The 52,146-nt window shown below is 39.7% G+C and overlaps 3 protein-coding genes and 1 long non-coding RNA gene across 7 annotated transcripts; 3 read left to right on the top strand and 1 right to left on the bottom strand.

Annotated features, from left to right (window-relative positions):
• The first annotated feature begins 4,228 nt into the window (after positions 1–4,228).
• On the top strand, positions 4,229–41,136 carry inppl1b (inositol polyphosphate phosphatase-like 1b). Of its 4 annotated transcripts, XM_057349945.1 has the most exons (28): positions 4,229–4,742; positions 5,431–5,757; positions 6,965–7,028; positions 10,879–11,017; positions 11,096–11,234; positions 11,370–11,510; positions 11,609–11,696; positions 14,221–14,310; positions 14,718–14,840; positions 14,923–15,037; positions 19,227–19,327; positions 19,417–19,519; positions 19,603–19,799; positions 20,401–20,518; positions 20,675–20,771; positions 20,896–21,034; positions 21,219–21,318; positions 21,453–21,538; positions 22,178–22,259; positions 22,941–23,027; positions 23,341–23,451; positions 23,560–23,648; positions 23,819–23,906; positions 24,092–24,247; positions 39,651–39,720; positions 39,827–40,610; positions 40,710–40,828; positions 40,946–41,136. In XM_057349945.1, the coding sequence occupies exons 2-28, from the start codon at positions 5,606–5,608 to the stop codon at positions 41,037–41,039; spliced, it is 3,672 nt and encodes a 1,223-aa protein (XP_057205928.1). In that variant the 5' UTR covers positions 4,229–4,742; positions 5,431–5,605; the 3' UTR covers positions 41,040–41,136. The 4 variants fall into 4 exon arrangements, with proteins under 4 accessions (XP_057205928.1, XP_057205931.1, XP_057205927.1 ...); XM_057349948.1 differs by having other exon boundaries at positions 4,229–5,757; positions 20,896–21,028; XM_057349944.1 differs by having other exon boundaries at positions 4,229–5,757.
• Positions 26,701–29,922, top strand: LOC130563671 (SH3 domain-binding glutamic acid-rich protein-like). Its single transcript, XM_057349393.1, has 3 exons — positions 26,701–26,866; positions 28,078–28,263; positions 29,857–29,922. The coding sequence occupies exons 1-3, from the start codon at positions 26,822–26,824 to the stop codon at positions 29,920–29,922; spliced, it is 297 nt and encodes a 98-aa protein (XP_057205376.1). The 5' UTR covers positions 26,701–26,821.
• On the bottom strand, positions 31,466–36,517 carry LOC130564067 (uncharacterized). The gene is made up of 4 exons (XR_008964190.1): positions 36,436–36,517; positions 33,573–33,599; positions 33,140–33,160; positions 31,466–32,085 (listed from the first exon to the last, which is right to left on the bottom strand). It is a non-coding gene; the product is annotated as an uncharacterized LOC130564067 (long non-coding RNA).
• Positions 41,137–44,051: 2,915 nt separating the features above from the next.
• p2ry4 (pyrimidinergic receptor P2Y4) lies at positions 44,052–46,983 on the top strand. The gene is made up of 2 exons (XM_057349852.1): positions 44,052–44,179; positions 44,779–46,983. Exon 2 carries the CDS (start codon positions 44,781–44,783, stop codon positions 45,852–45,854), a length of 1,074 nt encoding a protein of 357 aa, XP_057205835.1. The 5' UTR covers positions 44,052–44,179; positions 44,779–44,780; the 3' UTR covers positions 45,855–46,983.
• Positions 46,984–52,146: the final 5,163 nt, after the last annotated feature.

Below are 52,146 nucleotides of genomic sequence, written 5' to 3'. Positions count from 1 at the left end.
TGCGGAGGGTGGGAAATGCATTTGGATAGGACCTCCAGGGTGATGGGTTACCTGGGGTCTGGGCGGGTGGGCTTGGGCTCTCTCTGTGCCTTTGATGAGCATCAATGTCTGGGAGTTGGTAATGGCTGTGGAAGGTAAGCCGAAGATGAGTTTATGGAAAAATTGGATTCCATTTACGTTCCCTTTAATTGAGATGGCTTGAAGGTGTTTTATAGTGTTGCGGTGGAAGATGAAGGAAGTGATGGTGAGCAGGGAAAAGTCGGCAAAGGGCAGGCTGTAGGTGTTGTGGAAAGCTTTGAAGCTCCTCCATGCAGTTAGGTAGGATTTGAGGGTCCTGGGGGAAACAGCTTGGAGGATGGAGATGAGTCTAGGAGGGCTTTTAGCAGGTGGTTTATGGGAATATGAGTGCTGAATATGCAGGAACCGGGGTTGGGAGTGGGTCTATGTCCGGCGCCAGCTGTCTGAATTTCTGAAAGGCAAAATGAGAGAGCAAGTCAGCTATTTGGTTTTGGCAGCCGGGGACATGTTTAGTGGCGAGAATGAATTGGTCGCAGGCTGAGATCCATATGAGGCGTCTCAGAAAAGGCATTAGTGCAGAGGAGTGGGAACGGCCTATATTGATACAGTGCACGGTTGCTTCATTTTTGCAGTCTATGACGATGCTGGTGGAGGACCATTCTTTCCCCCACAAAACCGCTGTGACGACTAAAGGGAATAGCTCGAACAGTGCGGAGGATGAGAGGGCCTCTGGTAGGCTGCAAAGTTGCGGGGGCCACGTGGAGGTGAACCAGCGTCGGTGTATACATTAATTGAATGTCGACGGGATGGCAAATCATGCTTTCTTAAAAGAAGATGCCGTTCCATTTGAGGAATTTTATCCATAAGCTGAGCTCGTTGCGGCATGGGCTAGTTAGGGATAAACTATCCTCCAGCATGTGGATGGAGGACGCGAGATGAAAGGGTGGCCCTGGGGGATGATGCACATCGCAAAGTTTAGGTAGCCGAGTACGGAAAGCTGCTTGCATTTAGAGCAAGACGGGTTGGCGAGCAGGGTTGAAGCGGCTGAAATGGTCCTATCAATTTTTTCTTTGGGCAGGGATGCTTGGAAAATTTTGGAATCCAACATGATTCTTAAAAATTTGATGGATTTGTGTTATTTTCTTGGGCGAGGGGAATCCCGAGTTTGGCAAAGACGCATTGGACGGTCAAGAGGTGGGCTGCTGGGATGGCATCGGGGGGCCGAGATGATTAGAAAGTCGTCTAGGAGGTGGATAAGGTAGGGGATTGCGTAGCTGTTAGAGAGAATCCAGCAGATTGCCTCTGACAAGGTATTGAAGATTTGAAGAACAGATGCCAAAAGTCGGGATGGATGGGCAATACTTTAAAGGCTGATGTTATGTAAACTTTGGCTAGGGTGGGTGGGTTTGTGAAGCGTGGCACATAGCTGGTAGACCTGGGATGGGGTGATTTGGGGCGAGGGGGAATGGAAGAGTTGACAAGGGGGCATGAAGTGGTGTTGTGTGAGACGGAACGGCAGACTGTGCATGTAATGTTATGGCAGCCAAGAAAAACGTGGTTGTGTAACTCAGTGTCCAAGGCCCCCCAGCACGGGCATTGGTTTCACTGAGCTACACATATGGCGCATTTGGCTGAAAAAAGCCGGTGGTCGGTGTAAAAGTGTGAGCCTCCGTGGGATAGCACGCTAATCACCGAGCTCACGTCTTCTGTGTGGGTAGACGGTGTAGATGATGTCGGCATATCGTGAAAAGGCAATTGTGAACTCCGAAAATGATAAGATGCGTGATGAATTGTGTGAAGTGTTTTTTAAGGTGATGGAGAAAACGCCGCAGGGGATCTGGCGGTCGGAGGATGGGGGAGAAAAGATCTACGTCCGCACCTGCTAGGATCTGAGTCCTCATGCTGCTGACGACAGGGGGGAGGTTCTAGAACAAGGGCGTTGGGTGGAATGGGCATCGGAGATGAGGAATCCAGCTTAAAAGGGGGCGGGCCATTAGCGGAGGCAGCCTCGCACTTGGTTCAGCTCATGGGGCGGAGGCAGAGGAAAAGTCGGGAGGGAAGGCAGCCAGGGCCTGTGCCGCTAGCGGAGGCAGCCTCACGCTTGGGTTGGCTCCTGGTGAAAAGGTGGAAGAGAAGTTAGGAGGGAATAAAGCCGGGGCCTGCGCCGGGGTGTACGTGTGTTCAACACTTGCTGTGCGTGTGGTCACTGCTCTCTGGATGGGTTAAATGCAGAGGTCACATTTCGGGTATGGGTCACCATATCTGACTAATAGGTCACTTTCACTTCACTTTCACTTCACCTTCACTTCACTTCGCTAGCGGAGGCAGCCTTGCACTACAGTTTGATAGAGGCGCCAGCAGGCCACGGGCCAATAGGGAAGTAGGGAAGGGGCGGTTGGGACAAAACCGGAGCTGCTGTCCGCCTGGGAGTCAGGTGGGTGACACAGGCCGGCCGAAGGCCTGCTACGGCGTTTTGGAGGAGGTTGGAGGCTCTTCGCTGACTCCGGCCGGGAATATAGGGATTTGTGAGCCTGGCTTGATGAGGGGGTGGCTTCCTCAGGAGAAACATATTTGGGGGACGGAGTTTCCTGGTGGATTGAGCAGTAAAGGCTGTACAGCTCTACCTTGTTTAGCCACCGTGAGAAGTGGACGTCAGCGTTGGAAAGGGACTGCCTGAGGCCCAGGACGGTCCATTTCTTGATGGCGGGGATGGAAGGGATGACCGAGGCATAAGAGGACGCCGGAGAAGTTGGCGGGCGCCTTGGATGTGAGAGTGACGAAGCGCTTTGGCATCTCGAAATGCGAGAAGTGACGCGGGAAGGCCGGCGAGCCCGTGATGCGGCCGGGGGCTCAGTTGAGGCGGCCTGGTCGGAGCTGGGGAACTGGACAATGCTTTGCGAAGCAGGAGGATCCTGGGCATCGAGAAAGTCATTGTTGGCGTGGATCTCTATTTCCGACACGTAGCTTGACTATTTATAGGGCTGATAGGATGATTGCTGTGATTGCTTATCGAAAGCCAGCCTAGTTAATTATCTGCACGTGCTCCTCCCGAAATTTGTTAATAAAACATAATTTTTTGAATCCAAGAGAGCATCAGTTAGATTTTGTGATCTCTGTAAATCTCTGTGAGGATAGCTTCACACATATTTTTAGCTTCATGTCGCAGAATTACCAAATTTAGTTTTCAACTAAGCACTGAACATCTTGGTTTCATTTCCCGTATGTTCACTTACACACTCACTCACCTTATGACTCATTTAAATAATAGTTTGTTGGCTTCCAAATAAATAATGTTAAATAAAAAAATTGTGCCTCATAGTAATTTTTTTCAGAAGTCCTGGCCTTTGAAACTGGCCTATAAACAGACTTTCATGGTTGAATTTAAAGGTCCAATGTGTAATCTTTTGGAGGATCTATTGACAGAAATACAATATAATATACATAATTATGTCTTCAGATAGTTATGGACAGGTGTTGAAAATTAGCATGCATGCTAAAACACTCAAACAAAGCATTTGGTTTGTCCAAGGTATTTTAATGTCCATGTCAAATAAAATTAACTTTAACATTATAAAGACCTTACAAAATGAAGCGTTATGTTTTTATTACCTTAGAATGAGCTATTTCTATCTACATACACCATGGGTCCCCTTGCGTGGAACTGAATTGTTTCTCCAGTAGCCCTAAACTGACAAACTTCTCTACAGTTTGAAAATGTATACAGAATGTTAAAATGTTACAGAAAAAAATTATTAATGTGATTAAAATACAATTGAAGAATTTTGTGTGGTAGCATAGAAATTTGTGTTTAGAATTTTCTACTTTGGTGATAACTAAATACCTTCAGATAGATAACAATAGATAATAGATTACGTTCAGAATCCTGTCAGGTTTACTTTGTGGCATTGAGAAATGGAGAATATCCTGTGATTTTTTTCTCTGTCTTTATCAGATCTTCATCATGGGGGCGCTGTTGGCACATGCAGGTGAATGCTGGCACATGTGTGGATGGTCCTGCAGTTTCAATAACTTGCACCTTCATATGACCATGTTCGATCTATTGCCACAACAGAACAACAAAAACTAAACAGACAACACCATGGGTGGAGACTAGAATGGCCTTCAAAAAGCCACCTGACTTCCTTCATCCAGCTACTTAATCATGGAAAAACAATGACTTTTTATAGCCCACACACAATAAACAAAGATTTGGGGGTGGAGTGAAGAGCTCTGTTTGTGTGTGGTTGAGGCTTTTGCAGACTTGTGTTTTTGCTGAGTAGCGACGGATGGCGGAGTCAAGCATCTGGAAACACATGGAAGAAAATGAGGGCAGTAGGAGGAGAAGAACTGTGTGTGGACAAAACAAGGAACAGAGAAAGGGGGATGATCATATCCATATGGTGGAGCTTGTGCTTTTAACTTCCTGAACAGAGAGAGGGTGACACAGAGGAGAGAGAGAGCTGGGACGCCCAAAAGGAGAAAAACAACTGGAAGCTTTGCTGATAATCTGAGGCTCTGGAAGTACAAGGAGACAACCGTAGAGACAACATGTGACCATTGTTGAATTACAGTGTGTGTGATTGTGTATGGAATGTGTTGGGCTTTTGTGAAGTTCACCAGTGGGAGGGGTGGAAGGAAAGAAACAGAAATACTTAAAGAGAAAGACTTGCGCTCCGGTTTAAACTCCAGTGATGACGTAAGGTCACCTAGAGGATTTCTCTCAGGTTGGTATGTTCATATTCTTTCTCCGCCATCTGGAGCTGTGAAGCACTTCCTCTCATTTGGTGTGGTTCATTCTTGCATCCGTATGAAGACTCTCAGGGGACATGAGTTTGCCATGCCTCCATTCTGATGTTGCTCAGTCACAACCATTTCTGCGTATTAGATCTGGGCAATAAAGCTTGACTCCTGGCTGTAGTTTACTGCCCTTTAGTGAAGTTTGCAGACATCAGCTGAACCTCAGAAGGTTGTTGCCTTTCCCTTATAAGGCGAAAGCAACCGAGCGGAAAAGTATTTGAATTTGTGGTGGTGTCTTCTCACATCTGCTAAGTCTGGTTCTTTTGCCATTCTCGAAACATCAGGATGTTTATTGGTTTAAAATAGGAGCGTTTGTCAGTGGGGCGTGTAGCCTGCATATGAGCGCAGATAGTACCCTCTGCCATCACAGTCCCATATGTTCGTATCATCTGCTTTGCTCTTGCTCTGTAATGAAAGTTCTCACAGGTGTAGCCAAAAGAAGGAGGTGTCAGAGACTGGTGCTGGATTTACCCTAAAACCAAAACACGCATCCTGAGGAGACCTGCTTTTGAAACTTGTTCAACACATGCTCTTGAGAAGTCAAACACATTAGAGAGTGTAAACAGAGTTGTGCTCGTCTTATACTCAAAAAAAATTGTCGACTTCTAATTTAAGCATGTTTGGGGATCACCGGTGGAGACAACAACATGATGTCATTTTTGAGTGTGTCTTCCTTCCTGACACATTCTCTACTCTGACTTGGATCAACCAACAAGACACACGCCAGTTTTGTCCGGGTTCTGGAAAGTAGAAGGTGAACTTTCGGACAGTCTTCCAGGATACTTGTTTTATGCATCCAGTCACTATGACAACAGCATCGTGGTATCATCGGGACATCAGCCGTGTACGAGCCGAGGAGCTGCTGGCTCATGCCGGGAAAGATGGCAGCTTCTTGGTGAGGGACAGCGAATCTGTGCCTGGAGCCTACGCCTTGTGTCTCCTGTAAGAAACATCTACATGTTGATTTACAAATCATTATACTGTACACACATTAATATTATTGATGTTGTTAAACTGATTCTTGAAAGAACTTGTTATTGAAAGATTTAAATTGATAGTTCCAAAAATGAAAATTCTGTCATTACTCAACAGGAAACAGCGGTGGCACCCATTGACCTCTATTGTATGGACACAAAACCAATGCAAGTCAATGGGTTACCAACATTCTTAAACATATCATCTTTTGTGTTCTGCGGGTGAAAAAAGTCACAAAGTTTGAAATGAGAGTGAGTAAATGAAAACAGAAGTTTCATTTTTGGGTGAACTATCCCTATAAGTTGTCAATAATCGTCTATTTGCCTCAATTCCTGGCACACAAACATTGCATATTAAATCATTTTTGATACTCTAATTGTCTTTATTTATCATAAACTGTATGTATGAGAAATTTGTGAGACACTGAAAATTATAACTTCATAAATTATGGTCCTGTACCACCTGTGGGCGTACATTTTAGGAACCACTGATCTACCACACTACTTCATAGATTTTACAGTCATATGTCTACCTTCCCCATCAAATTTCCGCAAGACATCGACCGGTTCTTGGTGTCAGACTAAAAAGAGCTACTATGTTTAGAATGCATTTGAGCTCCAGTAAAGGAGACCCAGTCGTGTACATCAGCCCCTCTGGGCCACACTTGATCGTCTTTGTTCATTCTTTAATTTTCCTCTTTTCCCATCTCTGGCCCCTGTAGGAGGGAATGAGCTCCAGCGACCGCACTGCTTTCGCTCCATTGCGGCCCACAGCCAGATACATTCCTGAAGGCTGAGCCCTCCAGCTAGCTGCTTGCATTCCCGCTCATTCATTCTCTCTGTTGCTCTGTTTCTGCTTCCTTTCTGCATCCTTTTTGTGCACTGTTTTATGTGACCTGGAACCAAATACCAAACTTTCTAAATTGATCTTATTTGAGTTGTGTTGAATAAATGTGAAAGTTTGTGTGGCCAAATGCAAATCACGCAATGAGGACATACAGTATGTCCCACAGTCACCATGGAATTGATATGGAAACCACACATTGACCCATTTATTGCAAATGATGTACCAAAAAGCTGAATATATATTAAATTACAGACAAAACCATACAATTTAAGCATTGTTTTTCATCTTGACTGTATTATTGGCATTGAACTGTCTTTCTCGTCCTTAGGTATCAGAGACATGTTCACACATACCGTGTTCTCCCTGATGCAGATGGACTACTGGCTGTGCAGGTGAGTTGCCTGTACTAGTTTCCATAAAACAAACAGTTACATATCAATGTTCTTTGCAATACTTATTCAATGACTTTTAAATTATACATTGCTTCTGTGGTGCTGCAGTTCGAGATATTTAAAGAAAAGAAAATATAACTACAAATATGGATATCAAGCGATGAATTCAATTGGTGTCTGATACATTTAGTGTTTATGTAACCTCACCTGATCTATTTTATATAATCATATAATCAAATTAAATTTGACCCTGGACAACAAAACCAGTCTTAGGGTCAATTTTTCGAAATTGAGATTTTACATCATCTGAAGAAAGCTGAACAAATAAGCTTTCTGTTGATGTATGGCTTGTTAGGACAGGACAATATCTGATGGAGATACACCTGTTTAAAACTCTGGAATCTGAGGATGCAAAAAATCTAAATATTGAGAAAATTGCCTTTACAGTTGTTAATCAGAGACCGTTGCCAAGAAGAAACAGGTTTGTTTTAGCGCTCTCTATTGGCTTACCGCTGTAATGATGTTGTGGAGAGTAGATCAACCTGAAAGCTGGAATTACAAGCTTTACATAGATACCAAACTTGAGGGGGACATTCCCAAACAGCGGGCAGCAGCGAGCAAAGTTTGTACACTCTTCAAAATAAAGGTGCTTAAAGCCACAATATGGAATATTTGGACCGCTAGATGGTGCACTTTCGAAACAACAACAAAAGGCGAAGCTAAATGTCGTATAGGAGAGTGGAATTATGGGACATGTCGTTTTCACCATCCAGAGGCGTATGGAGATCGCCCATCATGTTCAAGGACGAGGTAATGAATGAATTTTATTTTATGTCATCGTAATGAATTAGCTTGCAAGAAACGTGGAATGTAATGCTACGTTAGCCCCCGCGACTGATATTGGACTTTGTCCATTGATTTGGTAGCGTAATGCTACACAGTTTTACGTGTTTAAAACAGTCATACAGTCGTCTTTTAAAAAGTAAATTTGAACGAACCCACAGTATTTACAAGCAACGTTACTGGCTACATATTTTTGTGCAACATACTATATTTCATAGGGTAACTGCATTCATAACTATTCAAATTATCTGTGCATGAGTATTTTGTGTACAATAAAAACATTTTTGCTTACCTGTTTATTAAAACACATTCGAGAGCGTCTGTCGAGTCCAAGTTTTTTGGGTTTCCTTTACTCACCAAAGAGTAATCGTGATCCATAATAACAGAACAACAGATGCTGCATCCCAGATGCTGTTGCCGTAGTTTCTACAACCGGAAACTGAGGGTAGTGCAGAGCAGTGGATATTAAGTCACTAATATGCGACAAATACGGGAGACAAGAGACGGGCCATTATTTTAAATAGGAATTTCTCTGGATTTGCACATTCTTGGGAACATTTGGGATAATGTAAGTACACAACTGCATGAAATATATCACACTGTGTAAGTGATTTTTGGATATTTCATAACAAAATTATTCCACATTGTGGCTTTAAAAGGTTCTTTGCAGCGATGCCATAGATTAGAAGAACCCTTTTTGGTTCCACAAAGAACCATTCAGTGAAAGGTTCTTTAAAGAACCTTCTCTTTCTTACTTTTTTATAATCTCAAGAACCTTTTTTTCGCCACAAAGAACCTTTTTGAAACAGAAAGGTTCTTTAGATGTTAAAAGTTCTTCTTGGAACCATGGATTCTTCTATGGCATCAAAGAACCTTTTAAAGCAAAAAATTTTAAGAGTGTAGGCGTGTTTCTGGACATTTTTCTTAGCAATTTTGCTGCATCTACTTACAAAAATAAAATTTAGATATATTTATGGTAGGAACATGATCTTTACTTTTTAGCATAAAAGAAAAATCAACAATTTTGACCCATGCAATATTTTTTTGCCTACTACTAAAAAAGTTCCCGTGCTACTTATGACTGGTTTTGTGGTTCAGGTCACATTATTTTTAATTTCACATGTAAATTACATGACATTTATCTTGTTAGTTTCACTTCTGTAAAAAAGTGTCTGTATTCTTGTGCATATGCTGCATTCTAAAGCTGTGGTTCTTCTGGTGCTGCACATTAATTATATGAAATAAAGGTGCTTCAAAAGGTTCTTCGATGCCATAGAAGAACCTTTTTTGTCCAAATCGTTCCATAAAGACTGTTTAACATCTGAAGAACCTTTCTGTTTCACAAAAGGTTCTTTGTGGCGAAAAAATGTTATTCAGATTATAAAAAGGTACGAAAGAGAGGGTTCTTTAAAGAACCTTTGACTGAATGCTTCTTTGTGGAACCAAAAATGGTTCTTATGGCATCGCTGTGAAGAACCTTTTAAGAACCTTTATTTTTAAGATTGCAGGTTTGCTCATAGCAGAATGCAAATAATAAAATGCAACTGATATATATGAATAGAATAGTAATAAAACAGTCTTGTCAAGATTTTGAAGAGGAGACATCTTTTGTGATTGATGTCAAATCAATCAAATTGTGCCCTTATTCTCGAAAACACCACAAACACAGACATGTTTAAAAACCAGACTGCATTATGGTTTCACATGCAAAGTGAGAAACCTGGTTTGTGGTGACTACGGTGTGTTTTCCGCTATCAGTCATTGTTTGCAGAAAACTAATGGTTATATTTATCAGTTTCAGTGCAGGACATTTTTGTTTGTTTCTGTAGCCTACTTGTATGAATTTTAGTCGGTCACTTAATATTTAATGTAAATTTTGGGTCCTAAAGTGAAAGCAGTTGTAGTGGAACTGTTCTGCTGTTCATGCAGCTGCGTGTTTTCAGAATGACCTCAGTGGCACTCGCTGTCAATAATGTTTCACACAGATTCCTCCTGCACCCACGCTCTTCATCCAGTGGGGATGGAATGGATCTGTATGTGTGGAGATTGAATATGTGTGGCATAAATGTGTCTGTGTCATGCAGTGGGCTCTGGAAGGGTGAAGGGTGTTGGTCTGTGTCACAGAAACACCCGGTCAATAGGGGCTAGAGTTTAAATATGTACTTCTTTGGTTAGACATATACTGTATGTTTTCTCAGTGCTCTCCTTTTTCTATTTGTGTCTCTGTTTCATTTAATTGCTTTTCAAGAGCTGCGTTATTTGAAGGGAAAACATGCTGTTATTTAAAGATTTTAGGGGATAGCTTTGCCAAACTGGTTTCATCGAGCATGCTATGAAAATACAAGATTCTAAAAAAGAGCATGGGTTGTTTTATTTGCCATGATGCTTGATGGTTTGTGTATGTGTGTGGCAGTGGGTAACAGGCTGTGGTGACTATTTGCGGGCTGTAGATTTTGGCTGCCACTAAAATAAAGGCATCATAAGTAATTGTATCTTTGGTCCATGAAGCGGAAAAACTGAATTTTGGGAGTTACCCTATCTAGACCAACTTCTTGTTGTGGCAAACCCAGCAGTTTTGCCTGTTTTGTGTAACCTTTTTAGTTTACGCAAAATATAGAGTCCAAAATTATTTTTAGTGTAGACGTTTAATAGGTCTGTCTGATTCCTTTTTAGAGTTCCAGATTTTTGTAATGTAATGTTAAGTTAATTCATTCTGATTCATAGCATTGTGATATGAATTTAAAATCTGTCATTTATTTTATGCCACATGTTTTTTTCATTGAGATCTGAGTAATACAATTACTCAGTTTTTTTTTATTGAGTTGTACATACTCATAGCTAAAAGTGAACAGATGTTAGGTGTAACATTAACATCTGCCCACTTTTTCTAGCAAACATATTTTTCATTAGTCTTTAAATGATCACTTTCCTGTTACTAAGATGCTTTAGTTATCAGATGGATATATCTTTTTATGCTTCACTTTAAATAATAATGCTTTTTTTACAGGCCCCACAGGGAGTGCAGGTGAACTGTTTCCGTACTCTCAGTGACTTAGTCGCTGGGTATCAGCACCCTCACAAAGGTCTGGTGGCCCCTTTGGTTTACCCTGTCATACGTGAGGCCGACCCCAATGATGAGAGCTCGGGTAAGACGGGACAATAGAAGCCCGATGACTCACAGCTTCAGACAGAACATTCAAACTAAAGTTGTCATTCTGTTTCAGACGGTGATGATGAGAAACCGGGTTCAACATTTGCAACTTCTCCACCACGTACAACGTCCCCTACGGGCCAGACTCCAACCTCCAGTTTGGTGGCCACTCATTTACTGCTCCAGAGGCTTCAGGACCTCAGCCCAACCAGGTACATTCATACATCAGCTATGGATCACTAATACGACTCGATTTCATTCTAAACGACCAGTGATTTAGCTTTATCCACACACACAAAACTTAACGCTGTCTATCTCCATCGATGTGATCATGTTTATTTCTACAGTGTAAGCTGTGAGATCATTCCATTACTGGATGAGTATCTGCATGGCGATGTGTGCACGGATCTGGAGAATGTGAAGAGGGGTGCGTCAGGACTTCAGCACTTTCATTCTGTCCTCAGCCGCATGTGCGACGGCCTGCACAGGTGATCCGTAACATCACACTTCATTTTCACATCGCTGCTATTGTTCAAAACAGGGATGTACGAATGATAAAAGTGTTCTGTGGGTTTATTTTATACAGTGAGATTGACCAAACACTGTCCAGTTTGGAGACTTTGGCTAAAGTTTTTGATCATCCTATCAGCCACCTCACCTTCTCCACATTGCAGGTATATTCAGGCCTCTGCCTGTATTATAAAGCATAGCACCACATTATGTGACTGACAGGAACCAATGGATCTTTAATATATGATTTATTATTTATGTTATTAAGTATATTTAATAAATTATGTTTAATAAATGTTAGAGAAGATGTGATTTATGATTACAGGTTTGAACAAACCCATAAATTTGTATTATTAAAAACCTCTAAGTATTAATGAACAGTGTTGGGCAACTTACTCTGATAAAGTAATTAATTACTAGATACTAATTACATATTCCATAGTCTAATTAGATTACTGTACAAATTACTCTCTACAAAAAGTATTTAATTACTTATTACTAATTGCTATCTATATCCTACATCCTTGATTAGTTAAGTGATTCAAGGATAGACATGAAACGGCTCTTTTAATTCATTCAAATAAATAATATAAAACTACATAAAGTAGTATTATTAACTGACCAAAGTATTACAAATGTGAGAATTATACATTAAAGCATGAATTTTAAAGATAGACTTTGAATTTTTATGTCAATTCCACTATTGCACACACATACACTCACCTAAAGGATTATTAGGAACACCATACTAATACGGTGTTTGACCCCCTTTCGCCTTCAGAACTGCCTTAATTCTACGTGGCATTGATTCAACAAGGTGCTGAAAGCATTCTTTAGAAATGTTGGCCCATATTGATAGGATAGCATCTTGCAGTTGATGGAGATTTGTGGGATGCACATCCAGGGCACGAAGCTCCCGTTCCACCACATCCCAAAGATGTTCTATCGGGTTGAGATCTGGTGACTGTGGGGGCCATTCTAGTACAGTGAACTCATTGTCATGTTCAAGAAACCAATTTGAAATGATTCGAGCTTTGTGACATGGTGCATTATCCTGCTGGAAGTAGCCATTAGAGGATGGGTACATGGTGGTCATAAAGGGATGGACATGGTCAGAAACAATGCTCAGGTAGGCCGTGGCATTTAAACGATGCCCAATTGGCACTAAGGGGCCTAAAGTGTGCCAAGAAAACATCCCCCACACCATTACACCACCACCACCAGCCTGCACAGTGGTAACAAGGCATGATGGATCCATGTTCTCATTCTGTTTACGCCAAATTCTGACTCTACCATTTGAATGTCTCAACAGAAATCGAGACTCATCAGACCAGGCAACATTTTTCCAGTCTTCAACTGTCCAATTTTGGTGAGCTCGTGCAAATTGTAGCCTCTTTTTCCTATTTGTAGTGGAGATGAGTGGTACCCGGTGGGGTCTTCTGCTGTTGTAGCCCATCTGCCTCAAGGTTGTGCGTGTTGTGGCTTCACAAATGCTTTGCTGCATACCTCGGTTGTAACGAGTGGTTATTTCAGTCAAAGTTGCTCTTCTATCAGCTTGAATCAGTCGGCCCATTCTCCTCTGACCTCTAGCATCAACAAGGCATTTTCGCCCACAGGACTGCCGCATACTGGATGTTTTTGCCTTTTCACACCATTCTTTGTAAACCCTAGAAATGGTTGTGCGTGAAAATCCCAGTAACTGAGCAGATTGTGAAATACTCAGACCGGCCCGTCTGGCACCAACAACCATGCCACGCTCAAAATTGCTTAAATCACCTTTCTTTCCCATTCTGACATTCAGTTTGGAGTTCAGGAGATTGTCTTGACCAGGACCACACCCCTAAATGCATTGAAGCAACTGCCATGTGATTGGTTGATTAGATAATTGCATTAATGAGAAATTGAACAGGTGTTCCTAATAATCCTTTAGGTGAGTGTATATTACACAAAGTGTTTAGTTTAATTACATCAGAAGTAACTGTAATTAAATTACAGAAAAAATGGAGTAATCCCATACTTTACTTTTTCAAGGGAAAAATAATTAAATTACAGTAACTAGTCACTTAGTAACTAGTTACACCCAACACTGGACATGAATGATGCTTCAAATGGTGTTGAGGAGAGATGTGCTGTTACATTTCTAAATGGTCTGACATACACATCGATGTATAACTTTCAGACACATAATGAAGGAGGTATTTTGACTTAAAACAACATAGCAACCACCCTGAACACCCTAGCAACTGCCTAAAATGCCTTGGTAACCCCCCCAGCATGCTCTAATATTGTGAAGATGACTTTTGCTTGAGAAAACACATTTGCACATTTATACATTGCTCTGCTACATAACCTTTATGTATTTAATATTGACTGAGTAAGGCCATATGAAAGATTAAAAACAATGTTTAAGAAGCTATCTTATTTTTTGGCATGATAATACAACCGTAAAAAGATAATAAAACCATCTCATTAAAATCATTAATTTTAGAAAAGCTTTAAAAGATTTGAGTACTGTACTCTGGAGGATCACATAATCATTTACGGCAATTAGCTATTTTTTAATCATTTTTATGATCAAAAATCTATGACGCTTTTTTATCTCAAAATGAGATTAATCGACTTTCACAGGGGATTTCACAAACACTTACAGTATAGTCCTGTGTTCTCATCATCTCTCATCTGTAACAGAAAACAGGAAAGAACCCTGAAGAAAACATGGAGAATCTAATTCCCAAGCTGACTACCCTCTGTAACCTGCTGTCTTCCTTGGAGAAAAGGGTAGAGACACACATTACACATGCAAACAGCGTGTAAACAGAAAGTAAATTACTCAGTTGAAAAGACCAGGACTGATGATCACCACTTTATCTTATGTTTTGGATGCTGGTGTATGTACTGTATGTTTAACATGCGTAACTAGCAAATGTCCCTTGATTAGCCATCTTTACATCACCATACTGTGTCCACCAGGTTGGACAAGCATAGAAATTCACATACTGTATCTTAAAGATGATCTTTTCATCAGGGTTATGTACTTATTCACACACAACTATCTATAAATACTCTGCACACCCTTGAATACAAATACACAGACACAAACCAAATGCATTATAGTTATGTCATGTTATGTATTCTGTAAAGGATGTAAGTTTATGATAATGTGTGCAATGGTGCGTCTTTTGTAGGTTCTCAAAGCTTTGCAAGGGGCTGTAACAAATCACAACTTATCTTTACAACCAGCCACTCCTCCAGAGGCCATCACAGTTACAAAAAAACCAGCCAGACCAAGTCCTGTGCATAGCTTTCAGGTAGCACATCAGTGCCCATTCTCCAGCTCAATAACGTTTAACTAGTTTTTAGTTTTGTTTTGTTTGTGTTTTGTGTGTCAAGGTGAAGGTGGTCAGATACGGCAGGCAAACAGTGTCAATAGACGTAGATGCAGGAGTGCTGCTGTTTGACAAGAAATCCGCTTCATTTGGCATGGAGACTGTCACACACGACAGGAGTGAGTTTACCTTGCGTCACCGACTGCCATTTTGGGCACACTACTTTAAACTGGATTTCTAAACTTCTTAAAATAATTTTGAGTAGTTAGCCTATGGTCTGCTTGCCTTACTTTTTTAAATTACAATTTAGAAATTTGTTATGCCAGCCTTCCTTTACTTCACACTGTTTTGGCTATAGTTAAGCTACTTTAATATATATAATTATTTAATATATATTTATTATTTAATATATATAATTACATAGTATATTAAAAATCTGATTGTATAATGTAATATAAAGCAAAATAATTTTTTGCAAAAACAGCAAGGATCTTTTGAATGAATTAATGTATGAATAAATGAATAAAAAAGGTGACAGGAGTAAGCTTAAATTTACTGCTATTTTAATTGGTTTCTTTTTATATAAACCACCCAAACAAACCAATTCACTAAAATTAATCAGACTTTACAGTAGTGACCAAAAGTGATTTTGGGGGGGAATATTTGTACAATATTTGCATTTAATGCCCCCCAGGATCAATTAATCTATCAAAATATGATGCATATGGTACAAAATGCTCAAAACACTACAGTTTTTATTGGACAAAAATATTTGGCAAAATGCAAGAAAACGTCTTGGTTACGGATGTAACCTCAGTTCCCTGATGGAGGGAACGAGACGTTGTGTCGAGCCGACAGATGGGGTTCGTCCCTGAGAACCAATCGCTTCCGACTTCTTAGAAAAGGCCAATGAAATTGGTGAATGAAATTTGCATGCCGGACTCATCCCCCGGATATCCAGGTATAAAAGGGAGACGGCGTGCCTCATTCATTCACCTTTGTACTGAGGAGCCTGAGACGTCTCACGACTGCTGCAGTGGGCAGCACGTGTTGTGGCAAGAAGGACACAACGTCTCGTTCCCTCCATCAGGGAACTGAGGTTACATCCGTAACCAAGACGTTCTCTTTCTGTCGGTCTCTCGACGTTGTGTAGAGCCGACAGATGGGGTTCCTATGGAAAACGCCACAACACTGTGCCCTGTCACAATCTCTAGCGAAGCGACGGTGACTGGCCTGGGCGTGTCAGCCGTGAGCGCTACCGCGAAATTGTAACCTTCCAGTGGGTAGGTAGGGGGTCCCAGAGCTTTACTTGAAAGGTGGGAAGGCCCCACCTTGGTACCGTAAGGCCACTGGGTAAGCGCTACTTCCTCAAGCGGGGGATGCGCTACAGAGACCACTTCCTACCGGTTGGAGGAGTTTAGTGGAGATACCAACATGGTCTCACCGATGGGGGAGAACTCATGGGAAGAATGTGCGGACTGAAGCAGTTAACCGCGAGGTGGAGGTCCACCTAGGCAAGGTCATGGGTTACCAAGGTGGGAACCAATCATGAGGATACATCAGACGGAACCGCCCTGCTGGGGGGTTACAACGTCCGGTAGCACTAGGTCCGGTTAGAGCTATGTTGTGGATAACTCCGTTGGTACCCGGCCTAAGGGGCAGGGCTGCTCTGCCCAGCCCACGCGCAGGAGGTGCTTGCTTAGTGATGGATGGAGTGCCTGTTCTTCACCCAGTGGGGGAAGAAGGGAGGCTAGTTTAGTACGCTGACCCCCTTAGGAGAAAGGGGGGAAGGTACTGTCATAGGCGTACACCCTACCGGCCGCCAGTCTTGCCTGATGCCTGCAAGACTCGAGCTGATACCAGTTTTACATGGAGGCTGTAGGACCTCGCGAAGGTGATGGGTGTAGCCCAACCCGCAGCTCTGCAGATGTCTGCCAGAGAGGCGCCTCGAGCCAGTTCCCACGAGGAGGCTGTACTCCGTGTGGAGAGAGCTCTCACCCAGTGGGCACGGGCGATCTTAGGACAGGTACGCCATAGTGACGGCGTCCATGATCCAGTGCGCCAATCTCTGTTTGAGACAGCCCTCCCTGCTGATCTCCAAAACAGACAAAGAGCTGCTCAGAGCTCCTGTGGCTCTGCATGCAGTCCAAGCAGAGGCGCAATGCGCGTACTGGACACAACACGGCCCGCCTGTAAGTTCACCACCTGGTGTAGGGAGAGTGGTGGGAACTTTGGGCACGTAGCCGGGCCGGGGTCTCAGGATAGCGTGAGAATCACCGGGCCCGAGTTCTAGGCAATCTGTGGACATGGAGAATGCTTTTAGGTCCGCTACCCTCTTGAGCGCCATCCGGAGAGCCGTCTTCATCATGAGGTGAGAAAGAGCGGCATCTCCGAGGGGATCCAGGACCGCATCAAGGTCGCAAGAGGGTACGGAGCGCGGGTGAGGCAGTGCCTTCCCACGCCCCTTAGGAACCAATTGATCAGGTTGTGCTGTCCTAGAGACTTACCAGCAACTGGGTCGTGATGAGCGGCAATAGCGGCTACATACACATTCAGTGTGGAAGGGGAAAGATTACTCTCGAGTCTCTGGAAGGACAGCACGTTCCCAATCGAGCAACTCCACGGGTCTTCTCTTCGAGAAGAGCACCAGGATGAGAAGAGGCACCACTTACAGGCGTATAGCCGCCTAGTGGCCAGGGCCCTAGCCTGAGTGATGGTCTTAACCTCCGCAGGGGGTAGGCCACTCAGGATCTCCTCATCCCGTCCAGGAGCCAGACATGGAGGTTCCAGAGGTCTGGCCTGGGATGCCATAACGTGCCCTTCCCCTGGGAAAGCAGGTCCTTCATCAGGGGAATCGGCCTGGGGGGAGCTGTCGTCAAGAGCATTAGCTCCGAGAACCAAGTCCGGTTGGGCCAGTATGGCGCAACTAGTACACTTGATGCTCCTCTTCCCTGACCTTGCACAGGGTCTGTGCAATGAGGCTCACTGGGGGGAAGGCGTACTTCTGCTTGTCCCACGGCCAGCTGTGCGCTAGAGCATCCGTGCCGAGGGGGACCAGGAGGCGAACAGGTCTTCCTGAGCCCGCCCGAACTGTACCCAATGAGCTGGACTGCGTGGGGGTGGAGTCGCCACTCTCCGCGAGGCGTCAACTGACGAGAGAGCGCATCAGCTGTCTGGTTCAGGTCGCCTGGGATATGTGTGGCTCGCAGGGATCTACTCACCTGCGGACTCCACAAGAGGAGGCGTCGGGCGAGTCGTGTTAGCTGCCGCGAGCAAACGCCACCCTGGCGAGGTGCGAACGGTCCGCGAGCCGGTGGCTGACGGATTAGCGCTCACAGTAATCGTCATATCACCCTCGCTGCTCGCCGTAGCAGACGGCAGGGCCGTAGTCCTGCCGTCACGGAACGGGAAGCAGACGAGGTGGTGGCTGAGTCCCGTGGGAACACAGCCACCCGTGACGCAACGTCTGAATCATCAACCGCCCGCAGTGCGGGCAGGACGTATCCACAAGGGCTGCCCCAGCGTACTAGAAGCAGACCTCGTGTCTGTCCCCCTCCTCGATGAGCGTGTTGCACCCACGAAAACAGCGGGACATGCCACGCTGGAGAAATTTGCTCTTTTAGAGAAAAAACTCGAACACTTCTGGAACCGCCCAGGGGAAGTCGCCACAGGAAGGGACAGTCCGCTGCACCACGTTGTAGAACCGGCAGTCTTGTAGTTGCTATCTTGTAGCGAAGTCTGTTGATCATGAGCGAAGGCTCCGAAGAACAAAAGGTGAATGAATGAGGCACGCCGTCTCCCTTTTATACCCGGATATCCGTTGGCGGAGTCCGGCATGCAAATTTCATTCGCCAATTTCATTGGCCTTTTCTAAGAAGTCGGAAGCGATTGGTTCTCAGGGACGAACCCCATCTGTCGGCTCGACACAACGTCGAGAGACCGACAGAAAGGGAACCAAAATTGTAATTACAAAATGCATAGAAAAGGTTACAAGGAATAAAACAAACAATTGCTTTTAACATTTGTTGTAGTAGTAGTTTGTAGTTATTCTTCTGGGGCCTCAATAAGATTTGTACATGTGTTGTGTGTAAAAGCCTCCTTAAATTATTTGTAAACTGAGCTTTAGATTTTACTCAAAGTACAACTGTGCAACGTACATACAACATTTTAAAACATCCTTAATATATTTGAATAAAAAGCAAGGACATTCATTTTTCAAAGTTGGACATCACTTTTGGCCCACGACTGTATATGAAAATTTTGCTAACACCATTACTTGGTGAAAAATACTAGTCTGAAAACTTTATGTCTTAAGCATCCATTGCTATCATAAAAGGCTTGTAAATTCTGTTATTTTTTGTGTATTAGTCATGCAGCTGGTGAAGTTTCAGAAAAGCCCTGCAAAGCTGAAGATGGTTATTGACAGTCATCACAACCCTCCAAGAGAACTGGTATTTGAAAGCATAAAGGTGGGAAGAAAGACAAAGATTATGTAAGTAAACTAAGTAAACAGATGTCAAGGAAGTGCTGATATGTCGTGCTATAAACGGTCCTACAGAAACGAGAAGCCTATTGTCGCCTGCTGCAGCTTATGAAGGCAACTCACTCAAAACAGTCTGAGCTTGACATCATCTCTGTGTTTGTAGGCACCTGGAACATGGGTAACAACATATAATCATAAGTCATAAAGCATGTTAACATGAAAGACATATAAGTGCTAATAACTATTTGTATTTTGTTGCAGGGCGCACTTCTCCACCTGCTTCACTGCAGTCTTGGGTTACCTGCTGTGGTCTGGGTCTCACCCCGGATGAGTCCATTGCCTCTCTGCCTCATGATATCTATGCAGTAGGCACTCAGGACAACCCACAGGGCGAGAGAGAGTGGGCCGAAAACATCAGAGCCACACTCCGGAGTGCAACCAACATAGAATTTAAGCAGGTCTGATATCATAAAATCCCAAATCCTCATGTTTTAGTGATTTGTCCTGCAGGTTTTACTCCCTGATTACAAAATAAACAGGCATTAAACTAGAAGCCTACTGTCCACTTGCAGCTAATGATGCTACTGTAAGGGCAAGTTTACTTTCTATATATGCCTTACTTAGATCTGATGCTTTTATATGTGAGGGGTCAACCATTTATAAACTGGAGCATCACAAGGACTGCTTCCCTTATTTCCATTTTGCACACATAAATTTAAAGGAAATAAAATAATACGTGAATACTTAAATATGGAAATAAATAAATATTGGGAAAGATAAAAATGAAATGAAATGCAAAATAAAATCAATGCATAATGCATAAATCAATAAATATAACAAAACATAAATGAAAGAATAAAAATATACGTCATAAATAAATACAGAAAATAATTACATCATGAAAATTTCCTTCAAAAATAATTCAGGACTAAATTAAATAATACATCATTTGTTTAATCATATATTTATATATTTTCCTATAATTCTTTTTTTTATTGCAGGTTTGGTGTTTGAAGCACATTGAATGAATGGATTGTGTTTTCTGTGTTTGTACTGTAGGTGGCAGTGCAGTCCCTCTGGAATATCAAACTGGCTGTGTTTGTGAAGCCAGAGCATGAAGGAAGCATCAGTCAAGTAAACACAGCTAGTGTGAAAACTGGCCTGGGAAACACACTTGGTACACATTTCTCTCTCTCTCTCTCTAAACTATAAACTAATAAAAACGTATTTTTCTAACCCTTTCTTTGCATTCTTCTTGACGGCCAAGCAAACCAAACCATATGATAATCCTACTCTTTAAACTATATTATTTTATTCTGTCTTGGTGTTACAGGAAATAAGGGAGCTGTAGGAATTTCTCTCCTTTTCAATGGCACCTCAATGGGCTTTGTCAACTGCCATCTGACTTCTGGTAGTGATAAAGCACTGAGGTAATCACACACATCTTTACCATTTTTCTGTCATACATTTACACTTATCTTTACTAAGTATGAAGCATCATGTCCTGTGTTATGAGTATGTTATGTAAAAGTGTCATTCTCTTACTTGTCACAGGAGGAACCACAACTTTCAGGACATCCTTAAGCTTTTGTCTCTTGGAGAAAAACAGCTCAGCACGTTTGACATCAGCCTTCGATTTAATCATCTCTTTTGGTGTGGAGACCTCAACTACCGCCTGGACCTGGATGTGCTGGTCACATAGCTTATTCTGCTTTCATTCTGTCTAGAATTTAGTTTAGAAGTCTTTTATTTCATTGCTCTTTATTATTGAATCTACAGCCATTAAAACATTGCTCCAAAGAGACACAAAAACTCTGGTCTTTGTGTTTACTTGTATTCAAGGCCTACTGTCCCTAACCGTGGTCTCTTTTTTGCAGGACATATTAAAACACGTATCAAAGAGAGAATTTGAGGAGCTGATGTGTGCAGACCAATTGACTAGAGAGCGGCATAAAAGAAAAGCTTTTTTTAACTTCAGTAAGAACCTTGACTGCTTTTGTTTTCCAGATAGCGGCCAGAAACATGAAATCAATGTAGTTATACCACAACCAGACAGAGAAATACAGTTCCTGGGTGCTCTTAAATATTTATTTCTTGCTTTCTCTGTTAAGAGGAGGAGAAGATTTTGTTTCCACCCACCTATCGGTATGAACGTGGTTCTAGAGACTGCTATCTGTGGCAGAAAAAGTCAAGTGGGGTAAGATTTTCCATTACATTTGTTTACAGGGATTTCTCAAACCTTTATTTACAACGTATGAGTGGCTTAAAGGCCCGATGTGTATTTTTTTGGAGGATCCATTGACAGAAATGCAAAATAAAATACATAGCTATGTCTTCATAGGTGTATAAAGATGCCACATAATGAGGCTTTATGTTTTTATGACCTTAGAATGAGCTATTTCTATCTACATACACCGCGGGTCCCCTTGCATGGAATTCACCATGTTGTTTCTACAGTAGCCCTGAACGGACAAACTGCTCTACAGAGCGCGTTTCGTAAATATGTTGTCTCCTTTGGCAAAGAAGCGAAAACGTGATGACATCTTAGCGCTGTGTCAGCTGCTGTAGCGCTTCGAAAGGGATGGGGAGGGGTGGAGTGAGCTGTTGGTTGCAATTTGTAACCTCACCACTAGATGCCGCTAAATTTCACACACTGGCCCTTTAATAATCGAAATAAGTGATGAATATTATTATGTTATTATATGTTTTCATCTTTTAATGATTTATACAATTTATCCGTCTGTTTTAAATATACACTATGCATTCTATACAGTACACACAAACAGTATACGCGCACAAAATAATGAAAGTAATTTGATTTCTGACCTTTCTTCAGGTGCAAGTCAATGGGCCTTCATGGTGTGACAGAGTTTTGTGGAAGTCCTACCCAGAGTCACACATCACATGTACATCATATGGTAAGTTCAAACATACATTCTCAGGCACATCTCAATTGCATTAAACTCAAACTATAAAGCTATTTTTTATCTCTTATTACTAATTTTGAAACGATCAAATCACATGTTAATCATAAAAATAAATACATTTTTGCTTTACGAATCACAAATGTGGTTTCTATAGCGGCCAACTAGATATTACTGTAGTATAAAAGGTCAAGCTACAGTGGTTAAAGGAACTCTTTTGTTGGTTTGAACTTCAGCTCGAGGAGAGTTACTCAAACACGGGATTGCTATTTTTGAAGCATTATGGAAAAAAATGTGTGTTGCTGCATTGTACTGCAAGGTTTAGTTTGGGTACAATTGTACTCTCTCCCACCCTGGTCTGTGGTTCACAATAAGAGTCATATCCTGTACTGCTTGAATTTAGCCTCTTCAGTAAAGGTCTCCAACATACTTTATTCCAGTGTATAAATATGGTCACGACATTACTGACGAGTGTTTACAAATTAGCATTAAAAAGACTTAACAGTATAGAAAACTTTGTATGTGATAATGTACATAAATGTGGTCATCTATTTAAGATAAGGCATAAAATAAAATGAGAAATAAACAAACGATGGTGGTAAACTAGTTTCTTTGCCCACCTGCTAGCAACTTTTACCTTGCACTAAAGTCTAAAAGTTTCTTGATCTCTGCCAGGTTGCACAGATGACATCTTCACTAGTGAACATTCACCTGTGTTTGCTACTTTTGAAGTAGGAGTGACATCACAGTGCTCCAGAACAGGTACGCAGTCTTTTGAGCTTTCTAGAGATGACCAACAGGACAGCAGTTTAAAGAGTTACAGTATATTAGGAGTTGCTGACCTTGCAGTTCATTATTCTGTTTCCCTTTGCTAGACGTGTTGGACTTTTTTATTTTAAGGCTAGCTCATAGTAACAAAAAGGTTGGCACATTTTTAGAAAATAACTTACAAGTGTGTGAACTACTTCATCGCTAAGCTGTAAATATAGACAGTCTTTGAAAGGAGTATTTGTTTACTGTTTCACTTGGTGTCATGACTGTGTCACAGTTCTCTTTTCCATTTCTGTTGATGCAGATTCAGAGGTCAAAGAGAGAGCCAGCATTGAGCTGGAGGCAGTTGAAGCCATAGTGAAAACTTCAAGCAAGGCCAAGTTTTTCATTGAGCTCCATTCACGCTGTCTTGAAGGTATCTTGTAGAGCAGCAAGCATGCAGCCTTTTTGCATTTTTTTTAACTGAAGTTTGTGAAATAAATGTGACAGTTGTTTTTGTGCCCTCATCATTTTCTCTGTGTAGAACCTCGCCGTTCTTCAGAAAATGACTCGCAGCATTGTGAGGTGCCTGGGTTTCTCAAACTTGGCTGGTGTTCCAGACAGTTTCCTAAGGTTGTGACATGCATCATTTGGTTCAGTGTAATAATTTGTGAACTATGTTTTATTTCGTTGTGTGAGAACTGAATAGCTAACTGAGCAATTTGCATATTGTCAAATAATAAGATGTAGGGATTTAAGAATGTATTGTTATGAATGAGTCTTTGTTTCCTTCCTGTTTTCAGCTTCAGCCAGTTTTCTCTGATTTAGAGCATCTCCGGGATCAGCACTTGCTATTTTCTGTGAAGTCATGTGATGGCTTTGAGTCATATGGTACAAAGTAAAGCTTATATCACTTTTAAAAACATTTCTCTGGAACATTGGTTTGTTGTGTTTGAAACCATTACCTCAGCTAAGTACTTAATACAGTTTATGTGCACATATCACATCCTCCTAATTCTGGTGAATTAATAACACACAGGTGATGAATCAGTGCTGTATTTATTGTGATATTTCAGGTGAGTGCTGTGTGGCTCTTTGCTCTGTAATGGGAAAATCCTCTGAACTATTTGAGACGTGCTTGACTCACCGAGGGGAAGAGATGGGCTCAATCAGAGGACAAATCAGGGTCTATGTACCACCAGACTGCAGAAGAATCCGGGAAAGACTCTACGGTGGGTTATCCACGTGGCCTTAGTCTGTCTTCTATGCTTCCTCAAATACTCTCTGGACACTTTTCCCCTTAGATTTCTTTCTGTTTTAGTTCCTCTGTAGCTTTGGCTGTGGTATTGCTTTACTATCTACCACGGCTTCCTCTTTTGGCTCCTGCTGTCTAATCTTGTCCAGATGCATCCTGAGACCTATATTGAAACATGATTCTTAAAGGGAGAGTTAACCCAAAAACGAAAATTCTGTCATCATTTACTCACCCCCGAGTTCTGTATCAAATCTGTATAAATTTCTTTGTTCTGATGAGAAAGATATGTGGACGAATGCTTGTAACCAAACAGTTCTTGGCCACCATTGACTGGTAGGAAAAATGACAATGGTAGTCAAAGTGCCCAGAACTGTTTGCTTTCCTACATTCTTCAAAATATCTTCTTTTGTGTTCAACAGAACAAAGACATTTATACAGATGAGATTTGAGGGTGAGTAAATGAAGACCGAATTTTTATTTTTGTTTGAACTGTTACTTTCACTTCTCATTTATTGAAAGCTCAATTAGTTTTTCGCTGCTTTGTGGAAAAAACATCTTGGTTACGGATGTAACCTCGGTTCCCTGATGGAGGGAACGAGACGTTGTGTCGAACCGACAGAATGGGGTTTGTCTTGAGAACCTATCATCTTCTGAGTATTTAGAAAAGGCCAATGAAAATTGGCGAATGAAATTTGCATGCCGGGCTCCTCCCCGGATGTCCGGGTATAAGAGGGAAGCCGGCGTGCTCATTCATTCACCTTTNATTATGAAAGTATATTATGAACAAGTTTATGATCACAGAGGTGTTTCATGACTTAAAGAGTATGCTTCTGTAAATTCTAACGATTTTGAAAATACAAGGTGCCATACCCTTGCAGTTTGGCAGTACTCATATGGCCATTAAAATTATGTATGAGATTACTTTTTGCTAGTGAGACATCATGATCACTGACTATGGATTAAATTTTGGTCTTATTTTTGGACGATGAGGAATTTGAGGAAAAACATGTATATAAACTTTGTAACTCGCAATACTTTCATGATTAAACTTTGCTGTTTGAAGTATAGATATTTAAATAATGGTAAAAACCTTCGAAACATGCTCTTTGGCATATAATGCTGAAAATTCTACAGAAAATCTCTATGTTTGTAATTAAGGCTAATATACACTACAAGACTTTTGCTCAGATTTTGCCCAGATTTTCAGTCTGGACTTGTTGCACAAAGTCTGTGCCAGTCTGCAGATTTGATCAGTGTGTTTCTAGTGAAAGTGAAAGTGACCTATTAGTCAGATATGGTGGTGACCCATACCCGAAATGTGACCTCTGCATTTAACCCATCCAGAGAGTAGTGAACACACGCACAGCAAGTCGTGAACACACGTACAGTACACCCGGAACAGTGGGCAGCTATCACTGCAGCGCCCGGGGAGCAAGTAGGGATAAGGTGCCTTGCTCAAGGGCACCTCAGTCGTTACCCGCCAGTAACGGTCACGAGTCCGACTCTCTAACCATTAGGCCACGACTGCCCCGTTCTATCCGAAAGTTCTATCCGAAGTTCTATCCGAAACTTTCAAAAAGTCTGCAAGTGTATGATGTCTAGTTTGAAAAAATCTGTTCAGATTTGAAAAGTCTTGTAATGTATTCCAGCCATATTAGGCAATGTTGTCATTTAAATTCACAGGACCCCCTCCCAAAAGGGTGACTGACATTTGTCTATTACTGATAACTGATAAGAACAGGGGTTTTCAATTTAGGAAAATGGGAAGCTCCCGCCCGGGGGCTTCCAAATTCGATAGGGAAAACGAGATAAAACAATGTTCTAGCGAACATTATAGTTTAATTTCAATGACAGTGAAAGTTACTACTGTACAAAATACACTTGAATTAAAAATGTCTCTTGGTTATATACAACCATGCAAGTACAGCCTATTTAAGTTTGGAAAAATTTACATTTAGTCATTTAGCAGACGCTTTTATCCAAAGCGACTTACAGGGAGTTCAGGGAGCAATAAAACGATATACAGGAGCAATAATAAAATAGGTGCTAATACCGATGTTGTTATAATATCACATTTACAATTTATCTAACAATGTTTAAATGTTTCTTTACACATACAAATTATAAGTGGATAGGTATTTTAGATCATGACCGTTATCGTTTCTAAAACCAATATAACTCCAATTGTACCCATTAAATCCACTAAAATTTCTGTGACGGTTGTTATTGTTTTGTTTAGTAGGGTGTAACACAGATGGTGCTGTAATAATAAAACAGGCTACGTTTTAAAATATAAAATATGTAAGTGATAATGTAGCCTACCCAGTCGGTAAATTGAACCCAGTTGGTAAAAAAACGTTTCTTTAAAAAAAAGCAGACAGACAGCTGAGATTGCCAATCACTCTTAAAGCAGCAAGACCACGCGCACCAATGTCGCCGGATCATCAGGACAGAAATAGACTCGGTGCGGATCCTCTAACGCCTTGTGCCTTCCAACCCGGACTGGATCTCTGTCTTTTACCCCATTATTTCATTTCGCAGTCTTTACACAATGGTCATTAAAGTCTACCTGGCGTCCTCCTCCGGATCAACAGCGGTAAGAATTGAGGCGACAAGTGTTTTTTATTCAACAGGCCACTCGTACTAAGTTGCTCCGTGTGTTTTATACACATTCAGGCGTCACCCAGCACTGACTTACAGACTCGTGTTTGCGATGATCAGCAGCAGATGTAACTAGTTTCTCATTTAAAGTTGTTTCGTTTCAACAGCTTAAATAACTTTGAGGGACCTGAGAAAAGTTGCGAGCGCGAGGCTGCAGTTTCCTTAAATATCTCGGAGATCACATAGCAGTACTGCAACTGCCTCCACAAACATTCTCACATTAGTCTTATTCAGCGTTTTTTATTATTAAACAGAAATGATTCATTTCAATTATTCTTTATTGTTATTTTTGTACATAAAGTATGACGTGTCTTAAGATGAACACGTTTTTATTTGTTGCTTTGATTTTAGAGATAAAACAGTCGCCCAAAACGAATACTCTTGTGATTGTTTTAACATTACTTTGACCAACAGAAAAGTAGCCTATCGTCCGTGACACTGCCATTTTTTGGCATCTGTACCAGGATTGTTAAACTTTTACTACAGTAAAACCACAGTATTTACAACTTCACTGTGGTCTCCCTGTTGAAAAAATGCATATGCTGGGTTAGGTATGTTTTGATGCTGGTTTGACCAGCTTAAACCAGCTAAGGACCAGCGCATGACCAGCTAAGGACCATCTTAAACCAGCAGATCACCAGCTTAAACCAGCACATGATCAGTTTAAACCAGCTCATGACCAGCTTAAACCAGCTCATTACCATCTTAAACCAGCACATGACCAGTTTAAACCAGCACATGACCAGCTTAAACCAGCACATGATCAGTTTAAACCAGCTCATGAGCATCTTAAACCAGCTCATTACCATCTTAAACCAGCACATGACCAGTTTAAACCAGCATATGACCAGCTTAAACCAGTACATGACCAGCTTAAACCAGTACATGACCATCTTAAACCAGCACATGACCAGCTTAAACCAGCACATGACCAGTTTAAACCAGCAAACCAGCATCAAAACATACCAAACCTGCAAATGCTGTTTTTTTCACCAACAACTAATGTTAACAGATGCAACTTTAGATTTCAAAAATGTTTTAGTAAATGTCAATGAACTAAAGTTAATGAATGCTGTAGAGGATCGTTGTTTAGTGTTAGTTGACAAGTGTTAACAAGTGGAACCTTTTTCATTAACAATGCTGCAGATCAAAAAGAAACAGCAAGATGTTGTTGGGTTTCTTGAGGCGCTTAAAATCGATTACTCACAGCTTGACATCGCTTCAAATGAGGAGAATCGCCAGTGGATGAGGGAAAATGTGCCAGGAGAAATGAAGCCCACCAGCGGGATTCCTCTTCCTCCTCAGATCTTCAATGAGCAGATGTATTGTGGGGTAAGACCCATAAACAACCCGGCAGACATTTTCATTAAGATTCGCTCCTAAAGGCTCTGCTAATACAAAATTGAGTAGGGGGGGAGTGGGGTAAGATGAGCCAGTGGGTAAGTTGATCCACCCACTGTATCTCAGCGACTGACCACTTTTGTTGTCATCTGACCATACGTTTTGGAATCACCCGTTATTTCTGCCAGAATGTGAAAATGTGAAGCACACGGGAGAATTGGACATAATAAATTGACTTTAAAAGCTGTTTTTGGCTTGCATATCAGCTGTAATGGCTGGTACATTAAAGCAAATGCATCCGGGTCTAAAAATATTTATGATGCATGTTGGTGATTTACCAACATATAAAACCATGCAAATAATTTGGCTAAATAGTAGCCTGAATTTGTATCTGAATTTGTAGCCTGAATCTAGCTAGTTTTTCCAAAGTGGCAGCTATGGGGCAAAGTGAGCCACATGCTGTGGGTTAAATCGAGCCTGTGTCGACACTTAAGTTAAATGCAATTTCTAATTTTTAAACCTGTATAATTTCAATGAAATATCACATAACTTTCTAGTTGATCATGTTTACTTTAGTATAGGCTACTGAGTTTATGGACAGTGTACACCAAATAGGGCTGTGTATTGGTAAGTGCCTCCCGATACAATACATATCACGATAGATGGGTCACGTTACAATATATTGCTATGTATTTCGATACGATACACATTTGCGATATATTGCAATACTTTAAATAGAAAATGTAAAAAGTAGAGCTAGAAATACAACATGCTGTACATGAGATCATGAAAATTACATTTCATGCAGTGTGTAATGTTGCCGTTTTTGAAAAGTAAGCAGTCTGCCAAATTGTAAATCCGAAGGTGAATGAATAAAGTTATGGGCTTGGAAAAAAGGGAGTCGACTCTGAATCACGTAAACGAGTCGTCCCTAGTCCGATTCGCGAACCGCCGCGGATTTACGTCACTACATATAGTCCCCCGCCTACGTTTTGCTAGGACTGCCCGCGAAAACTTCACTCTTCTCCCCCAAACACTGTAGCTCGTGAGCCTCATTCGCGGTAGACCAATCACAGCAGACTAGACCATCTAACCAATCACATCAGACTAGGCTAGCGGAAAGGAGGCGATTAGACAGATGAATCACGGAACGAATCATTTGAAAGTCATTCAAGAAGTAAGGTACGGATAACTGCCTATTATTACGAAATATTAGTGTTTTTACACCTATGTACATAAACTTGTTGTTGGACACTCCATAAACCAAAGTAGGACCTTAAAAATCCATAGTTACAGTATGTACTCTTTAAACCAAATTGCCTGTTCGTGACATTTGAACGTCGTTTCTTACCTTAAAACCGAAAGTAAACGGCTTTTCCTCGCGGAAGGTCTGCATTCGGTAAAAATGAGCTACAATAAAATATTTCAAATTCACATTCTCATTTGGCAAGTAGCCGTGTAATAAGCGGGATAATGTACAAGCTGCTGGCTGTTCTTGCGAAATAAGCCCCGACCCGACGCGAAGCGGAGTGCATTATACGCAATCGGAAAGTGTACGTGTAAAGTCGTGTTATTTATACGCAGGTTGATGAGAACGGGTTGAAAGTTCCTAAAGTTCCTGGAAAAGCACTTGTCAGATCTGCTTCATGACAGAGGAGCTATTCCAGCAGATATTCAGAGCAATTTGAAGAAAACAACCAGAGACATTCCCACTAAAAAGACAAATTTTTAGTAGGAATTCAAATTTAAAGGAAAAAAACATTTCGATCTACCTCAAGCTTTTGGAGTTCTTCTTCGTCCTAGAGGAGAGAACAGACTGTATGTTAGAGGAATAGAGCGCAGGTGAAGCCTTTCCACTAAAGGTGGAAAGAGCAACATGACGCATGCAACTGAAGAAAGAGATACAGGCAGGAGGCGGCTACAGGACTATGGAGAGAACTGGGGGAGGAAAGGAGGTTAGCATGAAAGAATGGCAGTTGAGAAATGAGAGATAAGGGAGAGCAGATCTGGAGTTTAAAAGATATATATTTGGTCCACAACAACTGGCCTTTGCTGATGAACACAACTCACAAATCCACACAAACAGGAAATACACTGCTCATCAACACCAAGTTACCTCAAGACATCAAATCTTCCTTTGCCTGGAAAAAAATAGGTGGACAGAGAAAATAAACATTAAAAGGTGTAAGGATGCTAAATTCGAATCCAATCGTTTTGTCTCTCACTTTTTTAAACATGAGCATATGTTTTAAGTATGAATAATTACATTAATATACATATAAATACAATACACACATAAACTGTGTTTGTCACATTTAAATAAAAAAAAGATTCTGTTTTGTTAAAGGCTCTTAATTTTACAAATTGACATCTTGGCTCAAAAATAATACAAACGTCTGCAGTGTGCAAAAAGTGAGTTTACATTTTATCATCCTGAAAGTTTGATTAATTTATTTTATGTATTAAAAATAGCTAGCATCATGTCCTGTTGTTGTTATAGTTTATGTTTGTGTTCAATTGAAAAGCACAAGTAAAAAAAAAACGTCTGGGATGGCATTAGGGCAGGTCAATCATGAGATCCTTTTTATGTTTTGGTAAATTATTCTTTGAAAAAAAAGGCCATGCGTTTTAATTATTTTTCAGTCTTGTTTTCTAAAGGTTACAGGAATTTTTGTGGGCCTCTGTATGATTGGAAAAAATCATCATTTTTGCAACTCCTCTTGCGGCAGCTAGAAGCTTGTGTGTAAATACAACTTGACAACTGCGAGTATCAACATCCAAAACAAATGCAAAAACAACCGCCGTTTACAAACAGGTCGGTCACTGGCAGTGTTGGGTAAGTTACTCTGGAAAAGTAATTAATTACTAGTTACTTATTACATATTCAATAGCGTAATTAGATTACTGTACAAATTACTCTCTCCAAAAAGTATTTAATTACTTATTACTAATTATTTTTTATATCCTACATCAACCTTGATTAGAATTCAATCAAGGATAGACATGAAATTACTTAACTCATTCAAATAAATAATGAATAACTACATAAATTATTCTTATTAACTGAACAAAGTATACAAATGTGAGACGGATACATTAAAGCATACATTTTAAAGTTACACTTATAATTTTGATGTCTTTACGCTATTGAATATATTACACAGTACTTCAATTACATCAGAAGTAACTGTAATTAAATTACTGAAAAAATAAGAGTAATCCCTTGCTTTACTTTTTCAAGGGAAAAGTAATTAAATTACAGTAACTAATTACTTAGTAAATAGTTACACCCAACACTGGTCATTGGTCACACAAACAGGTGCCCCTGCTGAAATGCATCCCATTGTTTTGAGCAAGACCACTTAACTGGACTGCTCAAACAAACAACTTTTTTGAAAGTGCCACAGTGTTCTAAAAGTGTTTCACAAAGTCAGTCTATGAATGACTTAGTTGTCGAGATAAATTAATAAGGAACAAGACAAGTTATCACTGGGAAGAGATAAATCAACACAACAACAACAATATAAATAGCATCCATGTCACCTATAAAGAAAGAGAAAAAGAAGACAAGCAAAACACATGTTTCCAGTGATTCACCTTCTGAATGAAAATGTTTCTAAAGGCCAGAAGAAGTGTAGCGAGTTATCCGTGAAGAGGAAGGAGAAAATTATGCAAAGATTACGAAAGAGGAAAATAGAAGAGTGAAGAAAGATTGTTGTCGGCAAGATGAGAAATAGGACTAGAGGAGTCAGTTCCAGAACAAAATAAATATAAATTAAGATTCACCTCTGAGACCAGATGGTTGTCCTCTCCCTGAAATAGTAAACAGTAACTATTAGCCGCAAGTAATATTTTCTTATAAATTGCCTGCAAATTAATAAACGAGCAGGAAGGGCTGCACAGGTAAAATGATAATCACAATTATTTTGCTCAAAATATTAATAACAATTAATAAACACGATTATTTTGTCTTATATTTCACTTCAGCATGTTTATTAGGCCTATACTTTACAGCTAATGAATATGTTATAATCTGCTGCCATTGAACTTCAACACCATATTTCAAAGCACACGATCGATCATCTAAACACTCCACAATAAAAACTTACATTTTGTGACCTTCGGAATGAAACCTTCCTACTCCATTTTTACTTTCTTGTTTTTTTATAAATAATTACTATTGGTCACCCTTCATGTTTGTCTGGTCGTTTTGCAAAAAAATATTAAAATAGTACAAATGCAGTAAAAAAAATGTTCAAACTTAAAACTTTGCGATGATTTTCGGATCGTATGGGGAGTTTTGTGCTTGCTTTTAAAACATTATTTTCACAACGATTATGCTCAGTTAATCGTGGGAAGCATTAATCGTTATCACGGTTAAAATACGATTAATCACGCAGCCCTACGAACAGGGATCCATTATCATTTTTGACAATAGTAAAAAGCAAAAACAAGCCCCCCCCTTTTTTTCAAAAATTAAATTCTGCTATGTTTAACGATGATTTTATAAGATTATTGGAACATTTCTATATGTGTATGACAGTTGTATCAATTAAAAGATTCAAATGATTTTTTAATTGGTATTGTTTCATTTGCTAGTTTTCCATGACTGTGAGAGCAAAAGGAGTTGAGAGACTTATACCTCCGTGTTTCTCTGTTCATGATCTTTGGGGAAAAGCATCACCTTCACATCCAGAGTTATTACATGTCACATGCCATCATGATGCAGTCCAATAAATATCAGATACCATAGATTCACAGCTTTCAATGCGTATCTCTTACATGTGTTTAATGTGTAAAAACAGAGGTGCAGATGCATCTGAAGACTGCTTTTTAAGAGACTAAAAAATATAGATGTGAGCCTTACCTTGTCTTCATCTCCTTCATCCTATCAGCCACAAAAAAAAGAAAGAAAAAAGATTCATTCAGAATGGAAACGTAAAACAAAAACAAGCAAATGCAGTTTGTTTGGTAAAGTGTTAGGTTGAAATATTTTTAATGGGGTAAATCATCTAAAGGCAATTTATGTCTCATGGATTGATTTTATTGAAACAATTCGTTTTTTTCCTTTTTGTTAGGTCACATTGTAAACATTTACTCGGATTTATATGAACTGTTTCAAATGAAATAAAATGACTGTGTCGTAAAACCAGACGTTCAATCTGAAAATATGAAATTAAACAAACTGCAATCAAAAATGTGTCATTTTTTCACATTATAAAGTGTAAAAACGGTATATATATGTTGGAGTTTATACTGTATATAAATTGCTAGCAAACAAATAATACAATTTTACTCACCTGGTTTTCCTCCTCAGCTACTTTTCTCTAACAAAAAGAAAGTTAAGCATTAAAATCAGTACACAAACTAACCAACTAAGAGACAGAAGAGCCCTTAAAAACATTTACTCCAGAGATTTTTCTCAAACGAGCAACACCAAAAAACTATTGAAACTAATCTGTAAGGCTTTTTCTTCAACCTTTATAGCTAGTACAATAAACAAGAGATTGCTAAAATTTTCAATGCCACAATCACACCAGGAATGACTCCGATGAGAAAAGAAGCAAATCACAGCAGCGATGAAACTCCAGGAACGGAGAGGGTGAAAAGCAGGAGATTCGATTAGAATAGGTTAACTTCAGACACAAATGAGAGATGACGAGAGAACCTGCATGAGAAACCTAACCTTAATAACAGAGGATGAGATTAATGGGTGGAGGAAAAGAGATTATACGGAAGAGGAAAGAGCAGGTTTGGGAAGACACACAATGCATGGAGACGAGCAAGGCATGAGAAGATGGTATGATGGTAAGTTACACTCTCGTCTTCTTCTTCATCCTCTGGTTCGTCGTCTTCCTCTTTCTCTTCTTGAGCATCTGTCTCGACCGGAGCGTCTTCCTCCAGCTCTGCTGGGTGTGTGTCACCGTTCTGCTCAGCTTCTTGAATTTCCTTTCTCTAGAAGAATATACAACGCACCCGAAGGAAATCAAAATTAAAACTATGATGTGTCAACAGGCGTTGATGTGAGGCATCATGTGTTCCAAAGGCATCCTGGGTAATGTCACAATAGGTTCTTCAGGATGAGACAAGATTTAATGATCGAGGATTTCACAATGGAACTTGAGAAAGAAAACACACTCAGTAGGAGAAGACATGGTTTTGTTATATTAGATGATGGGTATGTTGCAAACTACAATGGATAACAAACATTATCACATCTTTGAAGATCTTCATGGCCTGCAAGAAAAATCTAATCGCAGCCGTAACTGATCAGCTGTAAACAAGTATTTAACTTTGGTTAATTTATTAACCGTGGTTTCAAATTAGCCATTAGTTCCACCACAATCTCAATTTGCAGCTATTTTACTTTTTAGAGATTTTTAGGGTAATTCGTATTAAATCGTGCAATGTAATTTGTACGATTTCTTACAAATGGCGTTTTCGCACTATCCAGGGATAGCTGTGTTTAGGGGTGGGGCTTCAATTGATCAATTAAAAGAAATTAGAAATTGCCACCTCATGGCCACCTCAGATCAGGTTGTTAGTTTAGTCCACCAATTATTGGTTATGTTATGGACAAGACAAACAGCTAATAAGCTATAAGCTATAGCTATACAAAATAAAAAAGAAACGGACTTCAAAAGGAGGGTCTATAACATTTTCAATAATAACACATGCACACCTTTGCACAATGCACTATTTAAGCACAAGACATGAGGGCCCAGTTGCATAAACTTAGCGGCTAAGTGCGACTGCGTCTTAACAATTAAGGTCTTTGCATATACAGTCCGAAATTTCATATGCGTTTTTTTGTATTTGGCGCTCGTTTGTACGGTGTCTCTGAATTGTCAAAACGCCTCTCAAAATGCTTGCTACGGATGCGAAAAACGCAGAAAATCAAACCCAGTCCAAATTTTTTAGGACGGACGAAAATATCGGAGGCAGTGTGTAAATGTGATTGACACAACGTGAGGTCGTATTTATTTTTTAACGTGCAGAAATCTCGTCTCACTGACTAGCAGTTAGTAACTTAGGACTAATCATTCTTAATTTTCATATTTCAATTAGCCCAATCTACCTTTTTATGCAACCGATTTAAAGAAGTTATGACGAGTCTTGAAGAAAATAATTTGATGACTAACTGGACTAGTCCAAGCAGTTTATGCAACCGGCCCAAGGAAACATTATCCTCATGAATCATTTCAGCAGTAATAACATATATATTCCTCTTACATTTCTGACAAAACTCAAGTGTTTCACTTTTTTGCAAAGTTGGCAGCATCCAATTCAGTACACTGAAGCGCTGACTACCAAATTAGAAACAATATAAAACAAAATGCAACTTATTGCAAATTTCCAGTGAGTACATGTTGCCTCACTTTCATGTCATTTTTTCACACATTCTCCCCCACACCAACTACCCACTATACCCCTACGTATAGATTTGCAATTCTTTTGACTTACGAACTTATGAAAACTATGAAAAGCATGCTTCAAATTCAATTTCTCAATGACACTGATAACACACTTAGTAAGTGCAAAGTACGTAGGCTACTGCATAAATAGTATTAGTATGCTATTCCAAACAGAGGAATTGATGGTACAAAAACCTAAATGAATCACAATGTGAATGAGAAACAAACGCTGGCACATGTCTGGAAATGAACTAAAAGTAAATAAAGATTGAATATGATGAGAAAAAGGAACTAGTAAAAAAGGTTCAGTGGGGCATTACTGTTGCGTCATCGTGAAGGTGTTCCTCTGTGCCAGATCCATTATGAAGTTTTTGTGAATTTTCCGCTTGTTTTGCCTCCTGTATCAAGAGAATTCTTTTATCAAAACAATGTAGAATCAATTTCATTGTTGTCAGTAACTGGGGGAGAAAAGTACTACATAAGGAAAGCTTCAAGTAATGAAATGTCCCATTATCTACAGCGATCACTCTTTCACAAGAAACTCCACTGACATTTATGCGAATCGTTCGATATTTTCAGTATTTGGTGGCGGATGGCATTGAAACGGTGCTCTGGTAGTGTTTTTACTCCACTTCAGTGGATTCCTCTCCGCCCAGCTGCTGCTACATTATTAGTAGAATGACTAACAGTGATACTGATTTTAGGTAAATGAATAGTAAAGAAAGACACCCAAAAAGACAATTACAACCTTTGATCCTGGTGGAGGTGTCAGACCCAAAAATTCATAGACTGCGTTGTCCTCCTTAGCATTAAAGAATGTCTCATAATCCTGCAAAGAAAGACAAAGCTTGCGTTATCATTTTATACAAATTAATGTTACACAAACCCCAAACATACACCCACAAATAAACTCAATTTTTACATATCACATTCGGACAAATTCTGGCTTTACAAAACTTAAAGGGATAGTTCACCCAAAAACTCCAATTTGCTGTTTATTTACTCACCCCCAGGCCACTCAAGATGTAGGTGACATTTTTTCTTGAGTAGATTAAGCACAATTCTTTTACTTAATTTTTTTGGCTAAACTTTTTACATGATGTATGTTCACATTTATGCACTAGCCCAATTCCTACCTCACTGTCGTAAACGTTGTAATCGCAACGTAAATGTCAATTATTAAATCAACATTTTTGTAACTGCCTATTATAACGAAATAATAGTGTTTTTACACCTTCTATGTACATAAACTTGTTGTTGGACACTACATAAACCAAAGTAGGACCTTAAAAATCCCTAGTTATGTACTCTTTAAGGTCGCTCGATATCAACGTCACCACCACCAAGCCTCCGACAACTCTTTCAAACTTTATTAAAAACATGTTCCCTGGTAACTAATTACTCCGTGAATGAATCCGCATCTACGTTTTAAGAGATTTGTGCCCATGTTGCATTATTTGTGAGATTTATATGCACGATGATGTCTAACGTCCCCGCCAAAGGAAGTAGTCGCTTTTAGCAACTTGTTAGCAACCGCCGGTTTTTGTTTACCACAGACCTCATTTCAGGCGATTTACCAAAAACCCATTAAAAAACCCATAGACTTCGGGGCGATGGAACCGGAAGTCCTAAAACGCTAACTCGCTTCCGGGGTTTGCATACATAAATACGTCATCTCTGAGGTAGGGGGAGAGTGGGGTTAGATGAGCCATTTTTCACTTATGTGGTCCTCAAGATGAAACAAAATGAGGCATAAGTGCTATAAAAGTATTTAATCTAATTTAAGGATGTTTCCTATCAATCTAAATGATTAGAACACATCTATAACATATGGTTTTAAAAATATGGCTTCTTATAAAAAAGTGCTTCTGTGGCTCAGTTTGCCCCATGATAGGGGTAAGTTGATCCGAGTCAGGGGGTAAGTTGAACCATATGGAGATATACTGAGCATTCAACTGAATTTGAATAAAGACCATGTTTTTAAAGATTTACCTTCATAAAAAGTAATTCAATCATTATTTTCCCTTACAAATACTAATAGTTATTTATTTAAGCTAACTTGAAACCTAGCGGTTGAGCTTGGTATCGCAGTCCAAATTCAAAATATTGGCGAGGGTTTTTCCCTGCCCCTCAGAGTGGAACGACTGACTATAGCATTGTATTTTGGACAAACCAATATATGAACTTAGCATGTTTCCTAAATGTCTACAAACATATTAAGGTATTGTTTTGATTTAAAACAGTGAAATTATTAATTACATACAGCTCATTTAAACAAAAAAACAACCAAATAAACTTTACATTTCAATATCTTTAATTTTCAATATCTTTCGGTTTGCATTTCTGAAAGAACTTGTCTTGTGAAACACCAAAGTTGTAACCTTCCAAAAACAGACCAAACAGAGAGTTTGTTGATTAAAAATAAATGAATTTCTGCTCTCACTATGTCTGTTTTTGTAGATTCTTGGCATTATACAGTGCTTTTTAATGGCAAACATGTTAGGCCATAAGTGAATTATGTTGGGAAGATATACAGTAAATCAGGTGTAAAATGCTTTTCTTAATCAGAGAATATAAGTGTACTTTGATGTTAGGGCTGTGCAAAAATATCGATACATGTAACTATCGCAATATTTTTTTTTTCGATAGTGTATCGATAGTGATACCTCTACTATAGATATATTTTTTAAATCATGTCATATACATACGGCCAACAGTAAGTGGAAGCGAGCATGGCGAAAAATATAAGAACGCTTGGAGCTCTCAGAGCTGATGAGTGGGTGTGCTTTGGTTTTCAAAATAAGTCATGGAGCAATGAGTTATATAAAATAATGCTGTTTGTAGGCTTCGCAAGTCATGACACAAGTCACTTGGCTACTGCAGTGCATTAGACAAAAAGTTTATTAAGAAAAGTAACAATGACATTTATTGTGCTTTCACGGATGTGACACCAGCACATTTACAGCACGGATGAACCAGAGGTTTTATACTGCCCATGTTCAGTGTTTTAACTGTAATGCACCACAACAGCCAAGTGACTTGCGTGAGCCACCTTATTCCCCTGTGCTACCCACTTGAGGGGCGCAATCCACAGTTTGAGAACCCAAACCTCTGATCTAAAGGACCATGCATCGCACATCATGGCCACTCTGCAGAGGTAAGGTGGTGGNGGGAACACAGCCACCTGTGACGCAACGTCTGAATCGTCACCACCCGCAGTGCGGGCAGGACGTATCCACAACGTCTGCCCCAGCGTACTGGAAGCAGGCATTGTGTCCGTCCCCCTCCTCGATGAGTGTGTTGCACCCATGAGAACAGCGGGACAAGCCACGCTGGAGAAATTTGCTCTTTTAGAAAAGGGAATTTGCTCGAACACCTCCGGAACTGCCGAGACGCCCAGGGGAGAGTCACTGCAGGAAGGGACCGTCCGCTGTCCACGTCGTAGATTCCAGCAGAAAGAATGATCACCAGATCATAGAGAAACTCATCAGATGCGTAGGCTCTGAAGAACAAAAGGTGAATGAATGAGCACGCCGGCTTCCCTCTTATACCCGGACATCCGGGGAGGAGCCCGGCATGCAAATTTCATTCGCCAATTTTCATTGGCCTTTTCTAAATACTCAGAAGATGATAGGTTCTCAAGACAAACCCCATTCTGTCGGTTCGACACAACGTCGAGAGACCCACAGAAAGGGAACCAGCATATGCTGGTTTGGTAGGTTTTGAAGCATGTTAGCTGGTTTGTGCTGGTTAAGATGGTCATTTGCTGGTTTAAGCTGGTCATGTGCTGGTTTAAGCTGGTCATGTGCTGGTCCTAAACTGGTCATGTGCTCACCAGCTTAAACCAGCACATGACCAGCTTAAACCAGCTACCATGCTTCAAAACCTACTTAACCAGCATATGCTGTTTTTTTCAACAGTGTGGCCATCTGAAGTAGAGTTATAACTTTTTCACATTTACAGAATGGCTATGTGTTGAAAAGAACCTGACAAAGGATCCCATGTCTCCTCCATCCAGTGCATTGCCCACACAGTGAGTCAAATATAGTCTCTATATTGGTGATATTTTCATTCACATCAAGTTTTCACATTTGACATTAGGCTTTCTGACTTGACTTTGCTTCCTTTGCCTACTGTAGAACGCCATCCGTCTCACACACTCCAGTGCCAAACAGCTACACCAATCCTGCTTACTTCCTCTTCGAGGGCATGCCTGTGTTGCGGAGGGTTGAAGAGACACCCACAGCCAGCAAAAAATCCCAAGTAGTGTTGGATAAAGACACTGTGATACAGCTCCCTAGAGTAACAGGAGGCCAAAGCCATGGTAAATGGTCTGCTCGGCGGTCCGACTTTACGGAAATCGAGATCCCTGGCTCCCTACCGCCCCACAAACCCTCTTGCGATAGTCAGAGTGAACTGCCATCTCCCGTTTCCTCATATCAGCTTTTCCCAGGACCAGATGTCTCTCCAAACACACAGCAGAGACACAGCACTTCAAATCCATCTTTACCATTACAGTCTTATAAGAACAATATGGATTCAGTCTTATCAGTCAAAAAAGTCCCAAACTCCTACAAGAACCATTCGATCTTTTTACAGGACATGCCACTAAAAGAGAAAGTCAGAAAGGATCATCACAAGCTGAACCAGGGTCGGCCCATGCCAATGCAAAATGGACCAAATCCCTATAAATCCACTAGGGTTCCCATCCATACATCTTTTGTACCCTGGACGGTTGAACAGCCGACGGCGGCTGCAGGCGACAACTCGCTTACAGCCCTTCAAATTGCTAAATCACTAAGTGAGGTGGATTTTCAGCCAGTAGACGGGCAGTACCAATATCATCAGATGCCACCTCGGCAAAGATACCAGGCGTGCGATTACAGTTTAGCTAGTGAGAGAGGCTACGGGTGGGAGAAAGAGGTGAGTTGGGTAGTCATCTGTTGTGTTGCAAATACAGACTCTAGGGTTATAATAGGACATGACATCGTAAATTTTAATGCTTTGATGGAAATGTGCTAGCAGGTGTCAGTCTTGCATGGAGCTCCGGAAACAGTGTGGGAGCTGCTCAGCACCCTGGGTCTTCAGCGCTACACTCTGGACCTCAGCCGCAATGGCTGGGATGATCTTGATTATTTCAGGTGAGGCTGAAGCGTTGATCCATTTTTAAAATTCTGAAAATAATGAAAAATGTCCGTAGATATGTTTATTATAACAGTGGAAGGTAGTGAAATATGTGTTTTCTGCTGTTGCCACAGTGGAATTACAGAGGAGGAGCTGCTTGCAGCGGGTGTGACCAACCCATCTCACAGACGTCGAATCTTGGATAACCTGCCTAGGATCTGGGACTAACAGAGAGCCATGTAGAATGTCAAATTATATTGTGTCCTATCGTGACAACTTTATAAATAACGAGTTCAATGTTTGTCTACTTAATAAATATTTTTTAAAGGTACTGTGTGTAATTTTTTGTAGGATCTATTGACAGAAATGCAATATAATATACATAACTATGTCTTCAGAGGTGACCATACATAATGAAACATTATGTTTTTATTACCTTAGAATGAGCTATTTCTATCTACATACACCGCAGGTCCCCTTCCATGGAATTCACCATGTTGTTTCTACAGTAGCCCTAAACGGACAAACTGCTTTACAGAGCAAATATGTTGTCTCCTTCGGAAAAGAAGCGAAAACATGACGACATCTTAGTCCTGTGTCAGCCACCGCAGCCGGCGTAGCGGTTTGAAAGAGAGGGGTGGAGTGAACCGTTGGTTGCAGTTCGCCACTAAATTTCATACCCTGGACCTTTAACTCTCCTTTGTAATACATTTAAATAAAGTGTGCAAGGAAATTTACCACAATAAAGAAATGGTTGAAAATTTGCAATAATAATTACAGAAATGAAAAAGAAATGAAATAATCACCCTCACCATAGCATTCACAAGTTGTTGATAAACACGTGATGCTAGCCCCGCCTCCTGCTTCTAATTGGTCTAGACAGACCTCTTCATGAATCCATGTCCTGAACAAGATTTTTTCCCCTGGGGTATAATACTGATTGTATGACACAATTTTATTGCTTCTTATAAAATGATAAAACTATCATGATCATCCACAGTACTATCCTTATTTACGACATTGACGTTAAGTGAATTTATGTTATTTTATTGTTATCATTACTTTAGATCATACTGATGGTTTTATAAAGTCACAGAGACAGAGCTATTTAACCATCAGTGACCTTTTGGGTGATATTAAAGATGGGTTGACTGTTTTAAGCCCTGATATATTCTTAACTCCTGATATTGACGTGCATAATGTTTTATTATTCACAGTCAATATTTGAGCCCCTTTGAACTCTTTTAAATGTAATAATGAATAAACCTGAACAAATACAGTACAAAAGGTTATTTAGAAAGAAGCATGGTCTCAGAAGAATATGTCTGCTTATAGGAAACAAACAATTCCCAGTTTTAGTTTGGAACATCATAATGTACTAACATTTCTTTAAATGATGTGATGGATGGATGGTAGGTAGGTAGCTGCGTGTGTTTTCTGCAGACATGTCTGACTTTAGCTATCTGTCTTATATGGGCTAGACATGACAAGATTGATTTTAAGCATACTGTTTTCTCAGCGGATCTACGTTAACATTGCACAATCTGATCCCACTTACATTCCTGTACAACTCATTCTTCCCCAGAGCTGAAACTCTATCAGGCCAGCATTGATGTCAGGCAGAGGAAGTGTTACGTCCCATACCGGTAAAGCAAGCCAATCTCACAATCTTCTACACAACTGATGTTTTTATTTCATGACACACAGTAAATTGTAATTTAATGTGCATTTATATAACACTCCAGCTGCATGACAAAATATTGCACAGCCCAATGAGTTTTGAAACTTTTTTATAGGTTATCCAAACACAGAATACTGTATGCAGTTTATTGCTGTATTTTTTTATGCCGGCCAACATCATAAAATCATTATGTGAAACATTCTGTGTGAACTTTAACTTGCTAAAGTATACTGGTCACGCACTCTGTCATAGCACCCACAAGCTAGTTACAATCTACAGTTTTCCAATGGGTCAGATGGGGGAGCACGTACTAAAGAAACCAAGGTTAATGGTTCAACTCCCATAGAATGCACATGCTGATAACATGTTTAGCCTTTGGGTACAAATGTCTGCAAATTGTAAGAATGTAATATTTCTTTCAATAGCCTTTTGCCCTGCTGCAGACACAACTACGCACAGATTTTCCCTCCATGTTCACAATCATCTTACCTGAGCAAATATTGAGCTTGTATTATTTACATACAGCACACCATTTGCTATCAAAGTGTCTAATATAAATGGGACTCATACACAGATCTTATTTATTTACAAGGGCAAATGTAGACTATATGGTGTTAAATAAATAGTTTATGAGTGCTTACTGCTGTGTGACAAAGTCTCATCTCGTTGGTTACATGGTGTTTTTACCTTTTACTACATATTAACTTTAAGCAAATATGCTCCCTGGTAGCTCTTGGGAAACACCAGAGTTGTTCCCTGTTTTATGATTTTAAGGATATTGAAAATGCACACAAGTGCTAAAAAGTAGCTACCCATCATGTATGCCCCCCACCCGCTTCTGCACACACTTTAGGCAGGAAGTGAAATTACAAATACTGAAATAAAATTATGGAAGTTTTTAAGTGCAGACAACACCTTTTTAATCGTGAAGAGTGTTTTGTATTGCGGTCAAAGTGTAAACTGAGAGAGAAAACTGTTCGCGTTGGAGGGGACCTGTAATTGTGCTTTAAGGATTATTATCTTAAAACTGGGCTGTATCATTTATGTGAGCTATAAGATAATGTTTAGAGGACATTTTTCGGCGGTATAGTTTCTGTTTGATATAGGCTGAGATAACATGAAGTGATAAACCAAGATGACAGGTGATCTGGAGTGATAGGAAAGTCTCAGAATTGCATTTATAATGAGCAAAAGCTGAATTCTCCATTTTATGGGCATATGAGGAGTCCAGATGCAATAAGTGCCGTCTTACATTTTCTTCTAAAATGATTACTTTTATCAGGCTCCGTTGTTTAATATTTAAAATGATTTCACTTCAATGGCAAAAGAGGACGTATTTATTGCCATTATAAGTAAAATCACTGAACCCAAATAAGAGCCTGATAGAAACGCAAATTTCAGAAGAAAGTTTCAAACAGCACTTATAGGCTTTTGCATCTGATGTCTTCATATTTATTTAAATAAATATTTGAGGAAGCAATATTACTCATCTGTTGTCGTGTGAAGAAATGATCTCTATCTCCGCCCACCTCATGTTTTTCAGTTCGACAGATCTAGCGGTACCAGCTCAAATGTTCAGTCCGGTAAATCTGCCTTCTTAAACGCGTTTGAAAGCCATCATTCAACATCAGTCATCTGCGTTCATGCTTTGATGTGTGAAAGACGTGTTGACTCATTCAGCTGATCGGTAAGTTACTCGAACACGCGCATCTCTGCGTGCGCGCGCGCGCTTCTTTGTCTATCATTAACGGATTCACCTTTCACGCTCTGAAAATGACAAGCGAAAGTGTGTAGTTTGTTTATTTGTGAATTATTTATAAAAACAATATTTTTATATTAAATGAGAGCAAAGTGAAAGTATATGTTGAGTTAACACTTCTTCAGTTTTCTCCGTGTTCTCAGATGAGTAAAATGAAACAGTTTGTAGGCTATAAAAATAAATCTAGTTTTATATACTTTCGTAGGCTACTTCAGTTTTATGGATTAAGGCATAATGTTTTAGAATAACTCTTAAATATGTTGTGTCTATATGACCCGTTAAAGCATTGTTTTGTTTCATTTGTTCTGTATAGTAAACCACAAGTAACCATAAATTTACTATGGTCTCACCACAATAACCATAGTTTAACCATGATATTTCTATTAAAACTGTGGTGAAAATGATAATCAATCCGCCAAACACTTTTAGTATAATAAAACCATGGTTAATTTTCTTAACGGGTGTAATATGTCTAAAATTGGTGAAACAGCGTATTCTTATGATTACTTTTTTTTTTTCTATAACAGATATGAACTCATTTTCAAAGGACGGTGTCTCAGGGAATTTCTCCTTTCCTGCCACCACACCCATACCAGTGGCTTCTGGAGAAACCAACAAGAGCTGCCGCTTCAATGAGGAGTTCAAGTACATCCTGCTACCTGTATCATACTCACTTGTGTGTTTCCTGGGACTGGTACTGAACTCTGTGGCCTTGTGGATGTTTATTACTAAAATGCGACCATGGAACACCAGTACAGTGTATATGTTCCACTTGGCCCTGTCAGACACACTGTACGTGCTCTCCTTGCCTATGCTCATATATTACTACGCAAACCGCAGTCACTGGCCCTTCGGCGTTTTCCTCTGTAAGGTCGTGCGCTTTCTTTTCTATGCAAACTTGTACTGCAGCATCCTTTTCCTCACTTGCATCAGTGTGCACCGTTACCTTGGCATCTGCCACCCCATTCGTACTCTCTCGCTGGTGAAGCCGCGTCATGCCCACCTGGTGTGTGCTGTGGTCTGGATAGCGGTGATTGTCTGTCTGGTGCCTAAGCTGATTTTCGTCACCACTTCTCAAAGAGATAATGACACATTGTGTCATGATACCAGCAGCCCGGACAACTTCAATAACTATGTTACTTACAACTCAGTGGTAATGATGCTACTGTTTATTCTGCCTTTTCTGGTCATCGTGGTTTGCTATTGTCTGATGGCACGGACCCTCTGCCAACCCAGAACAGGCCTTTCCCAAAGTCAACAGAGTGCCTCCAGCCGGAAGAAGTCTATTAAACTTATCATAGTGGTGCTGGTTGTGTTTGCAATCTGTTTTGTGCCCTTCCACATCACACGCTCGCTGTACTATGCGTATCGTGTTTTAGATGCTGAGTGCAAGTCTCTTAATATTGTCAACTTTGCTTATAAAATCACTCGTCCCCTCGCCAGCATGAACAGCTGTTTGGACCCTGTTCTTTACTTCCTGGCGGGCGATCACTATCGATCTAAACTCCTCAGAGTGTTCACCAGAAAGACACCTCAGAGCAGCTCTGATGCGTACGCGCAAAAAAATCCAGATGCTCAAGTCAACAAAGAGTCTAAACTGTAGCGCCAGACATGGATTTTGGAAACATAAAATAGACTCCTCCTAATGGGTTTTCTGTCAACAGCCATATCTTCTCAAGCCACAGAGACATACATTTGAAATAAGCCAGGACCATTACATTGTAAACACTACAATGAAGTTAGGAATCTCTTTGGAGAAGGGATGTGGTTTGCTTCCTTTGCACTCCTTAAGTTGTTTTTATCCAGTGTCATTACTGGTAATACAGTGCAGCTCTATTATTAAAGCACTGATGGCCAATCACTCCTAGTTACTGTTTTGAAGAAAGGTTTACTGTTGGTCAAGGACGGACATGACAGTATATACAGTAGATACTGCCAACACTGAAAACAATACCTACTGTAAATCCCAGAGATGGACTTTGGTCTATAACTGTTAAGACAAAAATGCCAACCTGTTTTGTTATGTTATTTGTCATTATCTGCATTGTTTTACCAACACATAAACCTTTAACAAATGAGAGATAAAGTGTCTATATGAGTTAAACTGAACAGCTGGAAACAGGAAAAGTGGAAAGGTAAATGGTTGTGGGGGAGGCTGGAAAGTCAACAAGCACAACCGCAGTGTGTTCTGCAGATATCCCCTCTTGGCCACTCTTTTTGTATGGCTGTTTTTTCATTTGGTGGAGGAGGTGTACAGCTGTGCGGCTTTACATGTACTGTATGTATTTTTCCGTCACTGCATGACGGGGTAGCTGAATGAAGAAAAAAGGAAATAGATCCTTTTGGCATATAGTGGGGAGAGATTTTCTTGATGTAACATCTGTGGGATCGTTTGTGAGTGTGTGGATTTTCTTTTTTATGTAGTTTCTCTTTATTAAATTGACATTATTTTTGAAAAATGGGATTGTCGTAATACAGTTTTTATATCGCTCCTGTCTTGTGGCTGTTTTCCATGTACTGTATATTCAGTCCATACATATCAATGCCCTTCATGATGCCATAGTATAACCTCAATTGACTGATTGGTTTCATAAAGAACCCTTAACGGTAACAAATCACAATAAGGTGCTATGTGTTAACATTAGTAAATGCTTTAGCGAACATTAGCTATAACAATGAACAATTTAGTTTTTCAGCATTTATTAATCCTTGTCAATGTTAGTTCATGTCAATACAGTTATTCATGTTAGTTCATGGTGCATTAACTAACAGTGACAATGTTTGATTTTAGTAATGTTGAAATGCTGAAATTAACATGAATTAATATTAATAAATGCTGTAGAAGTATTGTTCATTGTTGCATTAACTAATTGTTAACATATAGCATCTTATTGTAAAGTGTTACCACCTTAACATTCAAATAACCTTTCTGTTTCACAAAAGGCTGTGAAGAACCTTTTGTAGCACCTTTATTTTCTATCTGATACAAACAACATTTGACATAATTACTTTTTAAGACTGCTAATTAAAATAATTTCTGTTAATAATTTTTGTTTTGTCTCTTGCACTATAAAGCAAAAATTGAGCTCCTCATTTACATTATGCATGTATGTATTCTTGTGTACTTTCTGTATATTGTGGATTTATCTTTGATGCCCCCGCCTACTTTTATAATTGTTTTTGATCGGGACTATGAAGTGTATTAGGTGAATGTGCAATGTGATCTTAAAATCTTCTTTTTTTGTGTGTTTGAGAACACAGGGTATCTCAAGGGAAAAGCTCATAATTTTGGTCAGTAGATGTCCTCAGTGCTGTTTTCATTTTTTAATGGTGCGAGCGTACTCATCTCCATTTCTTTTGCCCAATAAATATACCTGTTGGCTGCTTTTGATAAATAGAAGAAAAGATGAGTCTTTGAAATCATGAATAGTTCAAGATCATGGATGGGGTGTAAAGTTTATGAAAGATGAGCATTTTCCATCTTTCATTAAAATCATATTAAATGTATGGAATTAAATACATTAAATATGCACATAATACTCAAGTCATCTATATTTATAGTTCTTTAAAGATGGTTTCAGCGGCAACAACATAAACAAACGTTATGTGGCCTAAACTTAACTTCCAGTAGATTTTTTTTCGTATGAAGTAATTTAATTTAATTTCAGTTAAATATACACTAAATTGTTTTATTGAAACTAAACACAGACCGGAAGTTTACTTCGGGCCAAACGCGTGCATATGATGAAACTGTCTATGTACAATACAGATTGTGTCAAAGCAACTTCACAGTATTAAACAGATAGTAAAGTATTACAGTATTAAACAGTAAAAAAGTATCAATATGACCAAAGTTTTCATGTATGTCATATAATATAGAATCTAACGTTAATGTAAGTTATTATTAGATCCTTTGAAACTAATTTTACACTGTCCCTGCATGGTAATCCTACTTTTTGCTTTTCTTTATATGTTTGAAATAGTATACGGTTATACAAAATTGAATTGGTGATGTTAAAGGTAATATTTCTTTTTGTCTGCTCTTTCTAATCCTTCTTCCAGATGCCTCTCCCTTCCTACACCCCTGTTCCTCTATCTGTACTTGTCTTGTATCCACTCATCCTTGTGCAGAGAGCCACTGGGCCCAAGGACACGGGCTGGGGGCTCCTGATAAAGAAATCAATGCTGTGAGCACTGTGATACAATACTCATACAAAACAAAATCCAGCAGTAAAGAAAAACAACGTGACTCCCTGAGAGGCCTGTTGTCTACATCAGTTTCAGCAACATAACCTTAAAATGTAGCTGTCTGTGTAGTGCACAGAGATAAAAGATTTTGATTCATCTGATAACAAAAGCACATGTTTGAGACTGTAGTCTTTTTAAATAATTTTCTTAAATATACTTTATGTTTTGAGGTGAGATAATATTTACATTAATTGATTTGTGATTCTTCTCAGTCCTTTTGTTGTTGGCATAGCGTGTAAATTGTTGGACATATTGCTTTAAATGGTCTGACATTTAGGAAATTATTTTATTATACCTATTATAGATCATATTTTTAACCTAATATGTTATATTATACCTATTATATATGGTATTTTAAGCATAATATATTATGTACAAAACATTTACATATTGTAATAATATTGTAATACACACGCGCACACACTCACACACACACTTGTACAATTGTAATATATTGTAAATATTATTCAAAACTAACTGTGACGCTGTGAAAAACTCTTTTGAAGTCCCATATACGTAGTTTAAATAGTTGAAAGCAACTTTCAACTTCCAAATAAGGTAGGCATATTTATTCATTTTCCATAATTGATTATTCTTGCATTCACTGGTACATGCAGGTAAAACCTTCAGGCCTGCATGCAGCTCATGTTTACGTCTTAGAATGAGGTAGTAGTCACGGACTCATTGAAGATCACAGGTCATTGAAGGAGACAAAACCCTAATGACATCCTATAAATGATTCTGCTGATGTGGTGATTTGTGTTATTTACCTGGTGATCCCTTGCGAGTTCATTGCCATCTTTTAACATTTAAAGTCTTTCTACAGTAAAAACGACAGTTTTTTCAGGTCACAACCATTTAAACATAAATGACAGAAATATTTTGTGTTCGTGTTAGCACTAAACCTTGAGTCACGCTTACAAAAGTGGTGAAGGGCTACGGCCCTTAGATATTCTGTTTCTACTTACATAGCTTTACTTTTTTATTATCAAACCGTTCAGCCTGATGGGTGATGACTTTACTTCATGGTTTCATGCTTTGTTGTTTGTCACATTTGAGAATAAAGGAAAGATTTCAAGGACGTGGACTTCTGAGATGCTGAAAGTGGAGAGGAAGAGTGACATAAAGAGGAAAGAAGTTCATTACCCAACTGAAAAGGAGGCAAATGGCTTTCATAGTCGCCATGGGAACAGGGCTTTCTCTCCTTGACAAACCTATAATAAGGTACTTCACCAGCCTAAGCACAATTATTGCATACTAAAAAGAGAAATATTGCTTTTCAATGTAATATGTGGTAGATTTTGATCCAGCAATTCATGCAGGCTTCCACCCCTCTGTTCCAAATTTAACCAAATAAAACATTAAACAGGAAACGTTTCGATCCAATTATACAGTAGTTGACAACATTTACATTTCAGAAACAAAGTGAATAAGAAAATAACTTTCAAAAAATATTTTTAAAATGAGAGAAAAGGCTAAAACCAGAAGCTAAACAACCATAAGATGTGATTTAAGGTTTCTCTCTTTTTATGCCTTTAGAAAAATACTGTAGATTTTGAAACCCAGATATTAAAGCTGATAAATGAGTTAAGCTGATGGCATTATGAATGAATGAATGCATTTATTGTCATTGCACTGTGTACAATGAAATTTCAAGTGCAACTCCTGTGGTAAAACACACACTTAAGCAAAACACCAACACAAAATACAAAAATAGCACACAACAAGCATATTCCACGTAGCAGCAAGAATAAATTAAAGTTTTGCACAATCACATGTGTACTGTGTATTATACAGCCCAACCTATAAATAGAATAGAAAAAGCTAAATACATGAGAAACAAGAACAGTACTGTGCAAAAGTCTTAGGGATGTTGTACTTTCACCCCAGTAAAATGGTTTTAAGCCAGTTATTTATATCTTTCACTGTGGTGTATGAAAATATCAGTTTACATTTCCAAACTCTTCTTTTGGCATTATAGCTCGGTTCCACAGACAAGGCTTATCTTAAATTAGGACCATGCCTTAGTTGAATTAAGATATTTAAGTCGCTTTTGTAAAAATCCCTTAGACATATGCCTTAGACATATACTGACACACAGTATATTAAGATGTGTCAGGGAAATTTATCTTTAGTTAAAACTGCTCAAACATTCATTTTAGTCTGGGACTAGCCTTAAGCCTATATGAAACCGGGCCTATATGTATTAATCCAGTAAGATTTTTGCACAAATTAATACATGAAGGAAGTGGAAAAAACTGAGACAAACTAAATGTCTAGAAGAACTAAACGAACTGTGGCAATTTCTCCAAGATGCTTGAAGACACCTGCATAGTTACGTATAGCACTGTGAACATTTTTAGGCACTTCAAAAACGTCACAATGACATTTTATTTATCGATTGATTTAATTAACTATTAACAAAATCAAATCAATATTTGATGAGACCTCACTTTGCGTTTAAAGCTGCTTTCGTACACTTATTTTTCAGGTATCTTTGCAGGTAAGGTTTTTTCTCTTTCTTCATGTAATAATAGACTCGAGGTGTCACGGTCCCACCGTCTTGTTTATGTTATTCTAGTCGTGTGGTGGGATCGGGGCAGAGTCCTTGGGTTTTATGTGGGAAGGCCATGAGATGTTTGTTTTTACCTCTCATGTGTTTTTCCAGTGTCTCGTCTCTGTTCCCGCCATCTCGTTTCCTCGTTATCCTTCCCTAAGTGTTTAATGTACCACACCTGCCCCATGTCGTTATCCCTCGTTTGTGTTCCTATATTTACCCTCATGTTTCTTTGTCCTGTGCTTGTGTATGTGTTCATGCCGTCGCCCGTGTTCCTGTGTCGTGTGAGAACTGTGAGTCTTGTGTTTTTGCTTTAGTTTTATCCTGCCTTGTTTTAGTTTAAGACGTTGTGTCGAGTACCTTGAGTTTAGTTATTTGTCTTGTTTTCATTTTGCCCCCTCGTGGGAAGTCTTTTGTTTTATATATATATTTCTGAGTTCCGTTTTCCCCATTGTGGGTGTTTTGTTTCTGTTTCTGTTTAAATAAATATATCTGTTAACCCCTTCACTGCCGTTGCTTGCGCTTGGGTTCTTCACCACCAGTCGTGACACGAGGATGGTGGTGAGACCAGTTCTCCGTGTGGAGCACCGGCTGTTGTCACACTCCTTGTGTATACAAAAATCTCACTGGATTATTACAAATAACAGAAAAATTAATGTTTGGAAATGTAAGATGATATTTCGACACAATACAGCAAAAGATATTAACGGGCTTAAAACCATTTGGGGGGGGGTTAAAATACTAACATGACTAAATTTTACATCAACTGTCAACATCAACGACTATTGCCCACAATATTTTGTAAAAAGTGCACTATAATAATGGTGAATAGTTAATTGATTTGGTTATTTGCCTAGTTTGTATATGGCCAAAGGTCATTGATCTATTTGCTCCAGTTGCTGCTGGCAGGCCTCAGATCTGGGTTGAGACTCGGGACATACATTAGCTGCTGATCACACATCAAGCTGCAAGCTATGTGTAAAGGTTGCTCAGAATGAACCCAATCCAAGTCGGCAGGGCCACCCCAACCTGGGCAACATGTTTTAAACCCTATTATAACAGCCACACCATTCCTTCTTATCAAGCCCCC

This window comes from Triplophysa rosa, linkage group LG13 (assembly GCF_024868665.1).
Source record: "Triplophysa rosa linkage group LG13, Trosa_1v2, whole genome shotgun sequence".
Lineage (NCBI taxonomy): Eukaryota > Metazoa > Chordata > Actinopteri > Cypriniformes > Nemacheilidae > Triplophysa > Triplophysa rosa.
The sequence above is the reverse complement of the archived record's forward strand: the minus strand, read 5'-3'. Positions and strand labels throughout refer to the sequence as shown.

What these genes read in the sequence shown, in the direction of transcription:
- p2ry4 (XM_057349852.1), top strand. Translation starts at nt 44,781, where the DNA reads ATGAACTCATTTTCAAAGGACGGTGTCTCAGGGAATTTCTCCTTTCCT.
- inppl1b (XM_057349945.1), top strand. Translation starts at nt 5,606, where the DNA reads ATGCATCCAGTCACTATGACAACAGCATCGTGGTATCATCGGGACATC. An exon ending in GCCTACGCCTTGTGTCTCCT is followed by an intron (nt 5,758 to 6,964) that starts GTAAGAAACATC and finishes TCTCGTCCTTAG; the next exon opens with GTATCAGAGACATGTTCACA. An exon ending in TGTAGGCACCTGGAACATGG is followed by an intron (nt 19,520 to 19,602) that starts GTAACAACATAT and finishes ATTTTGTTGCAG; the next exon opens with GGCGCACTTCTCCACCTGCT.
- LOC130563671 (XM_057349393.1), top strand. Translation starts at nt 26,822, where the DNA reads ATGGTCATTAAAGTCTACCTGGCGTCCTCCTCCGGATCAACAGCG. An exon ending in CCTCCTCCGGATCAACAGCG is followed by an intron (nt 26,867 to 28,077) that starts GTAAGAATTGAG and finishes ACAATGCTGCAG; the next exon opens with ATCAAAAAGAAACAGCAAGA. An exon ending in ATGAGCAGATGTATTGTGGG is followed by an intron (nt 28,264 to 29,856) that starts GTAAGACCCATA and finishes ATTTATACGCAG; the next exon opens with GTTGATGAGAACGGGTTGAA.